Source organism: Phoenix dactylifera, chromosome 2 (assembly GCF_009389715.1).
Source record: "Phoenix dactylifera cultivar Barhee BC4 chromosome 2, palm_55x_up_171113_PBpolish2nd_filt_p, whole genome shotgun sequence".
NCBI classification, from domain to species: domain Eukaryota; kingdom Viridiplantae; phylum Streptophyta; class Magnoliopsida; order Arecales; family Arecaceae; genus Phoenix; species Phoenix dactylifera.
The window spans coordinates 11658570-11729874 of NC_052393.1; the positions used below are offsets into that span (position 1 = coordinate 11658570).

Here is a 71305-nt window from a genome sequence, read left to right on the forward strand (position 1 = left end):
TCTGACAAGTTCTTGTGGGCTGAGGCCTTCAGTGACTTGCAAGCTGTTGTGAATGAGGAAATTAGGAGTCAATTTTCAAGTGGAAAGGTTACCATATTGAAAGAGCTGGAAGCAGTTGAAAAATATGCAGAGAGATTGCATGCTTTAATATGTTGTGTTAGACACGAGAAAATAGGTACACTGGCAAAAATTATAGACCAGGAAGAAAGACAAGAGTCTGTTTCAAATCTAGCTGGAGCAACAGAAGGGCTTGCCAATGGGCTTGATATTCTGTCAAAGCAAGTGAGCGACTTCTTCCAAATTGTTCTAACAGGACGTGATGCTTTGCTTTCTAACCTTAGGGAATGATCGTCTATTTGGCTGCATGCAAGCCAAATAGAAGCTTCTGGCCTGCACCTGGAATCCAGAAAGTGTGCGGCTTTCAGGCTGTCTACATATTAAAAGGAGGCCGGTCGCTGAAATTAGGCTTGGTCTAAAATCAAGATTGTTCTTTTTTCCCTGGATCGATATCAATACTTGTTTTAGTTTGCACTCGAGAATTTGAAAGATAGCTAGGAGGCTTCACAACATTTTATGCTGTTGCTGCCTAGTTAAGCTAAATGTTAAATTCTTCCTACTTGCACTTGGAATGTAAAAGTGTACTGCCTTCAAGTTCATTATGCTGTTAATTAAGCGCAGTCCAGAATAAATCCTAGATCCCTTTCTGTTGAAACCATGTCGGTAACTACTAGTTTGCACATAAGAGATGGCTAGGATCCCTATTTTAACCTGTTGATGCAGGTATGTTATACTGTCGTTACCTGCATATTTTCTGATATGGTTCTCAGTTCTCTTGGTTGTCCACAACTCGGAACACATTCAGACTTTGCAGACTTGCTGTTTGGCCATCCATCCTTAGAGAATGCTGTGGGAGGATTCAGTTAAAATGACAGTGGCCTACTATATTTGTTAATATATTTTGAATCCTCCTGAGCAGGCTATGCTCATTACACTTTGCTAATTTTTTATTTTCGTTTACCTATGACCATCTATTGTTGTTTAAGTTTTTCAATCATGATTGCAAATAAATCACGCGTGGTCCCTAATGAGTCCCAAGCCAAATTATATTTGGCTCCAAGATTTGATTCCAACTCAGATTTGTTTCTCTTAAGGAATTAAGCAGTGGGTTTCCATCTTTTGATCAAACTTAGGTCATTTCTGAAAACCTTATGTTCAGCTTTTAAACTGCGCTTGGTCGAGCTTTGTATGACGTGGCTATTTGGGTCAGTTTAGTTATGGATGCCTCTATCGACGTAAATGGTACTCTGGATGTTACAAGATTTGGGTCCCTCGCATGACCGAGTAATCTTTTCCTTTTTCTCCTTTTTTACATGAGGAAACATGATGCGTGGAATTTTGCTTTTAAAAATCCACTTAGGCTTCGTTTGGAAAGGTTATTGACAGAAGAGCTTTTGGAAGTAAGACTTTCTGAAGTAAAGTTTTTATAAAAAGCTGTTTATTATTTGGTAACTACATTTCTAAAGTGCTATGATACTCCAACATGTATTTGGTAAACAAACTAAGAAAGTACTTTTGGTATGATAAAATGATTATAAAATATATTATATAGTATTATACAATAAAGCATAATAAAATATAATATATATTAATATATAAATATATGATGTAATATAATATTACGATAATGTAATATAATATTATTATAATATAAGTAATATAATATTGTATACTATAGCATAATAATTTAATATAATATTAAATTATTTAACATAACATATCAATGTATTATGATATAATGTAATACAATAATAAAGGTATAAAATATTATAATTATTAGTGTAAATTAATTTTTCACTCTCTTGCGGATTTTCAAAATTATAGAGGGGCATTTCGTGTAATTATTAATTTTATCACGGGTATTTTGGTAAAAAAATAGCTTTTTGATTGGAACTAAAACAACTTCCTGAAATTTTTACCAAACATTCCTATTTCATCTAAAAGTGCTTTTAGAGGGCCAGAAAGTGCTTTTGACCCACCAAAAGCTCCCTCAAATGGGGCCTTAATAATTGGTTTTGCAATAAAAGTTCAACTTTTTTTTTTTGCTTAATGATATACGTTTAGGGGCTCCCAAAAAATTTATCTCTGCATCTCGAAGTATGAGACAAGCAGTAATTTAAACAAATTTATACCAAATATTCGAAATATGTACAGCGTTTTACCATATATATTTTGAATATTCAAAATATATCGATATATTGATATTTAGCAATGTATATCAGGTGTCTAAATCTGTGCATCACCTACCTCGTACTTGGAGTCTAGGCAAAATTGTCAGGGAACTCCTAAATGTATTCCATTCTTACAAGGAAATGCAAAATTCACATAAGGAGGACTCATGGCCTTGGATGTCCCAATTTTCATTGTAATGGGTCGGAGTGACATTATGTTGTGCATGTGAAAGTGCATACATGGGATGTCATGTGCACTTCCACTAGCAGTGAAAATCACCGCCAAGCTGATGAGAAACTTCTCATAACATATGGTGATTCACTAGCTACATGTATGTAAGCAAATCAACAAACACGAATATTTTATTTGGTAGGAAAGGTGAAATATAATATTTATTAATAGACAATTGTTTACCCAAAATAAGTCATACGTCTTTGTGTGAAAAAAAATGGGGACCCCCTGTGTTAATTTAGATAATTGGCTTTCCATGATCCTGTAATTGCTTATCGGGGTCATATATGGTTTCTACAAACACTCCCAGCACTCTGAAAGCCACTAGAGCAGGTAGAGTAAATTTTCATGTCGGTTATGCAAAACATTGTTTGAAATAACATGTTGTCACTTTATAACCGTGCATGCCCCATCAAAACTATTATTGATTGTTGTAGCAGCCATTATTTATCTTGGAAGTTTCATACCTCATCATGACAACCTATGTGATTGCCCTCAGGGTGCGATGGTTAGGATGATTTTGAGTAGGTTTTCACACGACATGATTTGATAAACCAAATGGGGCTCGGACAAGGTAGGCCAAATGACTATAAGGAGCATAGAGGTGTAGACCGAACGATGCTAGGGCATGAGTTCCAGCGTCAACCTAGTCCAGTAACAATTGTCGTATATCTTTGGCTAATGGCAATGGTCATGCGATGTGGGAAGCCTATGATCGGTTACTAGAACAAGTGGAATCGTTGTTTGAACAAGTGGAAGCATGGGACATTACCATAAGAACCGTTGAGTATTGCAAATCAGTAGTTACTCAACCACATTTAGAGTTGCATTGTATGAATGATGAGATGTGATTCAAAGGAAGCAGCCTTTTTGCCTATCTAATATCCATTGTTTTTTATCTTGCTTTAATTACTCTTGTTGCTGGTGGTCCAAACCGAGAACGATTGGCACTGCGGTGTGAACGGGGTTCCGTCTGAGTTGTCTTGGTTGGTGTTGGTTGCGCTCCACCTTCCGCCAAGAAACCTGCAAACAAGCCTTGCACCACCACCAGGGTGGTGATGGCCCTCCGACGGTCAAGTCAGAGGAGATTGGAGGAGGAGGAGAGGTGATAATCGCAAGTAAGAGAGTGCTCTGGGAGATATTGCTCACCCCCCCTTTCTCCCCCCAGCCGCATATATACCTGGCTGGGGGGTCTCTCAGGGGGGTTCGTTATCGTGGGGCACGATGGTGTGGCCACTGACATGGCCGTTGCAGGGCGTCGTGGAGCAGCACCGGGTACGGCCACGTCAGGGCATAGTGGGGCTCCGCTTTGTACGGCTGATGCAGGAGATCGTGGAGCAGCATCGGATACAGCCGTTGCAGGGAGTAGTGGAGCAGGAGGCCGCGGCGTGCCTCTGGGGAATAGCCTGTCGTTATCAAGAGATCTCCGACTCGGGGTCGGAGCGCTGGATCAAGGGGCAGCCGACTCGGGGTCGGGCTGCGGAGCCGAGGATATCCGACTCGGGGTCGGATTGCTGGATCAAAGGGCAGCCGACTCGGGGTCGGGCTGCGGAGCCGAGGACGTCCGACTCGGGGTCGGAGCGCTGGATCAAAGGGCAGCCGACTCGGGGTCGGGCTGTGGAGCCGAGGATGTCCGACTCGGGGTCGGATTGCTGGATCAAAGGGCAGCCGTAGTCTTCCTGGGCGCGCGTGCCGGTCACGTGGGGCATGGCGGCTTAGTTCCCCCGTAACAGTAGCCCCCCACTTCCGAGCCTGGAACCAGAAGGGGAACAGGTGAAGGGAGTGATGTTTCGGGATTGCCGCCGTTCCTCGGAGATGCGCGCGCGCTTCGAGCTCCCCGCCCTTTTTATGGCGTATGGCGGTTATTGCTGACCTGGCAGTCTGAGGATTTCGGCGGACATCCTTCCTTAATGGTGTCGATTCGCCTTTGGGGCGCGAGCGACCCTTCGGCAGCCAGGCGTCCTCTGGCGTCATCGAGGCGTCACTTGCCTTTCCGCCTATTTAATCGGGGGCCTTTCCCCGTCCGTCTTCTTCTTTACAGATATTTTCAAGTTTCCCCTTTGCGCAGCTGTTGCTGCCGTCGGACTGTTCACTTGTTTCTCCTTTGGCGCTCTCGGAGCCGTTCTTACCTCTTTTTCGGTGAGTTTTCCCCATTCTTCTACTTAGGGCTCTCCATACTTTCCCCTCTTATACTAGTGTACTCCAGTCGCTCCGGTCTTTCCCCCCTTCCTGTCCCCGTCCTGACCGTAGGTTTATTGGCCATTAGGAATGGGCGAAGTGAGAGCAGACCAAATTAAGTCGGAGCTGGTCGCCACAGATTTAGACAGACTCGTGGCTCGGTACCACCTTCCCGAGGCCTGCAACGCCACGCTCCCGGGGCCTGAGGAGAGGATGTCCCATCCTCCTCCAGGGAAGATCGCCATCAATGAGGGCATTCTCCAGGCCGGGTTCCGCTTTCCCCCTTCGGACTTGGTCATGCAGGTGCTACGGGGTTTAAGAGTGGCACCGACGCAACTGGTGCCGAACTCGTGGCGGGCCCTGACGGTCTTCCAGGTTCTCTGCCGTATGCACGAGATCCCCGCCACCCTGAATGTTTTTTGGGAGTTCTACAGCCTGAGCGGCCACCCCCAGGGCAAAGGGTGGTGGTGCTTCGCAGCGCGGCGAGGATGCGGCCTTGTCAAGGAGGCTCCTACCTCCATTCACAAATGGAAGGAGCGCTTCTTTTTTGTTGATGCAGATCCCTCTTGGGAAATCAGGGCGACCTGGGAGACCCCGATGAAGTCTCCGATCGGCCTATCGAGACTGTCAAGGGAGGAGTCCGATGGCTTGGCCGCCTTGAAGGGGTTGGTTGCCGAGGGCCAGCTCCCCCCGGTGGCCCGCCTTATTTCCGAGGATACTTTGGTGAATGTCGGTCTGAGCTCGGTCCCCACCGACCGTGAGTCCGCCACCGATTCTTTCTTGACTTTTTTCCTTCTTTCGTCCCGTTCTTTCCTTTGGTTTCTCCGTCTCCGACTATCCCGTCCTTTTTGCAGAGATCGACGACGTCATGCGGTCGGTGAAGACAAAGGCTGTTGGTAGGGCGTCCCTGCTGGAAGCAGCCCAGAGGAGGAAACGAGCTCTTCCGAGCGGGGCCCCACCGGCGAAGAAGTCCCGTAAGGAGGTGCCTCCGACGCCGACCGACGAGTCCGGGCCCACCAATCAGGAAGACGTCGTGGGCACGGACCGGCAGCTGACGCTGTATCAGCCCTCCGGTGGTAAGATTGCCGCTACTCCGGAGGTATCATCCGAGCCTGCCCGAGACGGACGGGTCGGACGTGATCGGTCCCCGACCCGGCCTTCGACTCGGTCGGCTCCTGATGACTCGAGGAGGGACGCGCCGAGGCCCCGACCGAGCGGGACCCTATCAATTCCTGGGGTGACCCCCGCCCCGAGCGCGATCGGCCGGACTCTTCCCCAGGCGATGGATAGGGGTAAGGCTGCCGAACCACCGTCCGGCTCTGGGGAGAAATCGGGGTCTGCCTTCACCACCGATGGCGCCCGAAATCTCATCGAAACAGTGCTGCTGGAGAAGGACCGTCGGCGGGTCCGGGAGTTGGAGGTCTCTGACGTTGGGGCTGCCAGCTGTGTCTGTCTCATGTCGGTGAGTGTTCTTCTGGCCGCTTTTCACCATTTATTGGCTCTGTTGTTCTCCGCCTGACTCCCTTATTTTTCCTATTTCTTAGCTCGCCCAGTACATGATCCGTCTGGAGGAGTGCTACAAGGAACAGGCGGGGCTTCTGGCGAAGGCCGAGGACCGGCTGAAAGCAGTGGAAAAGGGAGGCCAGGCTGTGGCAGGCAGGACGACCGGGGACTTCGAGGCGAGGCTCCGGGAGGCCGAAGAGCGGGCACTCGGCTTTGCTGCCCTCGAGAAGCAACTGTTGGAGGCTCAGGAGCAGCTCAAGGTTGCCTCCGGTCTCGAGGGCGAGGTCAAAAAGGCGGATGAGCGGGCCGAGAAGCAGTCCCGGAAGGCTGCCGACTACCGGGAGAGGTGGGAGAAGGCCCAGCGGTCAGCCGACAACGCCCGCAACCGAACCCGGTCTCTTGAAGCTAAGCTGGGCGAATTGGAGTCGGCCTTGGAGAAGTCCCGTGCGAGCGATCAGGAGCTTCATTCGCGCCTGACGGAGGCTGAGGCTGCTCGCATTGCTGCCGAAGCGAAGCACAAGGAGGCTCGGGCTGAGCTGCTGAGGGTCTCCACCGAGGCGGAAGGCCGGATTGTGGCGAAGGTCTTGGAGGCGAAAGCCCAGATTATGGAGCGGGCAGAGGCGGCGCTGGCCGAGAGGAGTGCGGAAATCGGGCGTCAGGCGGTAGAGGCTTATCGCCAGTCCGCCGAGTTCGCTCATGATATGTCGGAGGCAGTACAGACCTATCGTCAGTCCGACGAGTTTGTCCGTGACGCGTCGGACGCGGGGGCCGAAGCCTTTGTCTTAGGCTTCGAGGAGGGCCTGGCAAGGGTGTCGGCTAAGTACCCCGAAGTTGACCTGAGCGAGATTTCCCTTCTCGACTCCTCTCCGGCGCCATTGCCTGCTGGTTCTCCTGCTGCTTCCCTACCTCCTGCGGACGAGCCCGACGTTCCCGACCCGGGAGTTCCTCCAAGCTGACCTCTTGTACCTTTCGTTGTCTTCTCTTTTTTTTTTGTATACCGGCGTTTTGCCAAATTGTATGGGCCTCGGCCCTGAAACAATGAAAATTAATGCAAGTTGAATGTTTCTTCATCTCGCCTTCGTCCTTCTTTTTCTTTTAACTCTCGGTAGCGTCTTGCTGACTCCTGGCTCCCGAAATTCTTCCGGCGCTAGGCCAGGCATCCGAGGGTTAGGCCTCAGGAAACTCTTCCGGCGCTAAGCCAGGCATCCGAGGGTTGGGCCTCAGGAAATTCTTCCGGCGCTAAGCCAGGCATCCGAGGGTTAGGCCTCGGGAAATTCTTCCGGCGCTAAGCCAGGCATCCGAGGGTTAGGCCTCAGAAAATTCTTCCGGCGCTAAGCCAGGCATCCGAGGGTTAGGCCTCAGGAAATTCTTCCGGCGCTAAGCCAGGCATCCGAGGGTTAGGCCTCAGGAAATTCTTCCGGCGCTAAGCCAGGCATCCGAGGGTTAGGCCCCAGGAAATTCTTCCGGCGCTAAGCCAGGCATCCGAGGGTTAGGCCTCAGGAAATTCTTCCGGCGCTAAGCCAGGCATCCGAGGGTTAGGCCTCAGGAAACTCTTCCGGCGCTAAGCCAGGCATCCGAGGGTTAGGCCTCAGGAAATTCCACTCGTTGGTCGACCAAGGCTGGCGCATGCCGAGGCAACTGGTCGGGGCTTCAGGCTAGTCTGCTCCCGGGATGGTCATCGGGTTAGCCTGGCATCCGAGGGCCGAGCCTCGGGACCTTCCACTCGTTGGTCGGCCAAGGCTGGCGCAAGCCGAGGCGACCGGTCGGGGCTTCCGGCTAGTCTGCTCCCGGGATGATCATCGGGCTAGCCAGGCATCCGAGGGCCGTCAAGCCTCAGGAAATTCCGCTCATTGGTCGGCCAAGGCTGGCGCAAGCCGAGGCGACCGGTCGGGGCTTCAGGCTAGTCTGCTCCCGGGATGATCGTCGGGTTAGCCTGGCATCCGAGGGTTGTCAAGCCTCAGGAAATTCCACTCATTGGTCGGCCAAGGCTGGCGCGAGCCGAGGCGACCGGTCGGGGCTTCAGGCTAGTCTGCTCCCGGGATGATCGTCGGGTTAGCCTGGCATCCGAGGGCCGAGCCTCGGGACATTCCGCTCGTTGGTCGGCCAAGGCTGGCGCAAGCCGAGGCGACCGGTCGGGGCTTCCGGCTAGTCTGCTCCCGGGATGATCATCGGGCTAGCCAGGCATCCGAGGGCCGAGCCTCGGAAAATTCCGCTCGCTGGTCGTGCGCTTGTCGCTCGCTGCCCGACGGGGTTTCTCCGTGGCCAGCCGCGATCATGTTTCTCCTTTTCTCTAAGCGTTGCCTGGGGGAACACGAGAAGGGCATTAAACGCTAATTAATGCGTTACCTGGGAAATCGGATCGCCAGCTGCTGCTTGCGAGGAGTGTTAGTTGAGCGGCCGCGATACGCGGGTTCTTCGAGGAGGATACGGCCTGGGCGCGAGCGGAGATATGTGGACCTAGGGGTACATGACACCCGGATTGTCCTGCACAAAGAATGCGGTTTAAGGAGAATGACGCTTAGGAAATCGCGGGGAGATACGCCTCGGAAGCCGGAACGGCTCCGGTTTCAATGCGCCTGCATTTATTGGAGCCACCCGCATCGGAACGACCAGGGGGCCGCAGTTTGGCTATAAATACAGGTGCAGGTACGATGGAGTTTGCCAAGCCGGAGCTGTTCGGTTGCCATGGATCGCGGACCTCCTCCTTGGCATATGACTGAGAGACTCCTGTTGAAGGAAAGGGGAGGCGCTCCCCTTGCGACTTCAGCCAACTAGCCGTTTCATCTGGGATCAACAAGGAGGGTCTTCCCGGCGGAACTCCGCTCTAGGCGTTTCATCCGGGATCACATCTCCCCTCCTTGAAGTTCAGCATCCCGATTGAGCTCTGCACCAGACGCTCAGTCCGGGACCGCGCCTCCATATGCTCTTCCCCCTCGAATTCCTTCTCTTTCCTACCACTGGGGAGGATGGGAATATCCTTTGGAGGCGGCGTTCCCCTGGGGGCAGCGGGAGCTTCTTCTGCGGCGGCTCCTCGTCTTTTTGGTGAGGTGCTGGATGGCGCCTCCGGTTAGAAGCACCCACTTCCGGTGGGATTGCAGCTGCTTTGGGTTGAGGGTTTGGGATCCTCGGTCCTCAGCTCCACGGATTCTCCACCTCTTCTTTGCTTTCTTTACTCCCTAATTCTCCTCTGGGAATTCCTTGTAATCACACGAGCACGCCATTGTAACCAGAAATTATTGAAATGAAAAGTGTTGCACCTTTTCAAATTGTCTTTCTGGCCTTCTTGTTCTACTGGTAATACATCCGCAGGTTAGCGGAATTCCAGCCCCTTGGAATTTCTCGGCCATCTAGGGCTTCCAACTGGTAGGAGCCAGGTCGGTTTACCCAACGAACTTTATACGGGCCTTCCCAATTCGGCGCTAGCTTCCCACCTTCCGTAGGTTGAGATGCCTTAGCTCGCCTCAGCACCAGATCTCCAATTCTGAAAAGCTTCGGTCGGACTTTGGAGTTGTAATATCGGGCCACCCTCCGCTGATACATTGCCATCCGAACCTGCGCCATTTCCCTTGCTTCTTCCAAGAGATCCAGGTTCCCTCGGAGTTGCTCCGAGTTGGCCTCGGGTCGGTGTGCGGCTACCCGAGGTGAGGGAAGTCCGAGCTCTACGGGGACAACGGCTTCCGTGCCATAGGTTAGGCTGAAAGGCGTCTCCCCGGTAGGAGTCCGATGCGTGGTCCGATACGCCCAAAGGACATTCTCGAGTTCCTCGACCCAAGCTTGCCCCGTCCGTCCGATCCGCGCTTTGATACCTTGGAGGATTGTCCGATTTGTGACCTCGGCCTCGCCGTTGGTTTGGGGATGCGACACGGACGTGAACCGATGTTCGATCCCGAACTCCTCGCAGAAGTCTCGGAAATGCTTGTTATCAAACTGTCGACCGTTATCCGAGATGAGGACCCGAGGTACCCCAAATCGGACAATGATGTTCTTCTTTACGAACTTCCGGACTTGCGCCTCCGTGATGGTGGCCAGTGGCTCTGCCTCCACCCACTTGGTGAAGTAGTCGATGGCGACAATCAAAAATTTCAGCTGGGCCGAAGCGATGGGGAATGGTCCGAGGATATCCATTCCCCACTGTGCAAAGGGCCAGGGGGCGGTGATTGGCGCCAAGGGAACAGAGGGGACTCTCTGGATGTTGGCGTGGCGCTGGCAGGCGTCGCATTTCCGTACGTGATCCTTCGAGTCCTCCAATAAGGTCGGCCAATAGTAGCCTTGCCTCATGATCTTATGTGCCAGGGACCTAGCCCCCAGGTGCGATCCGCAGATGCCTTCGTGGACTTCGCTGAGGGCGTAAGCCGCTTCCGAAGGGCGGAGGCACCTTAAGAGGGGGGCGGTGAACGAGGTTCGATACAGCCTCCCTTCGTAGAGTACGTAGTGGGCGGACTTCATAACAAGTCGCCGAGCTTGATCTTCATCTTCGGGGAGGATCCCTTCGGCGAGGTAAGCTACAAGCGGGTCCATCCAAGATGGTTCCGGATCAATTGCCATCACCGCTTCAGCCTCGCCGATGCTCGGGGCATCTAGGGTCTCCAGGTATATCGCCCTTGACAAGTTGTGTGCCTCAGCGCCCACCAAGCGGGACAACCTGTCGGCCCTAGCATTTTCGCTCCTTGGGACCTGCTGAATGTCAATACTGCCGAGGTCGGGAATGAGTGCTTGCACCTTCCGGACGTAGCTCTGCATGGTCGGGCTCCGTGCCTCGAACTCCCCTCGAACCTGCCCGACCACTAGCTGGGAGTCGGTGAAGACCTTCAGACGCCGGATGCCGAGCTCCTTGGCGAGTTTGAGTCCCGTGACTAGGGCCTCGTACTCCGCCTCATTGTTGGTCACTGGAAATCCGAACCTCAAGGCATACTCGGCTATCACTCCATCGGGATTGGTAAGGACCAGCCCAGCCCCTCCACCTTCAGGGTTCGACGACCCGTCAATGTGGAGCGTCCAGATCGGGAGATCGAGGCTGGGTGTTTCCGGCGGCCTAGGTTCCGCCTCCTGCACAGTGCACTCAGCGAGAAAGTCCGCGAGCACCTGGGCCTTGATGGCGGGCCGGGGCTGGTAGCGGATGTCGAACTCACCAAGTTCTACTGCCCACTTCACCAGCCGTCCCGCATTCTCAGGATTGCTGAGGATCTGCCGCAGTGGTTGATCGGTCAAAAGGGTGACAGAATGAGCCTGGAAATAGGGGCGAAGCCTCCTGGTCGCAGTCAGCAGCGCGAAGGCGATCTTTTCAGCCTTCGTGTACCGCGTCTCGGCATCCCGGAGGACTCGGCTGGTGTAGTACACGGGCTTCTGAAGTTTTGCCTCTTCCCGAACCAGTACTGCGCTGACTGCGGTTGGGGAGACCGCCAGGTAAAGGTAGAGCATCTCCCCCTCTTGCGGCTTGGACAGCAGGGGAGGAGACGCCATGTACTCCTTGAGCTGGTCGAACGCCACTTGACATTCAGCCGTCCAGAGGAAGTCTTTCGGGCGCTTCAACACCTTGAAGAACGGTTGGCAGCGTTCGGCCGATTTTGCCACAAATCGTCCGAGCGCGGCGACCCTTCCAGCGAGCTCCTGAACCTCCTTCACTTTGGTCGGAGGGGACATATCTTGGATGGCCTTGATTTTGTCCGGGTTGGCCTCGATCCCCCGCTGGTTGACAATGAAGCCGAGGAACCTCCCGGCCGAAGCACCAAAGGCGCACTTCGCTGGGTTTAGCTTCATACGAAACTTCCGCAAGGTGGCGAAGGTCTCCTCCAGATCCGCAATGTGCTGATCCGCATGGCGGCTCTTTACCAGCATATCGTCCACGTACACCTCCATGTTCCGGCCGATCTGCTCCTTGAAGATTTTATTGACGAGGCGCTGGTAAGTAGCGCCAGCGTTCTTCAGACCGAAGGGCATTACCTTGTAACAGTACAGCCCCCTGTCTGTTATGAAGGCCGTTTTCTCCTCGTCCTGTGGAGCCATCATTATTTGGTTGTAGCCGGAGAAGGCGTCCATGAAAGACAGCAGCTGATATCCGGAAGTCGCGTCGACCAGTTGGTCTATTCGCGGAAGCGGAAAGCTATCCTTGGGGCACGCCTTGTTCAGGTCGGTGTAGTCGACGCACATCCTCCACTTCCCGCTCGCCTTCCGGACAAGTACGACGTTTGCCAGCCACTCGGGGTAGCTCACTTCCCTTATGAAACCTGCCTCCAAGAGTTTGTCTACCTCCTGGTCGACCACCCGGATCCGATCCGGGGCACAGTGTCTCTTCTTTTGCTTTACTGGTCGGTGGGTCGGGTCGACGTTGAGGGCGTGAGAAATGACCTCCGGGTCGATCCCAGGTACATTGGCCGCCGACCAGGCAAACACATCAGCATTGGCTCGGAGGAATTCCACTAACCGGAGCCGAGCTTCCAAGTCGAGGTTGGCACCGACCCGGACCGTGCGGTCCGGGCGGCCTTCTTCGAGGGGAACTTCGATTACGCCCTCGGCCGGCTCCCCGTGCCGCAAGGCCACTTCGTCTCTGGCGTCAAGGGACTCGACGCTTAGGGCCTCCATGGGCTTCTTCCCTTTGAGAGTTGCTAGGAAACACTGCCGTGCGGTTGGTTGGTCACCTCGGACCTCTCCAATCCCGGCCGCCGTGGGGAACCGCATGAGCAAATGGTAGGTAGAAACCACCGCGCGAAGGGCGTTCAGTCCGGGTCGTCCGAGGATAGCGTTGTAGGCCGAGGGGACACGGACGACCAAAAACCCGAGTCGCACCGTGGCTTCTGCGGGTGCAACGCCCGCAGTCACAGGCAGCTCAATGACACCTTCGGCCGAGATAGCGTCTCCAGTGAATCCTATGAGGGGGGTGGATGTTTTGTGCAAAATTGTCGGGACAAGCTCATCTTTTGGAAGGCCTCGTAATACAAAATATCAGCTGAGCTTCCACTATCCACAAGAACACGCCTTACATCATAGTTCGCCATAGTGAGAGAGATCACCATGGCGTCATCGTGGGGAGTCTGAACCCCCTTTACATCTTCATCACAAAAAGCGATTACATTTCCGACCCGCTGCCTCTTCGCGACGGCCACTCCTGATGCTTCCGCCGAGCCCCCTGCGTTCCTCACGGGCCGAGAGCAGCCCCCAGTGATGGTGTGGATCACTCCCGCAACGGGTCGATTCTGCTCCCGAGGCTCCTGAGGGGCCGGGTCGGCCGGACGCGGGTCTGCCGGGGGACGTCGGTCGTTTACATATCGACCGAGACGCCCTCGGCGAATGAGAGCCTCGATCTCGTCCCGAAGCTGGAAGCAGTCTTCGGTATCGTGGCCGTGGTCTCGGTGGTACTCACAGTATGCCCGAGAAGGCCTCCTCCCAGGGATCTTCTTCATCTGCCTCGGGACCGGGAGGTCCTCCCGCCCCTTGACCTCCATGAGGATCTGGGCCCGGGGGGCCAGGAGTGGGGTGTACCGGTTGAAGCGTCGGTGCGGAGAACGAGGGCGTGTGGCGCCGTGGTTCCTTGCTGGTGACGGGCTTCTGCGCCGGCGTTGAGGTGTCGGGCTCCTCCTCTGGGGTGCCTCTTTTCGCCTTTTCTTCCCGGGCTTTAGAGGGGCCTCGGCGGCCTCCTTGTTCCGGTGGGAGGCTGCCTCCTCGGCGTCTGCATACTGGTTTGCCCGAGATAACAGCTCCGGGAAGCTCCGCGGCAGGCGTTTGTCCAGGGAGAAGATGAGTCTGCCCTTCCGGAAGCCACGCTTCAGGGCTGAGAGAGCCACTTCCTGGCTCAGGTTCCGGACCTCCAGTGTAGCCTTGTTGAAGCGGGTGAGATAATCCCGCAGGCTTTCTCCCTCGTTTTGCCGGACATCAAAGAGGGAGTCGGAGACCAGTCGCCGCCTGCTACTGACGGCGAAATGGCTGATGAAGAAGCGGGTGAACTGGTCGAAGGACTGGATGGAGTTAGCCTCCAGGCCGGCGAACCATGCCCTTGCCGGGCCACGGAGGGTCGCCGGGAAGGCCTTGCAGAGGAGCGGATCCGATGCTCCATGGAGGAGCATAAGAGTCCTGAAACTCTCCACGTGGTCCCGCGGGTCCGCCGCCCCGTCGTAGGGTTCGATCGCCGGCATTTTGAACCCCGGCGGGTTCGGGGTCCGCAGGATCCTCGAGGCAAGCGCCGGCTGGGAGGAGATCTCCAAGTCAGCGAAGGGATCTTTGGAGTGGCCCTTCAGGACCTGGAGCTGTCTGTGGAGATCGTCCACCCGCCGGTCCAGGGAGCGCGACCGGTGGGTGGGGGACAAGGAGCGGCGCGAGGGGGACCGACTGGAGTGCGGGCCCCTCGAGGACTGGGGTGTCTGAGAACGCGCCCGGGTCCGCCTCTCGTACCCCGCACAGCTCCGATGAGAAGGTCCTGGCAGAATGGACCGCACTCGAGAATCCTCCTCGCGCCGGCGCTCCTCTCCATGGGAGAGGAAGGAGCGCGGGTTGTGAGGAAGAGGCGAGTGCTCGGGGGGCAGCGGCTCCTGAGCCCGTTGCGGCACCCGAGAGATCACACCCTGCAGATTCTGCACTGCCTCCGCGAGGGTGCGAACCTGCTGGGCTAGCTGGTCGAACTGAGCAGCTTCGACCGTCTGAATGGGAGAAGGGGCGGTGGAGTGCTGCTGAGAGTGCGTTGGGGACGCAGCCGCCTCCCGGCCGGAGGCGCGAGAGGCTCCGCGACCGGAAGCATTGGAAGCTCCACGACCACCTCGCCGTGCCATTACGATCGTTCTAAGATTCGACCCTTCCTCTAGCGCCAACTGTTGCTGGTGGTCCAAACCGAGAACGATTGGCACTGCGGTGTGAACGGGGTTCCGTCTGAGTTGTCTTGGTTGGTGTTGGTTGCGCTCCACCTTCCGCCAAGAAACCTGCAAACAAGCCTTGCACCACCACCAGGGTGGTGATGGCCCTCCGACGGTCAAGTCAGAGGAGATTGGAGGAGGAGGAGAGGTGATAATCGCAAGTAAGAGAGTGCTCTGGGAGATATTGCTCACCCCCCCCTTTCTCCCCCCAGCCGCATATATACCTGGCTGGGGGGTCTCTCAGGGGGGTTCGTTATCGTGGGGCACGATGGTGTGGCCACTGACATGGCCGTTGCAGGGCGTCGTGGAGCAGCACCGGGTACGGCCACGTCAGGGCATAGTGGGGCTCCGCTTTGTACGGCTGATGCAGGAGATCGTGGAGCAGCATCGGATAAAGCCGTTGCAGGGAGTAGTGGAGCAGGAGGCCGCGGCGTGCCTCTGGGGAATAGCCTGTCGTTATCAAGAGATCTCCGACTCGGGGTCGGAGCGCTGGATCAAGGGGCAGCCGACTCGGGGTCGGGCTGCGGAGCCGAGGATATCCGACTCGGGGTCGGATTGCTGGATCAAAGGGCAGCCGACTCGGGGTCGGGCTGCGGAGCCGAGGACGTCCGACTCGGGGTCGGAGCGCTGGATCAAAGGGCAGCCGACTCGGGGTCGGGCTGCGGAGCCGAGGATGTCCGACTCGGGGTCGGATTGCTGGATCAAAGGGCAGCCGTAGTCTTCCTGGGCGCGCGTGCCGGTCACGTGGGGCATGGCGGCTTAGTTCCCCCGTAACAACTCTAGCTAGTTTATTCTTGGATCTTAGAGTAGAATTGTAGCCCTGGCTACAATCTACCTTCTTCTCTTTTGAGTACGACGAATAATTTCACTTCAACGGCCCACCGAATGAAGAACATCGAATCTTCTTTTATACCTGAGCCATTTCAAAAGACTGCCAAAGCTCTAGAAACTCCCTCCCACACAACAGAAGCATCAGATGGCCTCTCCCCGTCAACCAAAGCTCAATTCATACGACTCGCTATTAATTTCCCAAATGGCATGCGGACCGGGGCTGTATCCTTCGTGCGAACGAAGGGTTCGCCTTCCTCCACGCGAATCCACTGTTATGCACGCGGAGAGGAAGTTTGGAGTGCTCTGAGATCTGTGTGGAGAGTGATCCAATGGTGGATTAACGTGAAGGAAGGAGAATCTTTCTTTCGCGTGACGGATACAGCCCCGATCCATGGCATGTTCCCGGTAGTTATCCATTTCACCAAGAATCCAAGACGGTAGTGTCTCTAGAACCACGCTCAACGTTGACAATTCTTTACTTTGAAATGGGCTTCCCCAGTCCCAAGAGACGTAAATGGCCATCTTTTTTGACTTTGAACGGTAATCGGTATCATGCATCAGCCATTGCGTCAGAACCAATTAATACATGTCAACTCTCTACTCTCCCTACCAAACCAAGACTTTCTATCTTCATCTCTAGATGAATATTCGTCTTCATTCATGACTAATCAACTATTTGCAAAATTTCTTGCACAAATAATCCGATTAAAAGCTCAATTTTTGAATTATACAATCAAAAAAATTTGTCTTGATAATGCCAGAGAATTTACATCCTATTAATTGTGAGCATTCATATATATACTTCCAAGCTAGAAAACAACCTCTAAGTTGAGTGCTCTATAGCGCTCTAGAACTCCTCTGGCTTCTAGAAATGCTTTTGTGTTTAGCCACCATTCCCTAACCAAACGAATCCCCACACGCCATCCTTATATGGAGAGAGAGATGGAGTAGACTAATCTCTCTCCAATGTGTATATATATATATATATATATATGAAAGACACCCTCTCCTACCCAAACAGCCTAGCACAATGGAGACTTGGCTCCTAGTCTTCCTCTCCCTTTCCTTATGTGTAGTCGTCAACCTCCTCCTTAACCAAAAACACAAGAAGCGGCTCCCGCCAGGCCCGCCCGCCGTCCCGATCCTCGGGAATCTCCTCTGGCTCCGTCGCTCCTTCACCGACCTCGAGCCCCTCCTTCGCGACCTCCACGCCCGCTACGGCCCCATTGTCACCCTCCGCATCGGCTCCCGCCTCTCTATCTTCATCTCCGACCGCCACCTCGCCCACAAGGCCCTCGTCGAGAATGGCGCCGCCTTCGCCGACCGCCCCGCCCCTCTCCCTGCCACCCGTTTCATCAGCTGCGACCAGCACAACATCACCTCGGCTCCCTACGGCTCCCTTTGGCGCCTGCTCCGCCGCAACCTCATGTCTGAGACTCTCCACAACTCCCGCGTCAAGCTCTTCGCCCCTGCCCGCCAGTGGGTCCTTCACGTCCTTGCTGCTAAGCTCCATGCCCATGGGACCGAGAAGTCTGGCGCTGCCGTCATGGAGAGCTTCCAATTTGCCATGTTTTGCCTTCTAGCCCTCATGTGCTTCGGTGAAAAGCTTGACGAGGAGAGCGTTAGGGCCATTGAGGCCGCACAGCGTGACCTCCTGCTCTACGGCCGTCAGCTTGGAATTTTCAACTTCGTTCCGGCCATCTCAAAGCACTTGTTTCGAAACCGGTGGAGCAAAGCTATGGAGATGCGGCAAAGGCAGAAGGAGATATACCTCCCTCTGATAAGAGCTAGACGGGAGCATAAGCTAAAGAAGAAAGAAACCGAGGAGAGGTTTGTGCACTCGTACCTTGACTCCCTGCTCGATATCGAGCTCCCGGAGGAAGAGAATAGGAACCTCACGGAAGATGAGATAATCGTCCTGTGCTCGGAGTTTCTCAACGCCGGGACCGACACGACGTCAACCGCGCTTCAGTGGATCATGGCGGAGCTCGTGAAGCACCAAGAAGTGCAAGCGAAGCTATTGGAAGAGATCGAAGACGTGGTGGGCAAGGAAGATGAGGAGGTCAAGGAGGAAGACCTTCAACGGATGCCGTACAATAAGGCGGTCGTCATGGAAGGGCTGAGGCGGCACCCGCCGGGGCACTTCGTGCTTCCGCATGCAGTGACGGAGGAGATGACAATTGAGGGGTACACGATACCAAAGGATGCAGTGGTGAACTTCTTGGTGGCGGAGATGGGACGGGACGAGGAGGTGTGGGAGGAGCCCTTGGAGTTCAAACCGGAGAGGTTCTTGGATGGTGGGGCAGGGGAAGGGGTTGATATAACTGGGACTAGAGAGATTAAGATGATGCCGTTTGGCGTGGGGAGGAGGATCTGCCCCGGACTTGGATTAGCTATGCTGCATTTGGAGTATTTTGTGGCCAATTTGGTGAGGGAGTTTGAGTGGAAGAGTGTGGAGGGGAAGGAGGTGGATTTGGCCGAGAAGCCGGAGTTCACCGTCGTGATGAAGAATCCGCTGCGTGCTCGTGTGATTCCTAGGAGGAACGCATGCAACTGATACGCTGCTGGCTGCTGCACTTTGATGGCTTTTTGACAGCTTCATTATATTTGTTCATTATTTAATATTTGCATGGAATAAAGTGAGACGTGCGTTGGCGATTTTATTTTTATATAGTAATAATTACTACAGTAGTTATTCTTTTGTCTTTGATCCCAGTTGACTTTGGTGATTTTACTCCGAACCTAAGCAATACCAAGCGCATGGATGATTTATATTATCAGCATTTTCATATCATTTTCAAGAATTTTGCGTTGGTTTCTTTTCATTTCTTTTCCTTTTGGAGAGTTGAGTCCCAATAGAACTCCAGGAAGATAGAATAAAAAACATTAAGTAAGATAAGTAGTAGGAATGAACGAACATATTTCAATAAAATAAAAATTTTTTCTTCTCCTATTTTTGATTTTTTATAATATAAGAAAAAAAGTGGAATTCTAGGCTTTTGAACAAAACATGCCTCTATAGTTTTAAAGGCTTTTGTGGTAGAGAGGTGTGAGCTGAAATCCAACCTCAGATTCTGTCCGTCCGAAATCGGCCTAAGTTTTTGGACTCGGCGGCCTAAATAGGCGATAGTTATAAACCTAATGGAGGCCTACTCATGCGAAATTGACCCGGTCAACCAGCTCAGACAGGGCCAATAATATCCCACCACATGTCGATCAAATAAAATAATCAAGAAAAAACCAAGCAAGCCCGTATCGATCTGGCGCTCTCTCGCTCCCCTATTCTTGCTCCTCCGCTATGACCGACCACCATCGACGATGCTCCGGCCCCACCTCGCAGCGGCACCCTGTGCGCCTACGTCCCTTAGCTCTGCGCCCACTGCCCTCCTCCTCTTTCTCTTCATTCTTTACTCCCGCCTTTCCTTCTCCCCCTTCACCCCCAGCCTCCACTCCATCTTTCCCCGCTGCCCCGTCCATTCCTCCTCCTTCGATACCGCACCCCTCTTTGATGACGCCAACAACGACGCCTTCGACGTTGTCGATGACGAACGCATTGATGGGCTCGACATCCTTGATGAGGATGATGATCGGCTTATGTGACTGATCCACCGCAAATGATGCTCTGCCCCCACCCTACGTACCTGGTAACCCCCCGCCTACAACCCTTATCTCTACCCCGCCTCCGCCACCCTCCTCCTCCTCCTCCCCTTCTTCATCTTCCACTCCCGCCTCTCCTCCTCCCCCTTGCACCCTGCTCGGCCACCGTTCCAAGCTTGCTGCATTCCTCAAGAAATCTCACTCCCTCGCCGGCACCATTAATTGCTGCGCCCCAAGGTCCTCGATCTGCACTCGCCTCTGCATCATCCATTGTGGCCCCACCGTCAACCCAGCAGTGATCTAAGCCACCCACGCCGAGCTCAAGCCCATCATGTTCGGTGGTTGGATGGCCAACGGCATCGCCACCAACGTCTAGCTAGCTAACCATCACCGTTGACTTTGAGAATTCCCCAGCTTTTTTGAGGGCATCCTCGGCTTCAAGCTCATGGACCACTGCTGCTCCCAGTCCCTCCACTTCGGCACCTACATCCTCTCCAAGATCATCACCTCCATCGACCTCGCAGCTCGCCCCTTCCATGTCCACCACCCTACCGCCTCCACCTCCTCAGCATCGACGAGTTCTAGAACTGGCCTATTGCAATTCTTCGGCAAGCTATAGGACTTGTTTTTTTTTTTTAATACTTTATTTGCTGGACATGTGGCAGGTTATTATTGGCTCAGTCTACAGCTGAGCTGGTAGACTATTTCTAGTGTTGGCGGAGTGAAACCTAGAAATTGCTAGGTTGCAATATGTATTTTTCAAAATAATATTATAAGAGAATAATGTAGAAAAAAACTAAAAGATTGAATAGCCTTGCGTAGATCGTGGCGGCAGTGGATGCGATGTGTTCGGATTGTATCTGTTAGAGTAGGAAAAGGGGATGCGTCCTCACAAGAGGTATTATCTGCTTTGGGGTTAGGTCACCCTCGGGCCTCTTCGGCTCTTTGGGGCGTAATATGCCCCTCACGGTTTTGCCCTTCAAAAGGCATCTTCTGAGGAAAGGAGTTTTTGCCCCTCCATTTAAGGCACAATCCTTTCCGCTACTCAACCGATGTGGGACTAAGTCCTGAGCTCCTCTATTTTTAAAATATTTAAACCAATTAAAATTTAGAGGACTATGTTGGTTTTATTTTTGAAAAATTATTTTTTTATAAATAAAAAATTTCTATAATCTTTCGTAAAAGATTTAATTTTTGAATAATTTAAAGAGAAAAGGGCAACTTATACACGCACATCTGTGGTCACCAACCCACTTTCCTCAAAGTCCAACGTCTAGAGCTTTATGGGATGCAATTTCCATTTAAGTAAAAAGATTTGCTTTTACATATCCGATATGGAACTAAAAAATATATTTTAAAGCATTTAAGTCAACTAAGGATAAGACTGGTTTTATTTTAAAATTTTAATTTTTTTTTTGGATTAAAACTCCAATATTTAGAATTTAACTTCTCCCTACTCGTACACGCCAATTCTGCCAAGACCCATTTCTAGTCCTCAAATTAAACTTTATGCGGCATTGTTAATTACTAGGAATATTCTGATATTTTTAGGGACTATTCCAAGAAAAAATATGAAAGGGTTCAGAGAGTACTGTTTCATGTTATGCCGATACATTCCTCCTTTGAGATAATTGATCATCTTTCTCGATGGACTTGCCATCTTCATGGGAGATGCTTTTCATTTTCGCGTGAGCTAATTAATTGCCGTGTCGTGTTTAATTGTACGTACGTGAACGCTCTCCTCATTTTCCCTTCTCTTTGGTGAGAAGGTTATAGAATACCTTCTTTGAGAGAAGGACAGGGAGAGCCCATCAGAAACTTTTAGAATATTAGGGTAAGAATAGGGTGCTGATATCGTCAGGTTTATAAAAATTCCAAAGTGTATCAGATCAGCATATATTCATGTTAAATTCTCTTTTTTTGAGATGACTGGGAGATTCCAAAAAAAATTTAGAATTGGATATTGATCTTATCAGGTTCATAAATTTTTTAAAGTTCTTAGACCAGCAATTAATTCAAAAATTTAAGCTGACAGAAAAATATCGATAATGTATATCAAGCTTAACATCTCCCGATGCATCCAGCATGGATCATGCACAAGGAGATCAGATCAGGAGGAGATGATAGCCAGGTGCACATAGATATATGATTCAACACAGATGCAGGAAACTAGACCTAGGGTTATAAAAATTAAATAAATAATTGGTGTGGAGATGACTTCAACTTATGACTTCCAATAGAACTAATCAATTAATCTCAAACTGGATATTGGTATATGACAACTGGGTATGTACACGATCTTCTAGGCATATGAAATGCATCATACATATGAAGACAGGACCAAAAGCAAGATGACAGCCAAATGTACATACATGATCCAACACACTCATGAAATAGATCATATTGATCACATCTAATGGCTCGAATTATCGATGCAGAATCCACGTTATCTAATATAGATAGGATTGGATTTGAGTGGAGATATGTTCAAGTGTAGCCAAATCCAGCTTGCTCTCTCTCTCTCTCTCTCTCTCTCTCTCTCTCTCTCTCTCTATATATATATATATATATATATATATATATATATATATATATGTGGATTCATTAAGCAACATCAACTATTATATCTAGTTCTTCGATTGAATAAATCACAATAGAATTGAAGTACAAGGTATCCCAACCAATCAAATACTGAAACATAGTTGCAGTCGTCATCTGTATTATCTAGAGCATATTGATCCTTCTAGGATATGCCTAGAAAACTAAAAGGAAAGCAAGGTGGGGAGCAAGCTGGTATTGGAAGGCAAAGGACATGTGGAATGTTTGCTTAAAGCCGTCACTACTCATAGGAGAGAGATGCATGCTAGGCTGGTGCCCTGCCCACGAGAGCCTTTGCTGGAAAGCGAACAACCTGCTTTTCGAGCTGCAAGTCATACCTTCTCACGTGAGAAGCACGACAAGCGGATGTAATTAATTTTGAGGTGGCATGAGGGAACTTCGTCTCCTTGCAGCAGGAGTGGAGCGGAAGACTAGTGGGGTTTTTGATCTCTTTCTAAGCTGCAAGCCTGCAAGACCCGAAAGTAAGACCACGTGCCCACATGCAAGAGACTCCCGTTCCCATGTCCGCATGCACGGGTTGAATTAAAGGAGGGGGCGCCAAGAATTTAAGTTCGAAACTGACCCTTATCTGCGCACCAGCTCATTAATAGGGCCAGAGAGAGCGCCATTACTCTGAGCCATGAGCGTTCATTAATAATGAATGGTTCTCGACTAGCGTCCTCCACAGTGCATGACTTGCATGGTAAAATACTGTACAGCGCTCGATAGTTATGATCAAAAGTTGGACGGTCATAAAAAAATAATAATAACAATTATATATATCACATAGAATGCATCACTCTTAATAGCTATTCATATTTTAATAGCGACTATTGCACGACACTTTGCGATGCAAACAACCACCAATATTAGTTCATATCGTCCTTCTAATCCTTTTTAGGACCTGAAGTCATGCTGATTGTATGTTTAACAAGAAAGGATGCAAGAGTTTAGCTAAAGGTTAGTTAAAGAGTGGACTTTTGGCATAGAGAACTTGAAGGTAAAGATTTCCCACTGTCCTGCCCTTGTAAACAACTGCTATCGATCGTATAGGCTTAGGGCAGGTACAATTCTTGCTACTGCAATTCTGGATTCTCTTTCTTAAACTGTCCACATTCATCTTAGAACCTAAACAAACTACATAAAATGGGCCAGCTGACAGCCAGTACCAATACATGCATGCCTGCCTTCTGATTATTAGTTGAAAAATAAAGAATAGAAGGTAATTAAAGAGAGAACTTCTCAAAAATTAAAAGAAGCAGATGATAGACTCAGCATAAAGTCCTAAAGATTAAAAACGAATAAAGCCCTCACAACTTGGTCGCTTCCGCCACGCAAAGTTGAAAACCAGAAAACCTCAGGAAGCTTTCCACGCTGCTTGGTTTCCATGACGGATTCATCCGTTGGGCTGTCACGATCCATATCCATCTTTTGACATATATTCACTCTCATCTGATGCCACTCATTTATCACGTTCTCCATTTTTTAGTCACAAAAGAAAATGGCATGTCCATAATTCGCAACTCTATCGTAAATTTGGCCGTTCATTTTCTAATCAATACTGTGCAGGTGGGATGTCATTGGCAACATCCCAATCTCAAAGGTTTTACAACCTTAAGTTGCATCGGTCACACGCTGAATTATGCAGGTTGTGGAGCAAGTTGGTAATAAAATGGAATGTAATAAAATGAAATAGAGGGACGCATGGAGAGAGTTCTAATTTCTTATAGTCTATTGTACTGCAAAAAAAAAAAAAAAAACTCTTCAAGGGTTGCGAAGCTTTATTTAGAGGTTATATATATGTAGTGCATTTAGTATTCAGTATATTTGATAGCATTCACGCAGTATTTTTCACACGAAAGAACGATCGTTCTTCTTTGCATCTTCACTCATTCACATATTTCGACGCATTTTAATTTTTTTTTTCTATATGCCCACATAGATCTTCAAATGATTGTTGCATGATCTAATAGTTGACATTGTGAATTGTTCTAATAGGTAGAAAAATAAAATTAAGGAAAGAGATAGATGGCCCATAATGTTACGTAGAGAAATCATGACCATGACTCCTCACCGTCCGCACCCAATCCATCTATAAACCTGCAGTGGATCATACCGAGACTACATTATCTCCGTCTAAAAAGGCTACATTATCTCCGTCTAAAAACAACGTTACTGCATCCACATACACATAAAACATCAGGTTAGCAAATCTCCAAAAATTCATGTGCTAAAGTTGTCGATTTTTCAATTCCCAAAAACCCTATGAGGCATGCTTTTTTTTAATTGCCAAAATGGATGATTTATATAGATTTAGGGCGAACACATCTAAAAAAGTCAAAAGTAGTACATTGCAACGAACCACTGCATTTGGTCTAAATCATGTGTTCCCCTATTATTGATCTCGTTGTATATACATACACACAGCTTCCTTTTCCTGCTACCGTTAACCTGAGATTATAAAGAAATTTACAAATCCGGATTGCCGTTTGATTTGGAAACAACGGCCGAGATCGACGAGGACGCCTTCTCGCCCATGACCCGCAGCACCTCCGCCATGGACGGCCGCAGGCTCGGGTTCTCCCCGACGCAGAGCGCGGCGAGTGCGGCCATTCCCGCGACCTCCTCCAAATCGTACTCTCCGTTTAATCTGGGGTCCGCCATCGCCCCCGCCCCTCTTCCTGTGTCCCGCAGCGCCGGGCCCATCACAGCCGTCAACAGCTGCTCCCTCTCCGAACAGAAGGCCTCGATTCCACTGATCAGCTCCAAAAGCAGTACACCGAAGCTATACACGTCGTTCTTCTTGGAGACGGTTCCGGACCGCAGGTAGTGGGGGTCGACGTAGCCGAGGGAGCCCATCATGGGGTGGGCCGACCGGGTCGAGGGCGGCTGGACCGCCGCCGAGAACCCCATCCGGGCGAAGCCAAAGTCGCAGAGTTTCGCGTCCAATCTTTCGTCGAGGAGAACGTTGGAGGCCTTGATGTCACCGTGCACGATCTGGAGATCGCACCGCTCGTGGAGGTACTCCAGCGCCTGGGCGAGCTGGTACGCGATCGCCACCCGCCGGCCCCACGGCAGCGCGCCGCCACCGCCGTGGAGCTTCTCGTGGAGGGTTCCGTTGGGGACGTACTCGAACACCAGAACCCCCTCCTCTGAAAGAGAGAGAGAGAGAATCCCCAGGTAAGCAGAGAAGGTTCCGAAATTTGCAAGAGAGAGCAGGTGACGGGTGGATTAGGCTTACCGCGTTCGTCGCAGAAGCCGAGGAGGCGGACGATGTGGGGGTGGCGGAGTCGGTGGAGGACGTCGAGCTCGATGCGGAAGGCGCGGTGGAGGCGCTCGCTGGAGCGGAGGACTTTGAGGGCGGCGAGGGAAGATGGGAGGGCGGCGAGGTAGACGGTGCTGGAGCCACCCTCGCCGACGACGGCAGACGAGGTGAAGTTACCGGTGAGGGACTCGATCTCGGTCCAGCCGAACCGGCGGGGGGCGGCATCGCCCTTGACCGGCTCGGGCTCCGGTCCGGGGTCGGGGCCATCGGCGACGCGGGCGCAGGCGGGGCCCAGCTCGAGGTCGACGACGTCGCGGCAGCCTCCGCAGCACGGTATCCTGTACCGGCGGAAGACGATAGCGTATGCGAGGGAGAGGAGGGCCAGGGACAAAACGAGGGCCGCCGAGGCGAGGCCGATAACTAAGGGGATATCCATTTGTTTTCTTTTAGGCTCACTCGCGGAGCTTCTGACGGGCTTTTAAGCCCGTCCCGCCGCCCGCCGCCCGCCGCCCGCCGAGGGAGAAGGGAATTAGAAGGCAAGAAACGGGGGAGGACAGTGGACGGATGGGGAAGACTTGGTGCCTATTTATGCAGGACTATGTGCTGATTCCACCAAATAGATGGGCTAACCGGAGATGAGCCCTTCATTCGGATGGGTCTTTCCGAGTGTTTGCTTCATTGTTTGTACTCCTCCCTTTGGAAATTCAGGGCACTAGGGTCGTGTTGGATGGGGAATCTGGAGAAACATGGGGTCCAGCGCAGGACCCCATTTTAGCTGACTGATTGGTCTGGTGAGATCGGAATTTATTTTCTTTAAGGCGGTTTGGTTTTCCTTTAGTTGTCACTGGCCCTCCAACATAAATGCCCCCTCTCAAAGGAAGATTTTGGGAAGCATACTTATTTTAATTACAGTAGAAAGTAAATTATTTCGAGGGTCGGGGCTCGGGCCTCGGGCCGGCTTTAGGATTTACTTTCCAAGCTTGAGCCTGATACTTAGCTTCGGATTTTGGGTTGGATCTCGGGCTTTCTGAATCCTCCTTTTTCTCATATTAAAAACTATAAAAAAATACTTACAAAAATTAAATACTTGAAATTAATTGGTAGCCTCATAAGTTTATGTTTATGGTTGTTCATAAGACGTGCTCGTGCATGGAAAAGAGTTATTAATATTTTTTTTTGGCCACTAAAATTGATTCCTAAGGCATAAGTATTATATATTGTATAAGATTCGGGCAAAGCCAAGATCAGGCCGAATTGAGCTAAACTCGAGCCCAGCCTGTCTTAATAGATGAGCTTATATTTCAAGCTCCGTCTAGTTCCAAAATGGTCCAGGCTCTAGCAGTCTGGGTAGGTTGTCCAACTCATGAATAGGACTCATAGGGAGAAAATTAAGAAAAAAGGTATGACTAATTAAGAAAAAGGTATTAATTGTTTTCCCAAAGAAAAGGGAATGAAACAAATTTAAAAAAAAGAGAGAGAGAGAGAGAAAATCTTAAGTAAATCAATGTTATGGTTGCTGCTCCCTTTGAACTGGCATTATGAAGTGAGCCATTAAATAAAAGAAAAGATATTGGTGCAAGGCATCCGAGTGACTCATATTATATAAGAGGGAGTCTCTTGAACCGTTTTGTTTGCACATATACCATGCTTTAGATGAGAGCCACCACGACACTATAACCGTAAAGTAATTTTTCTATTGTTTTCAATCTAATCATTAGCTTCACCGACGGAGGTGACATTAGACATTTAGTTGAAAAGCTAACATTTATAGCTGTCTCCGCTTTGGCACGCTAATGTTGTGGTGGAAAAGGAAGCTTTGACAGCAACGGAAAAATCCACTTCAACCAATTGACAATATAACAAGTCTCTAATGTGTTTGGAGAGCAAAAATGAGCCAAGTATTCTGATAAGGGCACTTGCTCAGATGGCCACTTTATATATACTTCATCAATTTTTTTCCTCGGCCATGTTTTACAAGATGAGAAAAACCGATGCTTCAGGATATTTGGGCTATGATGAGTGATGATGTGGTCTTTCAGACAAAATACGTGTTCAGAAAGGCAAACGAAGCTGCGGACTAAGTGACTTCGTATGTAGCCAGTCATTTTGGATGCACTTTTTGAGTTGAGAAAAGAGAGTTATCTAAAGCATTCCGAAATTTGTTGTTTTTTGATTTTATTGAATGTATCCATATTCGAACTATGTGGAGAGAGAAGAGAGGAAAAAAAAAAAAAAAAAAAAAAAGAAAGAAAAAGGAGGAGGAGGAGGAGGGAAGCTGAAAGCCAATCTTCCGCATTGAAGCTTTTAATGGGAACGATGAGATACTTGTCAAGGCAACACCCGGCACTTCCATTCCTTTAAAATTATCAAAAAATGAATGGCAGTACTTTTTTTTGGTACGAAAAAATGAAGGCCAGTTATGGTGTGAGGAAGTGCGAGGAGGCAGGGGAAGGATTCAGGAAGCTGACTGCGACTGGATACTGTCTCCTTCCTAACGTTAATCACGATATTTAAATGACACAAGAAAAAAAAGTGGTTCTGGGTTGGTGACATGCAACGGAAGCTGACATCCTAACCTAATGAAGTGCATGTTTTGTCTAATCTGAACTAAACCAATTTAGTGCAATGATAGGGACCACTTCTAATGTCCTAATCCATCTCTTATCTTTTTAAATCCACCAAGTCTGATTCGGGTGCACAAAACTCGTAGCCAAATGAATAAGAAAGCAGCGAGAAGTTTCACACATTTAGACCAGGTTTTAATATATGAACACATGTATGATTAAAAAACCAGACATGAAGGACATATTCCTTCAGCGTGAGAGCATTATATAAAGCAACCGCATGGGTATTTGGTTGACATGAAATGGTTTGTCCTACAGAAAATTTAGATTTCGGAGGTTGCATGTTGGCAGAGTACCCAGACAACATATCAAAGACCTGCAAGAAAGAGCAGCTAAAATGAGGACTTTGATGAGCCTTATGTTGGTCAAGAAGCTACAAAGACAAAACCTCCAGTTAGGACTCGAATCCAGAGAATTTGTTGGGGCAGGACTCCTTTACTGTGGAATCATATCGGAGCTTGAAGGGGACAGGCAAACATTTAAAGATGACACCTAATTTTTATCTAAACCAGCAAACAGAATAAGGATTTCTCAACCGATGATGTCGGTTTCAGTGAGCTAATCTTAGATTGACATTAGTTTGTTGCATAGTCTAAATAGATAAATAATCTACATGGCTTCCGTGTGACGAGCAGGGAAAATAATGAAACAAGAAAGAAAAAGAAAGAACAAGCTCATATAACATTTATGCAGCTCGATCTATTAACCTATATCCACGGGTGGAGACGTTGCAAAAGTTTTATTATAGGAAATCAAAGATTATAGAGTACAAAACTTTCTCACAAATCTTAGTCTCCAATACATCTTCTAAAACACTTAATTGCTTTCTTCTTTTAAGGTTACAAGAGATATATATATACTAGAGAAAGTTGATTCGAACTTAAACTGGTGTCCAATAATAATCAGGTTCGTCCAACCCGGGGTGGGAGACCTTTTTCTGGGGCAGTAGACAAAGGTTCGATTTTAGCTCTCTAATTCTTACAAACTCAAGACATACTCAGCAGATTCTATGTTTGAGTAGGCCTTTAACATATTGATTGGGGACCTTTATCAATCTCAACAAAGTGTTTTGTGCTTATTAATCTTTTTGGTGTACGTGATTGGATCAATTTTCTACTGCAAATCATCTAGGTCCTAATTTAAAGAAGTCATTGCTTCATCTAATATTGTATATATTATCTCCAATATCTCATAAGTGTTACCACATTGTGACTGCAATCATTCCTGTCACATTTCATGTGATTCTGAGCCCACTTCTTTGAGAGGGTAATGAGTTTATAGAATCCGAATCCTCTTCCTCTTGGGGTTGAATTAGAGATGTCTAGTTTCACAATCATAGCCATTCCTACGTCACACATAATAATGGTTGTGTATGTCATTGTAGTACAAATTGTACATGAGACAATATGCCCCATGAAACCGTGGGGTTTATCATTTATGCAATCATAGGATTTTGTTCAATACATAAATAACTATAGCCTGAGGATAGGATCACCTTCAAAGATAGGATCTCTTCATTTCACCCGGATTGGAGATGAGCCAAACTAGGGTTTATATATCTATCCATGTGGATACATATGAGATGAAATATTTCTCATGGAACAAGTGGATGGAGAAGGCTATCTTTGTCCACTAGAGTCATTAGCCTGCAAGTTGAATTGTTTAACTATTCTAAATCCACCACTCGACATTAAATAATAAAAAAAATAATCGTTAACCCTTTTTTAGCTTTTTGGAGTTAGTTTTGCGGATCCTTATTAGCCAAATTTTTTTATTTAGGACCATTTTTTATGTTATTAATAGAAAATACCTTAGTATTCATTGAGAATTTCAAATTTGGATTCATTTTATAATTTTCAACATCTTTTTATGACGGGTTGTTATTAATCGACATCAACTCTCTATGTTTCTCATTAAGGCTTGGGTCCAACAATAGCGATGTTCACCACTCAGCATTGAATACTTCATCAAAATGCTTCAGAATTGGGGTCCATGCAAAATATATCGAGCGATATTTTATAAAAATATGCAAACTTTGTCAAATTATGTAGACTTCAAACATCAAATGCACACTTACAAAAAGTCCAGTTTCCTCTCTGCCCTGTGACACTTCCTCATTTGCTTTGGCTCCATTTATGCCTCGAGGGGTTGGCATTCATCTTTGCATTGCCAAAGACAATAAACAAGCATCTTCTCCCTCTTTTAATTCTTTCTTGTTTTTCTATGAAGTATATGGATATTTCATGATAAGCCATCAATAAATTTTGGGGGAAGTGTTTCTTCACTTCCCTTTGTTACACCTATATTTCATGATAAGCAAAAGAAGATAGATAATTTTGTTGACCATTAATAGATATTAGATGGATTTTAAGATGAGAGATTGAAAAACATATTTAAAAAATTTAACATTTCTACACATCATCACAACCCATAAGCTATTAAACAAAATTGATTGCTATTCATTTATATCCTTCCTATTAAATAAAATTAATTTAGTATAGAAATAAGAACAAACAATAGCTTTTTTTTTCTTCAAAAACTAATAACTTATTAATTTCACTTAGATTATCTATTACTTGGCTTTTGATGAGTTTGTGAATTTTTTTTTCCCCCAAACTCCAAGTCTTTATCTCTGGCCAAATTGTTCTTACACGCCCATCTTATGACTTTATGCTCCCTACCTCGTTGTAAGAATTTTCACTTTTATTGTAAGTGTCCGATTTAGGTATATAAAAAATGCATTTAAGATATTAAAATTATTATTATATTAATAAATTAATATATATATATATATATATTAAATAAATGATTTATTTGTGAGAAAATTGTGGGAGAGTGTTAAAATAATATCACATATTTTATTTTGGGTTTGGGTTGCGTCTTCCAGGTGAAAGAATAATTGGAAAAAAAAATTGTGACATGACATTTTATACAAATCTTAAAGCATCTAAAATTATATATTCATTTACTTGTACAGATTGAAGTGCTAGATCCAATGGTGGATTTGTGCTAAAAAAAATGAGTGTTTTTTTTGTCCAGATGAAAGATACAACCCCTATCTCTTTATTTTAATCGAACGGAAACCTGTTGGGCTTTGGAGTCAGGCCCTGAACATTAAAGCCCATGACTGGTGGTAGGCAAAAGGCGCTTAGGCGAGTCCGGTCCTAACCGCTTGTCCCATTTTCTCTTCCTAGTCCTGAATCGGGGATGGATCTTTCGCACGAAGGAGGGATTCGTCCCGCAAATCCACCAAACGACACAATTTGGGGGTGAAGAGGAGGTACTCTCAAACCCGACGAACCCTGCAGCAGCCGTGCACGGATTTCTCTCCTTCTTCCCCTCCAAATTGAATCTCCTCAGAAATCCCATTCTGAAAACCGCCTCGCCGCTTCCAAATCTCCTACGCACCGAAACCCCCTCGCTCCCCCGGCCATCCATCGCCGGCCTCGGTCCGCATCCCATTCTCCCGATCCCTCCAAACCAGTACTCTTTACATGGTTTCCTCCACATGGCACCAATGTGGCGAGTTTGGTCCATTCGATCGGAGGAACGAGGAGGTTCAGCGCCGAATCGGACGGCCGGGAGTCTCTGAATCACGCTGTGGTTATCGTCGGGGCGGGGCCTGCGGGGCTGTCGGCGGCGGTACGCCTGATGCTGCTGTGCCGGGAGGGGAACACCGATCTCGAGCTTTAGTTCTTGGAGAAGGGCTCAGAAGTGGGTAAGGTTTCCTTTTAGCTTTTGTTCTTGATATAAAGAAGAAGGATGAGAAATTTTATTTTCTTGTTTTTTTACCTGTTACTTACTAGTTCCGTGAATGCTGTTCTTGAAAGTTCGAAAGGAAACTCTAAAAACTAAAATTAGATGATAAAGATCCCATCTTTCTTGACATGTTCCTAGAACATATCTTTCTTGGGCCAATACTGACTTGTAGGTGTCCCGGTCTGTTGCTTTTATGCCAATTATGTTTTTTGATAACTCGGAGAATTTGAAGTAATCTTGGACTTGATTTAGTTACCCCAGGCGATGATTCCCAAGATGGAGGTGATCAGAGATATTGGTTTTGTAGTTTGATTAGCAAATAAAATATGGATTTACCGAAGCGAATTATGAGAATATGTTCGGCAATCATTATATTGCCTTCATTGGAGGTCTTGTGACTTGACTGCAAGAAAGAATTGCCTTTATTGGAGGTCATGTGACGACAGTAAGAAAGAATGAAACAGGTGTCGCTTTTAAAGTAGACTTTGATAAGGTCTATGACTTTGTTTAGAAATAGGTACAAGTATGCACCTTTCTGGCTTGCTAGTTTCTCCATTTTCTATGAGATCATTTTGGTTAATCTGGAGCACAATAAAATTATGCTTAATTTTGAGAGAGAATTTATTGTTGGATCCCGTTTAATTAAGACTTGATCTCGTCACATTTGACAAGTGTCACTTGTAAATTCTGATGATCTTAAGGGCATTAAGGTAATTTCACAGTAGTGAAGGGTTACCTTGATGGGGGATGACTCTTCACGGGTGTAACCACCCGCGGCATTTGGTTCCTGAAAAAGGCTATAAATAGCCTGTTAGACTCCTTCTCTAAATCACGCATTCAGAGCTCTCTCTCCAGAAGACCCTTCTGCTAATCTCTGTTTAGATTAGAGTTATTTTCGGTTGATCGCGATCGCGGATCAGATTGCACACATCTCAGAGTTTCAAGATGGATTTAGCGAGTCAAGGTATGATTTATGATTTATTAAAAATTAATTATTCCATCAATGGTATCAGAGCGGGTAGATTCTAAAATAATTCATACCCATATTGTCTGGAAGATAGCAATTTGACAACACATGTTATTTAAACATGTAAAGTATTTTTGGCTGGCCGATGTGGGACTAAACTCCTAACTTGGGATGATGTCCCCTTGCCCATGTTACTTAAAGAAGTGAAATTATTCTTATTTGGGCGATGTGGGACTAAAACCTTCACATCTTTTCCTCTCCTTCTACCCTTGTTTGAGAAAAGGAGGAAAGGAGAGCCGCTGGCATGGCCGCCGTTGCGGCGGGTCTCGGTCGCGGCCCTCCCCGTCCTAACTGGTGGCCAATAGGGCCACCGTCCAGCGGCCCGCCGCCCCGGCGAGTCTGCAGCGGCTGCGACCCGCCATGGCCACCATGGCCATCACGGGCGGAGGAGAGAACAAAAACAAAAAAAAAAGGGACGGAGAAGGAGGACTCGGCGGCCATGGCCATGGCGGCCGACACCCCTACGACTGCGGCCGTGCTCGTGGCCTCCGCGGCTGTGCCTACGGCCGGTGGCGCCACTGTGCAAAGGGGAGGTCTTCCTCCTGTCGGCCTTCAAGAAGAAAGGAAAAGAACCGCCAGTAAACGGCGGTTCTCCTCTTGATCGCCGACGAGTCGGCGGTTGGATGCATGGGGAGAAGGCGGTAGATCGTTGTCCAAAGGATTTCGGCGGCCGCCGCCGCCATTTAAGAGAGAAGGGCCCACCAGTTTTGGCCCCCTTCTCCTCCTTTCCATCGTGAGGAAGAAGAAAGCATTAACGGGCTTCGGGTTTTCGGGTCGAAACCTGAAACCCAAATCCGGTTGGCCAATAAATGAAAAAATTTCAAGTAAGCCCCTGAGAAGTATATTATTTCTCAAAAGGGTCTTCCGTAATTTATATGTGATCCCTATAATAAAGTATTATTACATACAGGTCCTAAAATATATTTATTTAGTCCCTGTACTCAAGTTTCATTACAGAACAGTACTCTGATAATTAAGTATTACTCTCTATAATAAATTTATACATAAATGATCAATTTAGATGCTTTTTTATGATGAAACATGATTGTTTAAATTATTCATATTTTCATGATAAAAGGGTGATATATGCATGAGACGAGCCAAAGCATCTTATGTAGGAAAAGCCATAAAAAATGATTAATTTTTTGCATATTTGTGGTGACGAGCTAAAGCATCCTATGAATTTTAGAATGCTTTAATTTAATCAATAAAGAGTCTTTTATCACCATCTCATGAAATTGAATACTTGCATCATACATAATGAACCAGCCCTAAAGGAAAGTCATTATACAAGGTTAATATGGGATGAAATAATGTTATTAGTATGATATTTATGATGAAATCTTGTTGCCCAAAGGCCTTGAATTCTTTATTAATATTGAACAATATCTAGTGAAATTATCCACTCAATAATAGTGTCTAAAAAAAGCTTATCTATGTGCCTAAGAAAGGCTGGTACCTAAGTGAACCTAGTGCTCCACCACCAATCTGGAGCTGATCTGGCTGTTATTCTTTGGATTTTTTAACTAGACATCTAAAGTTCATTAATTATCATACTTAATGCATTAGTTTTATAATAAAGGGGTAAATCATGTAAAGTTAATTTTGATTTACTCACTAAATTGCTAATATGGGTTAGTAATTTAGATAAGGTTTTAGCGTAATTATAGCATGCGTATTGATAGTAAGCATATGGTTTGCAGCTTTATTTCCGATAGTTTTTTCTCAATCTACATCATGCATCCCAATACTTAATAGTTCAAATTTCTCGGAATGAAAAGAAAGACTGACATTCACTTTATGGTGCATGGATATTAATCTGGCACTTCGTGAGGACATGCCACTTGTCCCCACGAAGAAAACTACGCCTGAGGAGAAAAGCTGTATGAGAGGTGGGAGCAGTCAAACCACTTAAGTCTTTTACTCATACAAAATCATATCTCCAGAAAGATAAGGAGCTCAATTTCTAATTGCAAACCTACAAAAAATTCTTAATAGCAGCGGAGGAGCAATTTGTGAGTTCAAAGAAAGCCCTTGTCAGCACCTTAATTTCAAGGTTTGCTTTCTTAAAGTATAATGATAATGGTAATATACACGAGTACATTATGGAATTACGTGACATCGCTGCCCAGTTAAAATCATTGAAAGTAGACATGTCAGAGATTTTTTTTTGTACATTTTGTTCTTAATTCTCTGCCTATGAAATATGCACCATTTAAGATCTCATACAACACACATACAAAAAAATGGACTATGAGTCAACTTCTAGCCATGTGTGTTGATGAGGAGCAGAAAATAAAGCAAGAGAGGCAAGAAAGTGTTTATCTCACCTTTCATAAGGAAAAAGGACATAAGGAGGTCGGTGGTACCGGTCATCATATTCCTGTTAAAAAGAAGAAAATGAAAGTGTCAGCCAAAGTGACTGATAAAAGGCAAATAAAGTGCTTCTTCTGTAGGAAATAGGGACATTTGAAAAAGGACCGCACCAAGTACAAGAAATGGCTCTAAAAAAAATGTATTTTTCTTTCCTAAGTATGTTATGAATCACATTTTGTTGATGTACCTCATAACACATGATTGATTGACTCTGGTGCTACTATCCATATATGTAAAATTTTGCAGGGATTGTTGAACAAAAAAAATTCCAACGGAAAGTGAACGGAGCATCATTATGAGAAATAAGATGCGTTCACATGTGGAAGCTGTTGGAACGTTCAAATTGACCTTAAAGATTGGCCACAGTTTATACCTAGAAAATACCTTTTATGTACCTGAATTTTCTAGAAACCTGATATCTGTTTCGAAACTTGTTTCTTTTGGATATACTGTTTCATTTGGACCATCATTTGTAAACCTTTGCTTGAATAATACTGTTGTTGGTAATTGCTCATTAGAGGATGGTTTATTCAAATTAGACCTTGATACATCTTTTGAATTATCCCTTTTATTCCTGCAAAATAAAGAACATTATGGATTAAAGCGTAGCATGATAAACGAAAATTTTTCTATGTTATGGCACCGAAGATTAGGTCATATCTCCATAAAACAAATTAAGAGATTAGTAAATGATGGAATTTTACCAACTCTTGACTATGGTGATTTTGAAACTTATTTAGACTGCATCAAGGAAAAACAGACTAACAAATTTAAGAAAGGTGCCATAAGAAGCACAAGTTTATTGGATCTCATATATACAGATATATGTGGGCCTTTTTCGACCCTATATTTTATTGGTCATAAGTATTTTATCACCTTTATTGCTGATTACTCACGCTATGGATATCTTTACTTGTTGTGTGACAAGGCTAAGGCATTAAATGCCTTTAAGCTTTTCAAAATAGAGGTAGAGTTACAACTTGGTAAAAAGATTAAAGTTGTGAGATCAAATAGAGGTGATGAATACTATGGTAGGTATACTAAAATTGGACAACATTTAGGTCCATTTGCTCGATCACGGGCCTATGGTAGCAACTTTATCACGGGCCTACAGATCGTGGACACTATTTCAAGGCCCATAAAGTTATTTTGTAATAATTTAGCAGCAATTTTCTCAATAAAGAATAACAAGATATCCAATGAAAATAAGCACACGAAGGTAAAATATCTTGTCATAAAGAAAAAAAAGTGATGACCGTAAAGTTTCAGTTCAATACATCAATATTGTGCTTATGTTGGCAGATCCTTTGACCAAAGCAATAGCCCCGGGATTGCATAAGGAGCATGTCGGTCAAATGGGTCTTTCTATATAAATTGATTGATGTACTATTATACACCTTTCGGATGGTTGTAAATCACATTTATTGTATTTTCTGCTTTAACGAATTCATATGATTTATGTATACTATGGTAGCAGAAATTGTTGACCAAAGAATGGATTTCATGAGAAGTTCATTCATAAGGGTTTAGCTATGATGGTTTAGTGATATAGTAATTATGAAAGGTTATACGCCAATAAAATAGGTCTTATTTCCGCCATGGTTCGTATTATTATTCTCAAAGTAGTCAAACATAAAGTTTCCCCAAATTGATATCAGAATAGAAAGAATATGCGTATAAAGATTATAAAATTCAAGTGCTAAGGATATTTCACTCGTTAATATGGTCAAAGTGGGAGAATGTTGGGATCCCGTCAAGTTGTGGCCCACATTGACGAATAGCGTCAATATGGTCCAAGTGGGAGAATGTTGGATCTCGTTTAATTAAGACTTGATCTCATCTAATTAGAGCCCACATTTGACAAGTGTCACTTGTAAATTCTGATGATCATAAGGGCATTAAGGTAATTTCACAGTAGTGAAGGGTTATCTTGATAGGGGGTGACTCTTCACGGGTGTAACCACCTGTGGCGTTTGGTTCCTGGAGAAAGCTATAAATAGCCTGTTAGACCCCTTCTCTAAATCATGCATTAAGAGCTCTCTCTCCAGAAGACCCTTCTGCTAATCTTTGTTTAGATCAGAGCTATTTTCGGTTAATCGCGATTGCGGATCAGAGTGCACACATCTCAGAGTTTCAAGATGGATTTAGCGAGTCAAGGTATGATTTATGATTTATTAAAAATTTATTATTCCATCATATATTTGAGCATGGGCCTATTGTGAGAAGAAGTGAGATGTCTTCATTATCTTCAAGATTGAATTGAAGGCTCTTGTAGGTTTTCGGCCTTGGTTTACCACTAATTGCTTCATTTACCTGCCCAAATCTGATGCCTAGGATATCTATATGATTTCTTAACTCTTAAGCCAGATATACACTTGTTAATTGTTTCTTGTTGGCTTAGGCTTCTGGGTTAAGTGGTTAATTTACATGGTATTAGAGCCAAGTTTCTTGATGATTGAGTTTAGATCCCCATTATGCGTATTATTTATTTAATCAACCTGGTTATCATCTTGTTCTTGTTTTAGTCTGCTCATGCATGATCTAGGCCGCCCATGAGGAAAGGTGGGGTGTTAAGCCTGATATACATTGTTAACTCGTTCCTTAACAGCTTAATTTTTTGGAGTCTAGTTGTTAGTTAACATTAACACTGTATCAATGCGTTGACTTGTACCTGGATTCATATAGTACAGTAGTCTTCACCTTTACTTTTTTGCAGCATTATGCTTCCTTAGGTCAAGAAATAATGAAATGAAATAAACTGAATTAGGGAAGGCAAACTGAACAGATAAATGAAGAGAATTAGGAATTTGAACTTCGGTGGAGCTTAGTGATGTACATATAATGATATCAGTCTGACTCTCATTTCAGAGGCCATTTGATGGCTCAGAGTATTGCAACTGCTTGCCAGTCCTCATGTGAGACATTCACATCAGGGAGACACACATGGACGGGGGAGACAGTGACAATCTGACTGCCCAGAACTAGCCATGCCTTTTGTAGCTAGGTAAGGGGATGGGAAAATCTAGAGAATTGTCCAATTTCAAAGATGATGACTATATGTATAATACAGTAGCACCTACTTACACTTTTATATCCTTGCTGAGTTTCTGTACCTGTTGCAGTTATCCTCCGCCTGTTTTTGTTAATTATATTTTTTTTCCCTTTCGGCTCCTTTGTTGTTCCTTGAAATGCTTCGTCTTGCCATGCTAGTGTTCATGTGTTATGTGCTCTCCAGCTTACACCTCCTTTGCCTTTTACATGTTTCACTGAATTGAGCATGTCTTCGCAGGGGAAAGAAACTACTTTACCATATAAAGATGGATAATTGGATATGTTTCAGTTGAAGCTGAATTTGATGAGATCATCAACTGCAATTCAAATTCCTATAATCTACTTTCTCTTTAAACAAGTCATTAAGCTTTGCTGGAGCTTACTTTTATAGAAGCTGTCAGTATTGGATTTGTTTACATGAGCATACAATGCACGTACATACCCTATTATAGTTATATACAAACATCTGTAACACTTTGTGTGCAATTTTTATCATAGGAAAAATGTTTATCTTCTTTTACTGTTGATTCTTGTTCCTTATAGTGGATATGATATTTTCATAGTTTAAAGAGTTAAAAATTGTTGCTTCTTATCTGTCTATCCTTGTTCTGTAGGCCCCAATAGAAGTTCCTGTTTCTCACGAGAAGTTTTGGTTCTTACAAGGACTTGTGCACTGTCACTTCCATCACTTTTTGAAATAAAGGAAACTATGTGATAAGGTAAATAACCATTGAATATATTATATAGACATAGACATGCTGACATGTCAAAAGTTCATGTTTGTTTACTTCTTAATTACTCTGAATGGTTCAATTTCTTGTTTAATGCTTATGTGTAGTACTTAGTCTTTATGGCACTTTAGTTGTGTTAGAGCTGTCATATTGTCTTTCTTGTTGAATATTGGTTCATGGCTTCATGCTCTCTTTTTTTTTTTTGATTTTGTAAAAGAGGTTGGGAGCAGCCTTGGTTTCATATTTTAAATTTAATTAGCATTGCATTTATAACTGCTTGCACAACCTATTTAGCTGATCTTGTGGATTGGAGATAAGCTTATTAATGTCCTCCTAAGATCCACATTCTCACTACCAGCTCTACTTTCAGAAATGTTTCTAAAAACAAAAATATTCTAAAAAATAGTTTCTCTTGGTGCTCTTTTTAATGAGACAAAAGAAACCATGAATTTGTAGTCTTTGGAAGGTCCATCAGAAAAAGTGGCATCCTGAATAAATACAAGAAGGGGCATTCAGTTCAAGACTGCTTGTGTTAGAAAAGTAATGCTGTTGTCGGCCACTTATGGTAGTTCCTCTCCCTCATTGATCATTTTCAGAGGCTAAATGAAAATCACCTCTAATATTTTGAAATATCATGTCCAAATTAGTGTGATGGATGTTCTTTAAACTCAAAAAGAAATGCTTATTCTTGAAGCAATTAGATTAACCTACTTTCATGGCCTGCTTGGTGGTTACGATCATGGTCCATGCTGGGAAGTGAGAAAGTTGATGTGTTTACCAAATTAGCCCTTGAGTATTCCATGGCTTCCCTCTCTGATACATTTATCAATACTCGTTGTTGTCAAGTGCAGTGCACATGAGAGTTTTAGTATCTGTTGGGAACTTAAAAAGTCCAGAGCAAATTATAATGAAAAAGTTATCAGTGTTTCCCTTAGTCCCCTCTCACAGTTATGGTCCTGCATGATTTTTTCCTATTAAAAAAATCCAGAGACCGCTATTTAGGAGCCCTGCTTTGCATGCCCAACTCCAGAGTTTTCTTTATATAATATGTGTAGATGTTCTTAGCATGCTATTGAGTGTGCAGTCTTGATTTAAGATTGCTGTTTTGTATCATGCAGCTCTTGATTGTCATGGTTTATATGTTATTTACATCCAGCAGATATTTTTCATTACTTGTTTCCACCCAGCTTTTATGTGTTCCATTTGACTGTAGCAAAGAAGTCACTTATTCATTGATTACAGGGTTCAGAACTGGGGCATGATAGCAGCAGGTTTAAAAATTTGCCTATGCCTCCTTGCAATGCAAAGTCCAGATGGAAATTACTTCCTCCACTGGAAATCATCGAGAACTTGTTACAGCTGAGATGCATTTAAGAAGCTCAGTGAAACAGGTAGAACCTGTTAAGGAAAATGAAAAATTGGGTGATGAAATTCTTGGTTACATAATCACCAACATATTTTTTTTTATCGCTTATCATCTTGATGCTTAAGAAGATAATACTGAAATTTGTATTATCCAGTCTCTTCGACCATATTGTGTTGACCAACACAAGGTCCATAACTGGTAACTTCGGCCCATGTCTTGTATGAACCATGAAGAAAGACACATGGTCATTTCATATTTCTTTTTTCTACCCAACTGCTTAACGTAACCCCGATGATGCCACTGTCAATTTTTTAAGGGAAATTTTTGAAGGTTTGACAAAGTTCGATGTCGGACTTATGGAAGCAGCCAAAATTTGAATTGAATTTTGACAAAACCATATGCTAGCGAATTCTTGTCAATGAAGAACATAGCCGTAAATAGGAACGAATTACATAAAGAAACATGAATGTAAAATATAAAATCCAGATAAATGGGAATTTGATGATTGTGGCTTCGGATAATTTTCAGCGTTGCTTATAAAAATCATCTAGCATATCATGAAACTATTGAAGTATGTTGTTTCATTATAGAGTTTTTTCTTAGTACTCTTTTTCCTTGCATATCAAAAAGAGACAATGTAGTACAAATTTCTCATTGATTTTTCTAATATGGGTAATCTACTACTATTCAAGCTTTTGTCTATCCTCTCACAACTTCCATTATTGCCATTTATATCCTCCTTTCTGTTTTTGAGCCTTCAATATAATTTTGATTTTCAAGCTTGTCTCCTTGAGCATAGCATCCTTAAGACCTTTTTGCCCTTGTTTATTACAACTTGGTTGCTTTCCTTCCATATGCTACATAGAGTGATTTCAGAATTGTATATTTATTGCATTTTCTTAAATAATATGCAAATTTCCTAGTAATAGTTCTAACGACTAATATACTAAATATTCTTCATCATTACTATGTGGCATGCTATATTTTATTTATTTTTATACCATCTTACTCTTGTTACTTTGAGAGCATTTGAATATAATTCTAATTAAATTGTATACGAATAACATTTTTGCTGCATCTTAAAAGTCAGTCTTCCTTGTTTTTAGTTACACAGTGGCCCACTATCCTGTTGGATTGCTCAAAGATTTGACCTTGCTGCCTCATGCTGCTTTTGCTGTATAATAAACATGTTTTGTTTACAATTAACCCTAATTCAACGTTATGACGGCTAATAATATGTTTGAAAATGCGGAACACCCTACTTTCCTAGATGTGCTCATCTTCCCATCATAATATACAAAGAATTTTAGTGGCATGGTTTTAGTAATCCAAGTAATAAATAAATGTTAGTTTAGTCACAAAACTTGTCTTGAGAAGAGAATCAGGATCATCTGGGAATAGGTTGTGCTTGGGCCTTGGCCCAAGACCCAACTTTTTGTAAATTTGGGTGGCCTAGATCAGGGCTGGCCTGATTCAGACCTAGTACATATGGCGATAATCTAGAAAGAAAATCTACATACATGCATGCATATATGGATATGTATAGACAACCAAACATCAGCACCCGGGCTATGCACAACATGATGTTGCTTTTGTGGTAGGATTCCTGTCTTTGTTTGGGATTAGGCATGCAAAACTAAAAGAAATTGGCTCTTATCTTCGTAGAATGACTTTTAAGTCTTCAAGTTTAGGATATTCGTTTAAATGGTCATGATGTAGCTAGCTAAATCTAATGGCCATTTTTTTTTTTCTTCATAGAAATTTATTGTCACTTTTATATATGATATAGATAGAGATATGCCTATTTGTCTGTTATTGATAGGCTGTAATGCGAAAAATTAAATAAGCTGATGTTTGAAATAGTGTGCCAAGACTTCGTACTTGTTTCAGTTTTGAATTTAAACGTTTTCATCTCTAATTTAGCAATCTTGGCTGGAAGAACATCCAAAGAAGTGAAAATGAAACAGGTCAATAAAAATTATTAGTCATCACTTTATTATGTCGTTTGGGCTTTGGACGTACAGTTTCAGTGGTTTACTGTGAAAATTATAAAAAGCTTATTAAGTATTGCTAAAGGCTTGTCTTTCACATCATTTTAGAGAGCACCACATCATTGGATTTTTTTGGGTTACATGAGTATTGCAATGTTTATGATTGTTTGAGCTTAAATTACAATCTTCTCAGTCACTCTTCAGAAAGTCTATGTACTCTGCAAACTCTAACCTCATTCACTAAAAAAGTTCTCTCAGAAACCAAATATGTGTACGATGCTGATCATGCTTTATTCAATTCACACCAATTCTCTCTTCGATCTTAAGAGACAAAATCTGAATAAATTATCGTCTGGATGCTTTCCAGGCTGTGAACTTTACAGATACTAAGGAATTCAGGGAACTTAAAGCCTGGCTCGATGAAATAAAGAACCGGCTGGATACTGCCTCTAGTGAAGGTGCTTAGTTGGGAAGGATTTGGCTTTACACTAATGTAATGGTACGATAATTTCCGAATTTGTATGCTTTCTTTCTAATATCAAGTTGTAAGCGGACATGATAGCGAACTTCAATACTATTTTGACCTTTTCTTCACATTTGACAGAAGCGTTGTACAGATTGAAATGTCCCCATGATTACGTCAACTGTAGCAGATCTCCATGGAATCTGAAGCTTACTGAGTTGCAAACAATTTAGTTACAATCAGTCCCAGCCACTCGTGATTTCTTCATAACAAGGTTGATGATACTTCATGGTGGTGGTGGGGGGTAGATTTGAATAAAAAAACTGGTCAGATCTTGTATCAGTTTTTCAAATAATGGGTTTTGAGCATCTTATGTACAAAATCGTTAAAGAGGGGAAGTATCATTAGTTTATTTATTCAGGGAAAAGGTTGAGCAGAACCTAGTTGACTCATTGAGATAACAAAAATGGGTGCACAGAAGGAAAGGGTATTGTTTATTTGTATCCATCTGTCAGAGCCAATTCGGTGCAAATATGTCACGTCGCGATGCGCACTATGAACTGAAACCCAATTCAAGAATCTCTGTTAGTTAAAGTCCGTGATTGGATGCCTTTGTATCTAATAGATTAATAGATCTCAGTTTGTATCTACATCATTTCACGGTGCTGAAGCTGGCGTTATTTTCCTCTTTGCTTCTCTTCTCAAGCTGGGAACCTGGTGTAGAACTCTCATCATGCTTAAGCCTTCCACAGAGTCCAGATGTAGTAGAGCCTCACTGGAAGCTTGCGTTTGGATTTAGCAAAACCAATATTCTCTCGCGTGTTTGCACTTCATTTGATGCTTCGATTGCTGAGGACAATCATCTGTTTCTTTTGGTTACAGGCGAGTCATCCATTTGTAATTAATACTTCATAAAACTCCGTAATTGCAATTAAATATGTCATCTCAAAGTACTCAAGGGTACTTTGCAACAGATGCCATTAGGGGCTTCGGTTTGTTTAGTTTAACTCTACCAGTCAAATCAATACCTGAGTTTCCTGAGGTATTTTAAACCCTTTGTAGATCAAATCTAGTAATATCAAGCTTGTTTTGATTTAAGCAAACAAAAGCGAAGCTTCATCAAGGTCATGCACAAATCTAGTTGAGCGAGGGGCTTTGCTTGTACATAACGATAGCAAAAACTGGTCGATCAGATTTGTGGCTTTATGTCATGACATTTCCAAGAAATTTTCCTGGCAACTCTGATTATTCATTTGTGAAAGGAGAACTTTGAGATATGCCACTGTGTCTAACCTCGTCATCTTTCGCTTTCTTTTTACTCACATGTTGAAGGAATGCTTGTTGATTTCATGAGCTTGGACTTCAACCAGTAAGGTTTGTGATGTTTGCATTCTACACGCCAAATAAAATCTTGCGTAAAATGCAATGTTAAATTAGTTTGTTGATTGTACTGTGGTCGAACCTTCAAATACTATTCCCCAGTTAACTCACTTGTTAAATGAGTCATAACCTAGTTATTGTAGCTTCTTAATTTGATTTCTTGTAGGACAATTCAAGGACCAAGTGGATGGACGATCACCTTGACATGCTGACTAAAGGTCAATTTAGGTAAGAGTTGGAGCTTGATTTTAGTGGTAATTGTGGGCTAAAACATTATTGTAGATTCCAATGGTTGAAATAAAATGACAAATCCTGAACAAAAGAAAGAAAGAGTAACATAATATGATGCGAAACTCAGCTTCTTGCATACATCTGCATGTGGCCTAGCTTGCAAGGTTCTATAATCTTAGTTGCGTGAAATATAGACTTGTACTACTCAAATGTGATTAGAGAGCTTTCACATGATGCATGCCCAATACTGCACTTAGAAACTTTTTGTAGAAAGGGAATATGGTTAGTAAGGTAAACAAAGTGCATATGCTGGAAAAACTCATGCATTCACATGAATAGCTTACACTTATATACATACATACAAATATAATATAAATATTATTGAATAATAAACTAGAACGTTGCATGGTTGGCCACACAAGGAAGAACCTGTTGGAGACATTGTGATCTATGTAGAGCCCGCAGATAGCTTTTTTTGATTGTCCTATACAAAGCGGTGCACATGGATCCCTGTAGGCCTTAGTTACTTGTGTTTAATAACATGAATCGTAATAAACACACTATATAATATATTAGTTTTGAGTATTGGTAGCCATATCTCCCTAAATTATTGAAAGCTTAGGTGAGATCTTTTTTTATCTCCACTCATTATTAGTATTATTATTGTTATTATTATTTTAAGCTGATGGAGTAGTCTTTCAGAAACAATGACGAGAATGATGAAGGCTCTAGATATTTTAATTTCTTTTTTCGTATTAGGGTTAGGGTTTTGCATATCAGAAATGGAAAGCAAAAAGAGCCACATGGACGGTTCCTTGTCAATTTTATAAGCAAAAACGACTAGGGTTGATAGCTGTACTGGCTCGATGATGATGAGAGGCGTCGGCGAGAACCACCTTTCTTGCACTGGATTTGCTGTTCGAGTGAAAACAGGACACAGCAGAATCTGTGTATCCACTTTCCATCTGAAAGATTAAAAATTGTTCGTTGGCCTTTGACAGGTGACGTTGAATTGTTGGGTGTCTGCGTAAGTTGGAGCCTCTGTAAATAAACAAACAACTAAACCAATAAATAAATAATCTTAAAAGCATTGGCTAAATCCTATGCGAGTTTGAGTTGGGCTCTTCATACAAACTACTCAGGATAAGCATATATTTCTAGTTCTAGAGGGAAAAGTGTTGGATAGTGTGATCGTGTTGGCTGATAGAATATTTCAAACATGATTTTTCTATACATTCTTTTATCCTAACGATTCTTCTTTTCTATCTTATTATTGACGATCGAGTTAGAAGACGTCTGTTCACCAAAGAATGAAGAATGTAACACATTATTCCATCTGGTTGGCTTCATTCTACTAGCTAGGATTCTTCTTGTTGTAATCGTCATCTCCATTTTTCACATCTAAACCAGGCATCAGCTCAATCCCTCATAAAATAATTCTTTTAACCCCAGAAATAGAGAAAAAAAGAAGTTTTCTTTCTTGGGCCCTTGGCTTAGCTGCTTCTCTAGTGTAGTAGACATTCAAATGATGAAATCCAAGAGAGAAGATGGTAGGAAGTTGTAGAAACCATAGCAAAGGCAATTGAGTTCTAGATTAGCAACTCAACACCCACGAGATATCGCTAGGATGAGCTCGAGATTGGAGACATATATAGCCCTAGAGAGCTTCCATGCATGTTGATGTGAATAAATTTCCTATAGCTGGGATCACCTTGTCCCCACACTTTGTTGGGAGATATGAAATAGAGAAGACAACTGATTTTCTTGTTGAAAGATAGTAATGAGGATCGTATGTGATGTTTAATCTTATATAAAATAATTAGTAGGAGATTAATAGATATATAGATGATTGACTCAAATCAAATGGCTCAAGCTTTTAAGTTGAACTGGATTCCAACTTGTATATCAAGTCCTTTTCCCGGTTAGACCTGAACTCATGTTTCTCCAATTAACGATCCTTGGCAACTCTCGAAGCTGTAAATGTGTCAAAATTGGTCGCTCTTGTAAAGGATGATAACATGCATGCGAGCTGGTAGAGTTGAGTCATTGTGGCCATGATGATGGAGCGAGGTGCTGAGTTTGAGTACAGGCTTGAGAATATTTCTTGGAACAATGAACTCTTGTAATGGTGGAGCAAAGTGCTGGATTTGAGTGCATGTTCGAGTATGGCTCTTGGAAAAATAGGCTCTTATGAGGGTGCGGTGAAATGGGTCTCTTAGAGAGTTAAGAGAGTAATGTGAGCTAGTAGAGCTAAGTCATGGCGGCTGTGGCGTGCTTAGTGGTGAATCGTGGCTCTTAAAGAGCGAGATTTTTAGACTAGAGCGGCAACACAAAGCTCTTCTAGAGTGATCTCTTGAACTAGAGGGGGGTGACATGGGGTGCACAAAAGGATAATTAGACACGGACTTTGATTGGAGAGGAGTTGAGATCAAGCGTGAGGCTAGTCCTATATGGAATAATTAGCGAGAGATAGATGGATTGCTATAGGTGATTTGATCCAAAAAAAAGAGGAAAAAACAACCAACCCGTATTGATTTTAGCTTTTAAGTTGAATTGGGCTCGGAATTTCATATCAAAAAGTTGTCAAAGAATCTGTCCGGTTATGGAAGGAGTGACTTAGGATGTCCCAGTTGAACCTTAAAGATAACCACGAGCGAGTACATCAATACACCAAATTTGTAGTTTACAAGGACTCGAATGGCCATCCGAGTAAAATGAGCGTGCCTTGTGATTATGACTTGTCCCAAAGGATCCCACTCATATGTTGAAAGTAAAGAAATCTATACTGAAAGCTCTTTATAATCGTAGAATCAATATCTTTTTTTGGTGGGGTGGGGGGCGGTTAGGCTTGTCTCCAAAGTCCCAACTGTTCTTACTGGAGTTGGGCTGTAAAAATGGGTGATGTCGCAATCCTGCGAGCGCTAAAGCCAGTTTGAGATTTATCTTTTCAATGGAGCCCGCTGCCTTTCAGCATGCTAATGGATGATGACATATTGAAATACCCCTCCCCCTAAACAGTGTTTGAAAAGAGAGTCTTGGCCCTTTGTTTCACTGGAACACATCCTGTTATCATTGCAGAGAAAGGCATGGGCTTGTTATCCCTTTTTGCAAAAGCTGAGATTTGTTTATTCTCTTCATACTGAAGGAGAGGAATGTGTTGCAATGACCCAAGTGTAAGGAAAAGTGGGGAAAGGAATAAGGAAAAAAGAAAGAGAGAGAGAAAAGGTGTGGGGTTGTGAGGGGCCCCAAGATGGTGTTACTTGGGAGGGGAGGAGAGTGAAGCCATGTGCAAGGATTGCAAGTGGGAACATGAGCAATATCCTCCTATGATGACATTCTATAGCTATCAACCTGGCTGGAATCCTCTGTTACAAACCAACTGGAAAACCGAGTTCCCCACTTTACCACCAAGACATTTCCTTTCCCTTTGGGCGTTCCCTTCTGTTTCAATTATGGATCCATGTGGTTGTCATGCTTGGACCTCATATTAAACTAACCTATGTTATTACTTTTTCTTTTTTGATACAACGGCGTTTCACACGACACGTGCACGAGTGCGATCAGCAAAATCAAAAAAAAAAGAAGCTGTCAAAACAGATAAGGAACATCCGCTTGGTTCTCCTACAGAAAAACTAACCGATGTTCAACACGAAGCGCAGCGAAGAAGATGTGGAGATCGAGGGGTAGGTTTTGTAGGAAGGGATCAATGAGTGAATTTTTGGCTACTTGCTAGCCCCCTGTTCCTGATGCAACCAAAGGAGATTAAAGACTCATACTTTGGGAGGGGACTAAAGCTAGCATGTCCCCCACACTCTTTGGACTGCATAGTTTTGAAAGAAATATGAGAGACGGGTCAAATATCGACTGCATTCTCAAGCATCTCCTCCGTTTAAAAAGTAAAATAAAATACAATATATGGAATACGGTGCTGAAGGATGAACTGGACATCTTGGAATGGTGTCTAATCTATGATGGAAAAGGAACTTAGTAGGCAATTAATTAAAGGTTGTTGGTCTGTTAATGACATGGGTGTGAGAATCTAATTTGGTGAGCCGTGGTGAGGTCATATATGATAGCGAAGGATGAGCTGTTGTTGGACGCGAGAGAAGTGAACCACCTTCACCCACGTCTCCTCAAAAGTGCTCTCGCTAAAACTAGTCTCGGATGACATGGCACAATTTTGGTCTTTAGTCATTTTGATTACCCTAATTGGAAAGGGCGCAGCAGGTCATGTAGGTAGACCATAGGAATAAACCCAGATGATGTAAGCGGGGTAGATGAGCGCATGATGAATGAGATCTATATGAAGGAGTTGAGGTAATTAGTATTGTGCACCGCCACATGGTGAATATGGTATAGGGTGTAATTTTTTCATATGTGCCTAAGATAAAAAAAAGAATATAGGTCGCACTCAAAGCCACTCATGGTTATCAGTACTTGTTAGGTTTGTACCATGCAGAGAAAATCTGGAGCTTAATAAACCTATTCGGGTATTGGCCCATGGTCTATGTGTTCATCTAGATGCTCAAAACCATAGTCCACTAGGGTTGGCAACAAGTTGGTTTTTCGTTAGTCTCGCATGCTAAGATTATTAAGTACATGCATGACTTGACTTGGCAGGTTGCTATTTTCAACTTGTTTCAATTATTTAGCCAACAATGCTTGCTACTCTCTTACAGCAAAATCTAGCAACTGGGTCAGTCAACTTGACCAGCCCAGCAAAAAAAGAGAAAAAAAATCGACACGTGCTTGGAGAGAAGAGAATTTCCGATGGAAGTCTTCGTCCTCCCCAAGATGGTCGAACAAAATCTGAATCCGACTCCGGGTCAGATTTTGATCGCAGTCGAGCTCTATTTAGAGTTCCTCCCTATCCTCTTTTTCACCTCACCAAGGAACTGGCACCAATCGGAGCTCTTCGTTGGAGATCTCTTTAATTTTCTCTTCAAAGATCGGTTGCTATCGCGCTGTTGTTGCATCGAAGTGCCACCGGAAACTAGTAAAGACCCAGCCCCCCTCGAGCCACCCTCTCTCTCTCTCTTTCTTTTGGATTCTTTGGAGCCTCGATGCCGGCCGATGATCATCAGATTTTGGGCAAAAAGGGGATGCTCTGCTTCCCCTGTTTTCGAAAACTGACCCTGTTTTCTTTTGATTTTGGCTACCTCTGTCGTCGACGCTTGTCACCAGAGGCCTCCATCCAATTTCTTATAGTGGCTAGAAGCCATGGTCGGAACTCCAACCGCCAAGATGTTGTGGATTCCACCATTTAAGGGGTCAAAATCTCTATTTTTGTTGGTTTTGGCGCTACTGGTCGCCATCGGCCGCCTGTTGGCTGGCCGTGAATCTCTAACCTCGAGTACCACCTGTAGCCATCCCCTTCCCTTCCTCTTCTTTAGTTAGAGAGAGAGAAGCTTGCTCTCTCTCTCTCTCTTCCTCTCTTTCTCTTTTCTCTCTCTTGATTCTCTCAATACCGAACTTTCTCCCTCTAATGGACTTTTTTCTCTCTACTGAAATTTCTCTCTCTACTCTCTGTAGAGATGTTAGGTCTAGTATGACACCTCTCTTTGTGATTCTGGATCTACCCTCGTGAAGGGCCCTGATCCATGTTCGGCGGATGGCACATCAAACCCCATCTTGGCCTTTCTCAGATACTATTAGATTTGGTCACCTCTGATCTCTATTAAACCATCTGTAACCTAATTCGAATATGATCAAATGAGTTTTGCCTTGATTAGACCAATTGGGGTATCGGGTACCCCGACTTTGTCAATCCTATGAGGGTATTGAAATTAGGATTTTTATTTTTGGAATAAATATGATGAATTCTTATGAAAATATAATTTTTAAATACTAGGATCTCAAAAAGATTTTTTTAGATTAATTGGACTGATACTTTGGATTTGCTCGCAGAATAACTAATGTTTCACTGTTACTAAATTTATTAGCAATCATTAAATTATTATATTCATGACTTTTGAGTGGTATTGTTCATGATATATGAATTTAATGGATTGCATATTATTACAAAAATATTATTTTAGAATATTATGATGATATATGATATTATTATGGATATGATTGATTGATTTTAACACCGCATGATTTTAGAACTGAAATATAAAACCTAGAATTATTTTAATTTTGACCTAGCTATGTTAAAGACCCCACCAATAGGGGCTAATACGTTGGCACATAATTTGTCTTGAAGGTTGTATCTAAGATGATTGGAAACATACCGCCAGCAGACCAGCAGTCTTGAATGACTTTGCTGCAAAATAATGCGCAGCTCACCGCAAGAAAATTAATCAATGTTATGATCCTACCACAAGATGATGTAGTTATACGATTTCTTATTATTTTAGAAATTCAGAGAATTAGCCAGATCAGAATTTTTAATATGGAAGAGTGACTAGCAGAATTTTGACACAGATTATCTTAGATTAGAGTTCATTTAAATTGATATATTATCTTAGAATAATATTAGAATTATGAGATATTTAAATGTTGAGTTAGTTATTGAAATAAAAATTTGCATATTATTTTTTATAGTTGTTCAGCTGCATGTTTATGATATCATATTGAGATGTCTTTCATGCTTGTGAGAAGAGTTTTCTATAAGTATGCAGCGGTTGACACGATCCTCGGTTCGTGAATGCGGGTCGGGGGCATGATAGTTATATTGAATCTTTTTCTAGCATTTTGGATTGCATGTTTAATCAACATTTTTTTTTATTCTATAGAGTGCTGAACTTGAGTAGAACAATATTTTTTCAGAAATCTATAGTTCAAGGCAACGCAGGTTTAGTGAACTTTAGCAATTGATGAAATAGGGTAGCAGATCATCTACGGCTCAAGTTGAAGGAACTTTGAGTAACTCATAAACAAGGGAAATTTTGGTTGGCTAATCCTACAGCTGTCTTTCTATTGAAAAGTTTATTTGTGAGGCATCAACCAGTTCACAATATGAACGAACTAGGCTTGCAAATGGACCGAGTCATGGATAAACAGCCTAAGTTGAGCTCATTAAAGTTGCTAGCTAGCTTAAGTTTGTTTTGAGACATCCCACGGACAGTAGAAGAATGGCACCTCATCCTACAAAAATAGCTAAGACCCCAGAATCCAACATGGTTATATTCCTCCACGTACAATCACTGCAAGACCTCGTTTTGGAGCCTTTGATTCTAGTTTTGCCCCCTTACGGTGGTCCACATTTTGGTTCAAAATGACTGCCCCAAGTATGGTGTACATTCGGGAGAAAAGGTGATCACTTCAAGAGATTGGTTTTAATGCTTTCTGCATTGATAATTTTGGCAGCCACCCGGTTGGATTTAAATACTGTGCATTGAGGGTCATACACAGTAGAGATTGGCGCGTGTATTTAGTTCTTTGATTTCACCGACATCTCAATGGAATTCTCTCTCTTACTGAGACCCACAGTTTGAAAGGCTAGTTATTTAATGGAGTGGCTACATTCAGAGCTCGCATCTCTTATGGGTCACCAAATTCATACAGATGAATAATGGTGACATAGCGGAATTTTTTTATTGCCCATTTATTTGCCATTTTCTCCTAATTTAATTTCCGCATCAGAAAATATTGATCAATTGTTAAATTTGGTTAAGATTGCATTAGAATTCAACTTGAAATATATCTATTAAGGTTGAGCAGGCAGTTACTGTATTGTGGCATTCTCCTCGAGCAAAAAGGCGTGCCGTGGAATAATCCCTAGCAAGTCTCCAAGGCACTTCAATGCAAGTAATTTAAGGCCATGGATTAGTATAGATAGTTTATTTTACCAAGTAAGATTCAGCAAAGTTTCTCATGATTAATTTAGTATGGTTTAGGCCAAGTCTAATATACTTATTTTTTTTCCAATAAAGTCAAAATTAACATAATTCAATATAGTTGAGAGCACCAACTAGTAAAGTCGATGAAGTGTTTGAGAATTAGTACCAAGGACTTGGATTAAACTCTGCCATCATCTAGATCTCAATGAGAAGTTTTCCTATCCTTGTTCTCCACCAAATAATAATGATGACGACGACGACGACGACAAGAATAAGAACAACAATTTAGACCAAATATGGCCAACTTGTATTAATGTGGCATCTTAGTTTGAAGCAAGTTCCCAACAAAAAAAAAATAATTATGAAAAAAGTAATTAGATACCATGTATTTGTGAGAATTATTTATTTTCTAGTAATTTTTATTGTATTGTCATCAACTCCATGATTGAAATAAATTAACAATGTTTTGTATTATAAAAAAAAGTGAAAAAGATTGTAAAATCGGTCAAAAACATAACATTTGAGCATGCTCAATGGTGCTGCACCATCTACAAGATATATTTTTTAATATTTTACCTTTGCTCTATGTACCTGTCGAGATCGAGGCTTGACAAGCAAAATAGTAGTAGTTTGGAAGAAGTCCCATCTGGCGTCCAGGTAAGAGGAAAGGTAGGCGGCCGCGCCTTGCTTTTCCACGGTCTGGCCACGCCAAGGGCAACTTTTTCCAGTTTCCTTCTTAAAAATGTCCATTCTTCCATGTATCTGCGCCTCGTTATGATGCTCCTCTTGGCCTCTCCCCCATCTCTTCCTCTCCCATGCCAACCCCCTCCTTCCAGCCCAATACAGTCATGGCAATCAGTGCTGCTTCTCTTCCCGTCTCCTTCCCCTTCACCCATCTCTGGAAAGTTTGGGACTTTGCTTCACTACAGAGATCTCAGGAGGCTATACCAAAATCTATAGAGCATGCCCTCTTGCATTGGAAAGCTTAATTTCTGGTCACCTTTTCAAAGTGTTGGAAGATACAAGCAAGAAATGCTGAAAACAACAACCAGTAAAGCTTCCAATTTGGCATCACATAAGCACGGAAATTATAAATATGACACCCGGAAACTTAGAGCTGGGATGTGTAAAACAGAGAAGTTTCGAAGAAACTAAACCTTTTGTCATTCTTCACCAAGTTTAGGATCCGTCTTTTTTTTTTTTATCTTTGCTTTGCTTAGTACAAGAACGCTTATATGTTGATTTGAAAATTACTGATCCAGCACTCTTTGCCATGCTGGATCAATCTCGTAGTTTTGACCCCTTTTTTTTGTATTTGTTTGTTAGAGATAGCATAGTTTTGACTTGTTATGCTTCAAACAAAACATTCAGCTGCTGCCTCCTTCATTTTCAAACAGAAGTACTTTTTTTAAACAATGAAATAGTACTGATTGCAACTCTATTACTAGGAAAAAGTCCAACAAAGAATTTACAAATGTTAATGCGCATTTCCTAGTCTAATCACGGGCAGTGTAGAACAAAGACTCCTATGGACGGACTTTAGGACTCTGGACGGGAGACAGCAAAGAAGAGGAATGCATCAAAAGAAAGGGGGAGTCGGTATGGCAGGATAAGGAGTCGGTCAAGTAGCCAGATCTTAGGAATCCATGGAGAACGGAAGAAGAATAATTAGTTTACAAGGTTTATATTGGGAATAGGGATTTTTTTTTTTTTTTTTGGTATTTGAGTAACCAGCGCACCCACCCGGTTTTGCCTCCTTAGCTCCTCATCCTTGATCCAGTGCATAGTCGATGCATAGGTCCTTACATGCTCTCCGATCTTGCCATGCTAAGATCCAAATCCATTCAAATATAATCACAAATATCATAATTAGCTCGTGGTCAGCTTAAATGGACATGTGCTGCAATATTCTGTGGTTCATATGGGTCATGTGTCGGATCCACCATGATTCCATTTGTAATAACTCAAAATCTCATTCAAAAGTAGTTGGAAGGTATTCTTTAAATTCTTCGATTATATATAAGTATTCAAGATCTACTTAATATATATATGATGTATGACTAAATATATGTCAGTGACTTTTAAGAGGTATCTAGATGGTTATGGCAAAGATGATTGCATTGTTGGACTATATAGAACCTTCCTTCCTTGTACCTCATGCTTATTCCTGAACAGGTAGCGGCCTCGTCAAACCTAACATCCCCTCTTAGATGGTTTTCTTGAAAAAAATAAAAAATGAAAACAAAAATTAAAGAAAAAAAAAGGGAAGAAAACCAATTGCAATAAGATCGTAGACATGTGAGATACTGTATGCTAGCCGTATATAATGGTCATAACCCATTCCAAAGACATGCAAAGTGGAATAGGATGCAACCAATTATGTCCAGGCCATGCATGTCAGACCAATCAAACGGAACCAAATTAAACCAGCTATCCCACCAAACCGAGTACATTCCCAGATCAAAATCCCAGTATAGTGTATAAGGGGGTCAGAAGAAGCTTCTCTGCCTCCATGATTAAGGGCTCCAATCGATCACAGTGGCTGAAAACAGCTTTCTTTGCTCGACCAGAAAGATCAAGGGTAGATAGGCTGAGAAGATGAAGTCCATGGCCATCCGTGCACGCAAAACCGCATGCAAGCCCATCTTAGACTCCTTGTGTTCATACAAAAGGGACACTTTAGGAGGGCTAGATGCTGAGAAGATAAAGCTGAAAGGACCCTCCTCTTATATATTAAGAATTATATTAATCCTTCGTTGCTTGCTGAGAAGTTTGGATCACCATGCTTAAGTGGAAAGGTGGAATGCACTTCAAACTTCTTTTATATCCATTAGTGAGCCCACCATGCTGTCTTATCAGGCACATGCGGTCATCATACCAAGCTTTCACCAGTTCCTTTCTATCTATCTTATGTGTTGTAACCCCAATCCGAAATTAAATACTCTTATATCCCTCACTCCCATCATCCCCAAAGTCATGACGCTAGTAGTAGTAGTAGTAGTAGTCCGATGCATGATTTATAGTTATTGGATTACAGCTAAACAACTGGGAGGATCTTTTAGGTCAGAGTCGTGCTGAACTCACTCTTACCCCTCGCTTTGATTTGGTGTTCTAATCTTAATGTGACTTTTAACTGTGACATCTTTGACGAGCCCCCCCTGAATCAAGGGTCGACGATAATGGAGCCAATAGCAACGGGCCTTTTAGGTCGCCTTGATTGTTCCGCGGGACGCCAGAACGTGGCCTGAGGGCTGACAGCGAGGGGTGTTTTGGAGGATAACTACCAAACGTATGATTGCGTGCAAGGAAAATAGACTTTTATCGGCCTTGTGGTACGAAAAATACTTCATGTTGCTCACGAGATGAAAGGCGATGGATCAACCGAAAACGAGCGTCGTCGTGCTCCTGGATATCTTATTGACGAGTGGCTGGTGAAGGTAGAATTTAGCTGTTGCCTTGGATTCACCGACAATGGGAAGAGAGAGAGAATCTATAGTGTCAGATTGTGCCGATACCTATAATTGTGATAGGAGGCAACTTTAATTCTATTGGCAACGCAACTTCAGCGAGCATTCAGTAGAAAGATTTGCTTTTTGGTGAACAACGATCCTATCTAGATTCTTCGGTTATTTATCAAATTTTGTCGCGTCCTAATTGTATGAATTTTCTACAACTGGATTATAGAATCCATTACTCACCCGATGACAACAAAAGAAATCGAAACGGCCTCAGCCTCATGCGCGTAAACGAAGCCTAGCTTTTACGTGCGGTAAAACAACATGCAATTCAAAAAGACTCTCAAGTTAGTATTTGGAATTTGATTGCTTTCAAATGAGTCACTATTTTTTTTTTTCGAAAAAAATAAATCTATCATCGAATAGGCCGATGCCCATCATGATGCTAACACAAATCTTGCAAACCACTTAACGTTAATTAAACTTCGACCCATTTACATCACAAGAGTTGAAAGTACAAAACTGATGTAAGCATCATATATAGTTTTCGCTAATCATCATTAGAGTTATCCGATCTACGTTAAGATGCGTGTGGAGCACTCGACATGTATCTCTAGTTAGGCTGGACGGCGTTGTTCTAATTGACACGTAGCCAACCAACTCGCTTGGCCGTGACGCGAGACGCGGGGGGGAGGTGAGGAAGTCGGTTGGTACGGTGGAGAGGCACGTGTGAGGATGAGCGTGCGTGCGGAAACTTTTACCCGATCCCGCGTCTTTATTCCGTCCCTCACTTCCCTCGTGAACCGTGAAGTCCCCGCACATGGTGCCGGCCAGTTTCTTACAGTTTGTCACCTTGCGTCCTTTACTTTCCCGGATGCGTCCACGGCATCCCTCCAAATGGCTCTCCTACATCTAGATTCTTTAGCCTGGGCGTTTGAAGATCTATCCCACCCTTACCCTTGGCTTTGTATAAATTTACACTCAATGGTCTGACCATTATCATATTTTTTCAACATTTTTCTTTTTCATAGTAATCATTATTTTATTTTTTTGATTTTGTCCATGCATTATCACATTAGGATTTCGATACGTTTGCATGCGACGAGCTCCAAATAGGCATGGATAGCCTGCATCAAATAACTATCATGAAAATTTTTATGAAAAATAAAATAATGAATATAAAAGTTTAAATATAATGTAGATCACAAATGGCCTCCATAAATATATATATATTGAAAGCAAGAATGGTTATCTTGAGGTTAAATGTAAATGTAAGGTCTGCTTCTAGTTGTTGAAAAATAGTCTTTTCCTATAGAAAACATCTAGAAATGGAGATCCTAATTATTAATTTTAATGGGCCTCAAATTATAGAAATCTTGAAGGTCAAGTTAGATTGTCTTGCACCTTGGAGTAACCAATGGAGAGAATGGCTACACAATAAATCTTCAAATGCATGAGGCAATAACACTAAATTAAGTTGCGGATTTATGCTTAAATCATGAAAATGAATTTTCCGACATAAAGGCGAAGTTCTCATCTCTAATAGATTATGATCAAAATAAGAGGCTTCACTATATATATATATATATATATATCACCTTGTTGCATAATATAAATAGGTTAGTTTACCACACAAATTGGAAGATATATATGCAGTTGCATATATAGGTGGTCCAGTGAAGAATCTAAAACTAATGGAATGAGAAACTTCATGATTGACAACTTTTCTCAGAAGGGTAGTTATTTGTACATGGGAAATCATATATTCACCCCATGACAATAGCTGGGATGAAGGGCTCTTACAAAATGGCCATATTGGACGTCTCATAAAACAAGTGGAGAGAAATTCTTAAATTAGCTGCTTCATGGTTAAAAAAATAAAGGATCATTGGATAATTGTCAAAAGAGACCTAGAAAGGGCTATGAAGCAAGTCATATTAATTTGTTAAAAAATGGATCATTTTTCAAGAATGAACCTTTTCACTATATAAAAGGATTGAGAGGTGAAGTCGTAGTATGCCACAAAAATGTGTCGAGCAAACAATGGGTATAATTTTGCGCTCCCATGTGCCTCATTTTTCTATTAATGGAAAGTGCATTTCTTCTTTTCTAATCATAAAGAAAGTAACTTTTTTTTTTAATGAAAACGGCAATTCACATAGCTCTAACGTGAGTATCACCTGCTAAGTCACCTAAAAGTAAAGAGTACAAAGAAAGGGGTATATCTACTGCGGATGTCTAGAGAAATTCCGCAGTATGCCGAGCGACAAAGGAGGCGACCCAGTCTGCTGCCCGATTCACCTTCCGGAAATATATAGAAAAGCAATCTTAAATAATTTCGATGTAACAAGAAAACAAACATTTCAAAAACACTAAAAAAGTAACGATTCGTTAGCACGTCTTTATGTTAACTATTTTTTTCTTCTTTCTTTCTTATCTTGACATCCATATATCCATCCCTTATATCCGAGCAATTAATTAGGTTGGACCGGGCCAAACTATCTAGCTCATAAAAAATCATTCGACTAAGCTAATTAAGCTCTCATCCATGAATTCAGACCATAATCTTCGAGCAAGTAGTCCAAGTCGATCACAACTTGACTCTTAAATAATGAAACTAATCGTTATTCATCTCTAACTAGTTTAAAAATCCAAAATAACCAAGCAGGAGTAGCACAACCTTGATACGAATATGAGAGAAACCAAAGCTCAAAAAAATAAATCAAAAACATAGTTTCCACTTTGTGAAAAGGGTGAATGTTCTGGCAAGTGAAATATATAGAAAACAATCTTAAATAATTTCGATATAACAAGAAAACAAACATTTCAAACACACTAAAAACTGAGTTTTTTTGGGGGAAAAATAAAGATCAAGAGAACTCTATGAATACCACCAAAAAATCAGTCACCAGTGATCAGTGATCTTTTCTCCAAACTCCTCCATAACATGTATCCATAAACATTGAAAAGAAGGAGGAGAAAAAGGAATAAGAACGATCTCATAACATAACAGAATACAAAGTGGGTGAGAAATTGGTGGCTGCATGGGAACGAGGACGAGGAGAGGGTATCGTGGGAAAAGCAACGGATGGCCCTCTCCACGATCGACCTGGCCGGGGGGCGACAGGAGGTGAGAGTCGCGGCGGGCATTTTGGGAAGCCAACCAAAGCGTGGTTGCGGGCTTATTGAAACACTTGCCCACCGGTGCCCCTTTTTTTTATATTTCGCTTTTTTTTTTTCTCTACATACGTATCGATCAGTCTGCAGCCCAAAAGCTTTGCTTCCCACCCAAAAAAAAACGCCAATATAAAAAGAAAAAGCTAGGCTCCAAAAAAAAGAAAAGAAGAGGAAGGGGAGAGGGTGAGCATCTCAACGGCATCGGCAGCGTCTGCAACCCTAAATCCCACCTTTTCCAAATTTTATACTCGGAGGCCAGGTTGGGAGAATACCTTCCCTCCACTCTCCCTCCACTTTTTTATTGGAGACTTTAGTGAGTCCTTAGTCCTTACCGTACTCAAAGTAAACTTATCGAGCTAAGCTAATATTAGTGAAAGATAATAATATATAACAACAAAGAGGTAATAACAAGTTTAATGGCAATGTAAGAAGAGGTACAGAAGCAAATCAAGACAGAATAATAATGACAAGACGAATAGGAGATGTACATTGTTGCAGTGCATAAAACAACATATTAAAGACCTTCATCATAATTAATTGATTTAAAATGAAAGAAAATAAAAATAAAAATCCCCGCACCAAACACCAGCCATTCTCCCGGCATTAATCTCATTTTATCCTAGCTCTTTTTTGTTTAATTATTTTTTCTTTGGTTATAGGTCCACTTTAACTTGAACTGGAAGTCACACAGAGGAGAGAGAAATAGAGACTGAGATTTAGAGACAAACAGTAGTGTGGATATACAAATTGTGAAGGAGGAGAAGTAGGCTTCTTGTTGCTGATGACGTTGAGGACTTATTTTCTCTGCTCCTCCATTCCAATGTAGAAAGCCGGATGCCAATTCTTCATGCCTCTTTTTTCGCACCTCCCTGTGGGCCTCGTGTGGATGCTGTTTGCGCGAGCTTATTACCGCCTTTGGTCCATGTCCGCCCCTTCCATTGGCCGAAGAGGATTCTTATTCCACAACAAATCAATAAATAGCAAAGGATGGATTGACGCAACGGACATCATCATCCAGAAAAACTTTTATGTTGACATGTACGATGCAACTAATAGTGCCGGTAAGTAGAAGATGGAGTTGAAGAAGAAGAGGAAGATAGAAGTGACGGAAGATAGATGATGATGCACTCAAGAAGAGGAGGAGGAGGAGGAGGAGATGAGGAAAGAGAGGACGAGTTTTGGGTGTTGAGGTCGTAGATGGTTGGTGGTAGCATATGGTACAGTGAGAGGAAGAAGGGATAAATGGCGGCGGGATCGTAGATCTACTGAACCATGGCCAAGAAGGAACCTGCAGTCGGGGCCGCTGTCGACGTTGTCCCTCCGCCGCCGCCCACATTAGGCCTCTGGAACTGTATCTTGTATTGCATCTTCCCGTCCTCATCATCCTCGTCGTCATCCTCATCGTCATCTTGGTCGATGTTATCGCTGTCGGGTTCCTCCATCTTGTCATAATCTTCCATGGTCGGCTGCTGCTGCCGTTGATCCATCAGCTCCTTCACAATGTCTTCTGGCTTCAATGCAATCAATTAAATTTAGATAGGAGCGGGGCTAGAGGAGAGATTGTTAGAGATGCAAATAGGGCATCGCTTACCTTCTTCATCGTCATGCCGCCGGCACTGCTGCCTTCTTCAAAGAAGCTTGGTGGAAGTCCCCCATTGCTGGTCTGCATCTGCACAGAGCCCGACCCTCCGCCGCCCTCAGAATTGGCGCCGTTTCTGCCGCCGCCGCCGCCGCCGCCGTTGTTATTGTTGTTGCTGCCATTCTTGGTTTCGGTCTCTGCTGATGGCTGTTGTGGTGGTGGTGGGGGTGGCGGCGCCTGTGGCGGTGCCATGGTTATGGGAAGTTCACTCCGTTCTTGAGGGTTGGGATCGGGATCGGTTTGTTGCTCTTGGTGCCGCTGAATCCCGCCACCACTGTTGCTGCCGCTGCCACCGCTACCGAGGTGCTTCTTGCGGTAGAGGGCATCCAATTGGTGGAAGTATGGGCAGGTCTTGGAATCCTCAGGCCGCTTCCTGTTGCTCTCCTTCACTTTCTTGAAATACTTGTTGATGTTCTCCCACTTCTCCTTGCACCTCTTGGCGCTGCGGTTGTATCCAAGCCGCTGCATTCCGGCCGAGATCTCCTCCCACAGCGGGCCCTTGGGCCCAGCCTCCTGATACCTTGAGTCGAGCCCGCTCCGCAGCTTAATCAACGCGTGGACCTCCGCCTTGGGCCACCGCGAGGGCGACACAGGCTCAAAGTTCACTGTCCCGACCGGCTCCGGCTGCTCTGGGACCGGCACCAGCTCTGAAGAAGATGACACCTGATGCCGTCCAATCTCCGTGCTTTGGTGGTGTTGGTGGAGCTCTTGCTGCTGCTGCGATGGCTGCATCGGTGCGGGTGGCCTCTGCTGCTGCTGATGCTGCGGCTGCGGCTGTTGGCTTTGTTGCTGAGGTGGTGCCGGTGGCGGCGCTACGGAGGATGCATGGACGGCGGTAGCTGGCACGGTTGGCAGCGGGATCGTCTGGCCGCTAATCTTCTGGATGCAGGAAATGATGGCGGCGTCACGGGACGCGGCCATGGCACGCTCCTGGGCGAGGAGCTCGTGCTCGTGGTTGAGCCGCGCCATCTCCTGCCGTCTCCACGCCTCCTCTCGTATCATCCGATCCTGCTCCCTCTTCTCGACGGTCTCCAAGAAACGCTGCTGCATGGACTCCTGCCGCTCCATCACCTGCTTCATCAGCCCCTCGAAGAACGCCATCATCTTCCGACTGCCCCCAGATCCACTGCGCTTCCGCTTCCGTCCCTCCCGGCTCCCGCCAGCCTCCACGGTCTCCTCGTCGTCGGACTCGGAGGACGAGGAGGAGGAGGTGTTGGACGAGAAGCTGATCCCGGCGGCGGCGGTGGCGGCGGTGGCGGCGGCGGAGCCCGAGATCCCGGGCGGTGCGACACCGGTGGCGGGGGTCAGCTCGGCGCCGACCCGTGTTGGCATCGCGATGGGAGGTGGGGCCACGGCGGAGACGGGAGGGGGTTGGATTCTAGCGGAGGAGGGGCCCGCGATCCCGGTGCTGATCCCAATTGGGGTTGTCGGGGCGGCAGCTGTGGCGGTGGTTAGGCCCGGTGCAGCGGCGGCGGCGGAGGAGCTGCTGCTGCTGTGGAGGGCTTCGAGCTGGCTAAAAAAGCGGTAGCTCTTGCCGTCCTGGCGGCCGGCCCGGCCTTCCTTGGTGCGCTTGTAGTATTTGTGGACGTTCTCGAACTTCTCTTTGCATTTCTTTGCGCTCCTCCTGTAGCCCAGCTCCGCTAGCCTCCTGCCCACCACCCAAACAACCCCATAATGACGATCACACGCACAACAGACCAGACCGCTAATAATAATAACAGCAACAGAAGGAAGTGAAGGAAGATGAGAGAATCATGAAAGCATATATATACATCCTCACAAAGAGCATCTAATTAAAGCACTAATTATTAGCTCATCGTAACAAAACTAAAACAAAGTTATCAGTTTTATGAAGAGTAAAAGGAGGAGAATAAATTAAAACTAAAACTAAATGTGACCTTGATGGAAGGGGAGGAATGCATGGGGTTTTCAGTCTCTCTTTTTTTTCTCGGGGTTTTCAACAGGTCTCCGAAATTAGAAATTGGGCATTGGTTGGGATCGATGCAGCGGATCCGAAGCGGCACTTATCGAATTCAGAAGCAGAAGTGGAGGGGACTTGATATAATTTAAAAAGAAAAGATGCTCCGCTCGTGAACCACGGGGGGAGGAGATCTGGGACTTGGAGGGAGGGAGGGGGAGTTGTATTGGGAGAAGAGGACTGACTGGCTTCTTCTTTCCCAAAACTGGAACTAATCCAAACAAGGGCAGCAGGAGGAGGCAGCGGCTGCTGTAATACAGTGCGCTCCGTGGTACGAACACAGTCCCAGATCGTTACTCATCTGTCTATCAGAATTCTCAAAAGTTTTGCTCTTATTTCATCCCGGTGCTAAAGCCCCAGAAACCGTTAAGCCCTCCGTCTCTCTCAATTATGGCACCCGAGATCCGTGATCTCTTCTCGCAAGGGAATTGGGACGTAGCACAAGGGAGAGGAGGCCAGGGGGGTGGAAGAGCGTGCGGAGGGAAGGAAGGAAAAAAGATAAGAGAAAGAGGAGGAGAGGTCCGGCGTCCACATTTTGGAACCTGGGCAGTGGCTGCTGGCTGTTAGAATTCTGGCGAATTTATTGGCTTTTTTCTTTTTACCTGGAGACGTCCTCCCAGAGGGGGCCCTTGAGGGTGGCGTCCCGGAAGGCGGCGTCCATCTCGGAGCGGATCTTGAGGAGGGCGAGCGTCTCCTGGCGGGGCCACCGGTTGCCGGTCGCGCCTCCGCGCTCGACCTCCTCGCCGGCGGCCACGAGAGCCTCGTCATCGGGGAAATTCCCGGGCACGGCGGGGACCAATTCCTCGAAATTGGAGGAGGGTGGGCGGGGGCCTGTGCCTGGCGGCGGGGGCCGGCTGCTGATGGGGGAGGCAGCCTCGGCGAGCTGAGTCTGCGGCGGCGGGGCCTGTTGCTGGAGGGGGTCGGGGTTGGAAATTCCGAGCATGTGAGCTCGGGGGGAGGAGAATGGGGTCATATCCGGCGGAGGAGGAGGCACCCCATATTGGGACCCTCCTTGCTGCTGCTGCATGGCTCCGGAATTTTTCCTCTCCCACTCCTCCGAACGCCTTTTGAGCAGTTACCGCACTGCTGCTGTGCTGCTCCCACTACTACTTCCTACTTCCACTACTAATCTAGAACTGATTCCCTCTTCCTCTCTCCCTTGCTCTCAGTGGGGGTAGAGAGAGAGCGAGAGAGAGAAGGGGATGGGAATTGGAGGAATCAGAAATTGGAAAAGGAAATCAGTACAAGAAGGGGGTGAAAAAGATGGAAGCATGGACAACTGGAAAGAGAGGGAGAGGGGGGAAGGGGCGGAGGAAAGAGAAAGGGAAGCCCCTACGAGCGAGTGCTGGCAAAATAACTTAAAAATTCACAATACCATATATACGCCTATATAAATATTAGGATGAGAAATATTATAGAGGAGGAGATGGGGTGGAGCGAGAGAGAGAGAGGGAGAGAGCGTGCGAGGAGAAGGAGAGAGAGCGAAAGAGAGAGGAAGATCCGAGAGCAGAATAGAAAGGAGCCATGAACACAGAGAGAGAGAGAGAGAGAGAGATAGAGATCTGAGGAGAGAGAAAGAAGGGTACAGAAGTTGATGATGATGATGATGTGAGAGGAAGAGGAGAGACGGGAAATGATAAAACAAACGAGATGCTGCGCTGTCAGGGTGGCTTACTTTGCTGCCTAATAATAGTTAAAACCGAAAGGACATACAGAAGAGAGAAGGAGCGTTCCTTCCTTGAGAAAATTTTAACAAAGATAACGCTGGGACAAAAGATTAGTAAGCCTCACACCGTCACCCCTCTCCGTTTCAAACCCAGGGCCGGGAACAATCCCCAACAGCTCATCCCTGGGAGTCTCCCGCATAAACATCAGTAACATTACATTAATTGTCTACAAGTAAATAAGATAGTAACAGGCCATGCTATTACGATAAACCTAAGAAACTGGCTGGTTTGATTCCTCCAGCTAACAGTTTGAAACCGGAGCAGTGCCGGGGCCCATAGAATGGACGGCTTCGATGTTGTTTTCTGGTCTCTCTAAATTTCTAAATGCTATCAATCATGTTTGTTGCTGTTGTTGCTGCTGTTGTTGGTAGTAGTGGCTGAGAAATGGTGGCCCAGCCAAGGCTTAATTGATGCAATAGGGCTAAGGAAAAAATAATAAATAAAAGAAGGGTGTATATAACACTAGGAGAGCGGTAGAAGGGATAATATGGGGGGGTGAAATGAAAAAATAAAAATAAAAGCGGTAGGAAGGGAGACAAGAACACATTGCAACAGCTGTAGAGTGGGCCCCACGGAGGGGGATGGAACGTGCCGGGCGATTATCGCGGATCCCACAGAAAACCCCAACCGCCATCCAATCAAACCCCCAAAATAAACCCACACCGTGGCATGTTACGCCAGGTAATAATCCCATTATTAATTCCAATGTCACGCAAAAGAAACCTTTAATTAACCCATAAACTATTCTATTCCAATACACCCAGCTAGAGAGAGGAAGATAAGAATCACTTCACCACGTGGCACACGACTCCATCTGCATCATCTATGATCTCCCGAGATGACAATGATTGATGATGCCTAGGGGGGGACCTTAAGTAACCCATAATTATTTATCTACAATGTTAATCGCCATATTTTTTTTTTACATTAGTTTAATTGTGCTTACTGGGGTTCGTTAAAATATCTCCTGGCGAGCGATTTATTGGCGAGCATGGGGCTTGTTTGTTCTCTATATAATGGTGGGGGGAAGCATGGGGATAGAGTTATTACGGAGGGACCCACGACTCCGAACTCCGCCTGATCTGGTCAAGTAATAATAGAGCCCCATCCCTTCCCATCCCCCTCTCCTCCCTCCCCTGTTTTTATTACAATTATTGTTTCTTGTTCTTCTCCTTATTATTATTATTTATCTCCATCTCTCTCTCCTCTTTCTCTCTCTATGCCTATTCTATTCCTTTCTTCCATCCCTTCCTTTCCTCCCTCGTCCCCCATAGAGCACTTCTTTCACGGTTCATTTCAACTACTAACCGGGGAATCAAATTAAAACAAAATAAAGGGGTACATCGCCTCATACTCTGTTTCTCTCTCTCTCTCTCTCTCTCAATCATGGCCGTACGCTAATTGGATTCCGTGGTAGATGCCGACCAGATGGACAGCGCGGTACAGCACAATAAAGACTCTCTTGTAGCAAGCCATGGCATCTCTCACAAATTAAAATTCTTCTACGGTAATAAAAGAAACGTGTGACAAGGGCAATGGAGAATGGGAGGAATACTGCCTGGGCTTTTCTGGACGTCGTTGCCATCAATTTTTTTTTTTTTTAACACGTCCATATAAACTCCATCTCAAGTTCCACCTCATCAATCAAACCGTCCTTTTCCAATCTTTCACTCTCTTTTGTTCTTTTTATTTTTCTTTTTACATGTTGGAATAAATAAATATTCTTGGAGAGGAAGTAACCGAAACGGAAAGCTTCTCTCCTTTGATGCCAACAAAAGAAAAAAAAAAAAAAAGCGGGACAGGACCGTCACGGTGCCAATTCCCAGTAATGCCCTCCGTTTTGTCCGTTACGCGCGTAACAGCGCCCGATACCAGGGGCATTCTCGTCAGACAATTTGGATTTTTCGGAGAGCTCGGTTCCTTACGGCACGTCACTCGAATACTGATGGAATTCGTCATTCTTTTTCTTTCTTTTTTTTCTTTATCTTTTTATATAAAAATTGGAAAAAAAAATAAAAAATCGGATATCTTACTGTTAAATTGGATCGTGCGCATGGAGTTCGATTGGAGGGGGTACCCGGAGATGGTGATAGGGAGACTGTTGCCGTTGGATCTTGATCGGAAGGATGTGGAGAAGGGATTGGGTTTTACCGTTTTACGGCGAGGGGACCACGGAAGCTTTTGTGCGGAGGGGATGGACCCCATCATGTGAACAAGGGTGTGCTGGGTCCCACCGTTGGATCAGTGGGTCTTTTGGGGACCACCTCTAAAGAACTCCATTTGGATTTTGGTGGCAGGACGGGGAAGGGCGAGGGTGGAGGTAAATGCAGGGGCCGTAAGTTTCACAGTAAGGATGATGAATGAGTGAATGAACGGGCACTTGTCCTTGCCAAGGTTGACACGTGTGGCTTGGTCTACCTATCATCTAATTAACTTCCGACTCACACGTGTCAATTGTTAAGAGAGGGAAGTAATGATGAAGGAAAGCCAGAGCATGCATAGGCTTGTGTGCCCTCCTCCCACTTCAACGGTTGAGAGAGGGAAGCAATAAAAGAGTTGCAGCTCTTAGCATGTTTTAGTTTAAGCTGACACTAAGTAAAATGCTTGAAAAGGATTTTGCGAGGGCTAAATCATAAAATGAGACATGTTCGATTAGATCGAAGGTCTATAGCGAATATCTGATCTATATGCTTGACGAGTACAAGTTTGGTTAGGTCATGTCAGATTCTAAGTTGTCTAAGTTGTAAATGATATCTAACTCACCAAATTAATTTAAGTCTAGTTTAATTAGATCAAAGGTCCGATTTTCACAAATACAAATAGGATTTGGTGTTGAAACCAAGACTAACCCTGATAAATGGGATCATGCTTCGGTCTAACTTAGATCCAATTGGGCTGGGTTAGGAATGAGCTAGGAACCACTGCAAGTATTTGTACTTCTAAAGTAAGATTAAGAAATAAAATTAAACTCTAACAATCATTAAAGCAAACTTGCTATAATCTTTCACCAAACATCAGATGCCTTCTTTTGCTTTTGTATGCATAAAATGTTCTTTTCCTTAGAAAAAGTTAATAGTACTAGGCAAGCCGTTTCCTAAATGGGTTTTTCCTTTCAAACGAAATTACCAAATATAGGTAGCTACATCAAAGAGCATTTTCCATTACTCATTCTACTTTCATAACCTATGTCTTGGATTCCTGGTCTCTTTACGGACCAATGCATAATGCAGTAGATGGTGAAGAGAAAAGATATTAAGCATGAAATGGGGGTGACCCCTTCCAACCTTAGCGTCCCAATGCTATGACTCGTAACTAATTCTCGGTTGTCCCACGAGGAGAATACCAACAAAACCTTCTTTTGGTTCTACCAAATCAATAATTTGCATGATTTAGAAAATTATTTTTTTAAAAAAAAAACAAAGCTTTATAGCTAATTATTCTACTTCATTCCATTATTTGGTCCATGTTCCCCCATTGTTTCAAAATATCTTAATGTCATGGCCCTAAAGCAATGGCAAACACACAATCCTCAAAGAATCCAATAGCTATCACATGATGCCTTAATTTATTAGTTTCCAAAGCCAACTATTCACTTCATGTACCCCTTGTCCAGAATTCCCCACTAGCCTATCCCATTTGAAAATTTAATAGATCTACACATACATAATTAAGCATCCAAATCTCACATTATTATTTCCCTACCCCCCTCAAAAAAAAAAAAAAAAACCTCGCATTATTTTAACCTAAGCTTATCTTCCCACTACCCAAACCGGAGAGGTCCTGCTCCGGCTACAATAGAACAGGGTACCATAGTCATTATAACACAATAAATAAACCCTGCCATGTGAGTCTGTACAAACTCACAGTTAATGTATACCCGAAGACGATTCGTATGGGAAGCCATAGTGGCACGAGGTGCGCCACTGCTTCATAGTCTCCATCCGAACAGGACTACAGTAGGGGGGCACTGTAGTTTATACATGGGCTTACATGTGCAGGACTCCACACCAATCGCACAGACCTTAAAGCGCTTGAAATTCCGTGATTCATCAGCCTGCACGGATGTCAAAGCAAGCAGTAGACGATCCGACGTTGCCGAGCCGAGGGGGAGGAATCCGAGGAGGAATTACGTCATCTCCGGCTTGGTAGGAGGGGTCGAAGTTGACCCCTGAGATGTACGGCGCGGAGAACGTAGCGTTGGCACGTGCGGAGACGTGCGCCCCAGGGCATCTGAGATTATTAGCCCAAAATGGCACGTAGCTTCCTTTGATTGGATGGCTCTGCTTTTAATGAGCTTAGGAGAATTTCCGGGGGAGCAATCAATCACCACACAGATCCCATATTTCCCCTCTGCGTTGAGCTCAGGAACAGGGAAAAAAAAATAAAATAAAAGATGACACCAAACTAGATAGATGGATGGGGGGAGAGAGAGAGAGGGGGGGCAAAAACCGTTGGCAGGAGGAATCTCGTTTCTGGACTCAATGATTACGAGGTCTCTCTTTTGGGACAGGGTGATCAAATAGGGATGGGGAATTAGGAGGGGGGGGGGGGGGGAGGGGAATGGGACTTCGTGCAGGGGAAAAGTGGGAAGTTAAGTAACTTGGGAGACGGGGAATACGGTAAAAGGGCATTTATCAAAGGTGATGGCACGGAACCCACCTCTAAAAGTGGGCGACACCACATGGAAGAAGGGTCACTTGAAGGCTGTCGAATATCAGCTAAGATTGGCCATCTGATTGATGTGCCCTTTTCTCTGGCGCCTAACCAATGTCAAATTATGTCTCTCTCTCTCTCTTCTCTCTTTCTCCATCACCAGCATGGTTGAGTGACGAGGGAGCTCAACGTGTCCAATCAAAGACCAATCATAGCAAAATTTAGGCAATGCCCCTAAGTTTGAGGCATTATGTATTTTTTATATAAAATATTTTTTTTTTTGGTTCCTTCAGTAATAAAAATGATGGTAGACTTGAAAATGCTTGCCACCAACCATTAATGTATCAGGATATATTTGACCCCAATAATAATAATAATTTTAGGTTTTTTTTATCCATTCAATATACCTAGTTGCATCATTTACTTAGTACCGAACTCCGTACCGGTGCCACAATAGCATATTATCGGTATAATATGGTACAGAATTTTTTTGACGTACTGAGTGTCGATAAACCATCCGTACGGATACCGATATCGAACCGATATAGATGGTACACCCAGTATCATTTGGTTTGGTATGGTACGGCATATCATGATTTGGAGTTGTCCATAAAAATTGGATCAAAAATTGGCAGAAAAAAGTGTCTATTTTCTTGTAATTCAAACATATATTTTCGATACTATATACTGTGAAGGAAGTGATTAAAAATAATAAAAAAAAGGTGTCACTGGACTCTACCAGGTGTAGACTAGTATGGAACTTCTCACACCGAAGACCATGGAGGCTCAGCCATCTGTAATAGAACAGGATGCAGACTTTAAGCTTATCACTAGACCTGTAAGACATATCACATGAGAAGATTACACTTCCAACTATTGTTTTGATGTGACTATTTGACATGACTTTGTGTATCTAAACATGTAAACATAAAAATATCTTCTCAACATCCTGTCTTCTAAGAAGTTAGAAGAACAAGATGGATGAACAATGACAGAGTGTCAAATTAAAGTTAAGCCAATAGAAGAGCAGATCAAGCTGAAAAATATTTTCTTATACATTTTCTTACTCTCTGACTTTTCCCTTTTCTGCAATCTTCTTGCCATGGTCAGGCCTTACCTTTTTCCTTGCATCATCTATGTCAATATTATTTCCTATTACAATAATATCTTAAGATTGTAAGTTACAAAGAAATCCTTAAAATGAATATCATGTCTAGCAAAAATATTATCAGCATTATCTATATGTCAATATCAAATGCTTATATATACATACACACTATTAATCAAAAAGATATTTTATCCTTCAACTAGATAGAGAAGGAATACCAAACAATACAAATGTGAAATATTTAAGTGCATGACATATCATTCTATGTAAAATGGCAATTTATGGGGCATTAAAAACTATCATATAATTTTGCTTAATAACATCTATTATGAAATAAAGAAAGATTTATATTTCACATCTCAATACCAAGCTTATTAGCTAAAGCTCACTAATCACTTTGGCATTACATTGAATTTATTATGTTCTTCACCCCACCAAAAAACATATATAGGGTGATGGGAAAGGGCAATCATGATATAACCAAGTCCAAATATTAAAATTCTGTTTAAAAAGTCAACCTTTTTAATATTTCATGACAAACTATATGTATCTTTTGGAATATTCTAAAAGGAATGCTTTAAGTGGACAATTGCATGAAGTTTACATCCCAAAAGTTATAAACATGAATGTTTGGTATCACATACATGCGAAAAATAACTATCACAATGTATGTCTTCAGCTTTCACTGACAGGTGGTGAAAACATGTAACATTTAAGGGATGTTATCAATGCATCCATTGATTTTAAAGATTTGGTGAAAAAAATAGGTTGATGTCTATATAAAACCATGGATTCAATACATGAGAGGGAAATGATGTACATGCCCCCTATAAGTCAGATGGAGCATAAGATACAAGTCTTCGACAAGAACCTAAATCCATAAAATACTAAATTAGTAAAGAAGAAATTGTATGAGATGTTAGTCTTGCAAATAAAGTTTTTTTGCAAAACTGTATTGTAAAAGTCATATTCACAGATTGAAGCACTGAACACAAAGCATATATCATGAACACTATACAATGAATGCACTCATACCACATCTTAGATATTAAATGTCTTATATATATAAAATATTTGTGCAATTGAATTAATTTATTCTATTAATATTAGAGCCTACAAAGTAACCTCAATGAAGATAAAATTGCAACTCTGATGCAGTTTTCTTTTTGCCTACATGGATTATGTTTCCCCAGCAAACATAAATGCTTTAGACAACCCCTGCCATGCTAGTGTATTTGCGCCTGTGCAATTTTCTAGCAGATGGTGCATAAGTTTTGAAAATCAACAGAAATTTATGAAAACCTGACTCTAAAAATTACTGAACAATTTTATAAAATAATTTACACAAGTTTGAGCATTGTTTGCATAATTCTGAAATATTTTTTAGTTTCATTAACTACGAGGCCAAAAGTACGGATGGCTATGTAAGCATGTCAGGGATCAAGACCATTTCTTATAGAAGCAAATGAGGTTGCAAATAGTAAAGCCAACAGTATTTTTTTTCTAAAATTCTTTA

The 71305-nt window shown here is 44.1% G+C and overlaps 4 protein-coding genes and 1 long non-coding RNA gene across 7 annotated transcripts in view; 3 read left to right on the top strand and 2 right to left on the bottom strand.

Annotated features, from left to right (window-relative positions):
- LOC103717129 (UPF0496 protein 4-like) overlaps nucleotides 1-348 on the top strand; it is a 1038-nt gene extending 690 nt beyond the window's left edge. The window contains exon 1 of the mRNA XM_008805400.2: nucleotides 1-348. This exon is cut by the window's left edge and continues 690 nt beyond it. Coding sequence (XP_008803622.2) covers nucleotides 1-348 — 348 coding nt within the window.
- A 16486-nt stretch (nucleotides 349-16834) lies between these two features.
- On the top strand, nucleotides 16835-18519 carry LOC103715208 (cytochrome P450 89A2-like). Its single transcript, XM_008802764.4, has one exon. It carries the CDS (start codon nucleotides 16840-16842, stop codon nucleotides 18364-18366), a length of 1527 nt encoding a protein of 508 aa, XP_008800986.2. The 5' UTR covers nucleotides 16835-16839; the 3' UTR covers nucleotides 18367-18519.
- Nucleotides 18520-24255: 5736 nt separating this feature from the next.
- LOC103708477 (salt tolerance receptor-like cytoplasmic kinase 1) lies at nucleotides 24256-25892 on the bottom strand. Its single transcript, XM_008793410.4, has 2 exons — nucleotides 25246-25892; nucleotides 24256-25156 (listed from the first exon to the last, which is right to left on the bottom strand). Exons 1-2 carry the CDS (start codon nucleotides 25703-25705, stop codon nucleotides 24474-24476), a joined length of 1143 nt encoding a protein of 380 aa, XP_008791632.1. The 5' UTR covers nucleotides 25706-25892; the 3' UTR covers nucleotides 24256-24473.
- A 5186-nt stretch (nucleotides 25893-31078) lies between these two features.
- On the top strand, nucleotides 31079-43312 carry LOC103708476. Of its 2 annotated transcripts, XR_604304.4 has the most exons (6): nucleotides 31079-31611; nucleotides 37924-38059; nucleotides 38721-38825; nucleotides 40080-40228; nucleotides 42562-42693; nucleotides 42799-43312. It is a non-coding gene; the product is annotated as an uncharacterized LOC103708476 (long non-coding RNA). The 2 variants fall into 2 exon arrangements; XR_604303.4 differs by lacking the exon at nucleotides 37924-38059 and having other exon boundaries at nucleotides 31081-31611.
- Nucleotides 43313-59072: 15760 nt separating this feature from the next.
- Nucleotides 59073-63847, bottom strand: LOC103708474 (trihelix transcription factor GTL1). 2 transcript variants are annotated; one of them, XM_039121453.1, is made up of 3 exons: nucleotides 62904-63847; nucleotides 60276-61971; nucleotides 59073-60191 (listed from the first exon to the last, which is right to left on the bottom strand). In XM_039121453.1, the coding sequence occupies exons 1-3, from the start codon at nucleotides 63326-63328 to the stop codon at nucleotides 60180-60182; spliced, it is 2133 nt and encodes a 710-aa protein (XP_038977381.1). In that variant the 5' UTR covers nucleotides 63329-63847; the 3' UTR covers nucleotides 59073-60179. The 2 variants fall into 2 exon arrangements, with proteins under 2 accessions (XP_038977381.1, XP_038977375.1); XM_039121447.1 differs by having other exon boundaries at nucleotides 59073-60195; nucleotides 62904-63827.
- Nucleotides 63848-71305: the final 7458 nt, after the last annotated feature.

What these genes read in the sequence shown, in the direction of transcription:
- LOC103715208 (XM_008802764.4), top strand. Translation starts at nt 16,840, where the DNA reads ATGGAGACTTGGCTCCTAGTCTTCCTCTCCCTTTCCTTATGTGTAGTC.
- LOC103708477 (XM_008793410.4), bottom strand. Translation starts at nt 25,705, where the DNA reads ATGGATATCCCCTTAGTTATCGGCCTCGCCTCGGCGGCCCTCGTTTTG. An exon ending in CGGCTTCTGCGACGAACGCG is followed by an intron (nt 25,157 to 25,245) that starts GTAAGCCTAATC and finishes TCTCTCTTTCAG; the next exon opens with AGGAGGGGGTTCTGGTGTTC.
- LOC103708474 (XM_039121447.1), bottom strand. Translation starts at nt 63,328, where the DNA reads ATGCAGCAGCAGCAAGGAGGGTCCCAATATGGGGTGCCTCCTCCTCCG. An exon ending in CTCTGGGAGGACGTCTCCAG is followed by an intron (nt 61,972 to 62,903) that starts GTAAAAAGAAAA and finishes GGTGGTGGGCAG; the next exon opens with GAGGCTAGCGGAGCTGGGCT. An exon ending in GCGGCATGACGATGAAGAAG is followed by an intron (nt 60,196 to 60,275) that starts GTAAGCGATGCC and finishes ATTGCATTGAAG; the next exon opens with CCAGAAGACATTGTGAAGGA.